This window comes from Grus americana, chromosome 6, assembly GCF_028858705.1.
Source record: "Grus americana isolate bGruAme1 chromosome 6, bGruAme1.mat, whole genome shotgun sequence".
NCBI classification, from domain to species: domain Eukaryota; kingdom Metazoa; phylum Chordata; class Aves; order Gruiformes; family Gruidae; genus Grus; species Grus americana.
In genome coordinates, this window is record NC_072857.1 from 3,554,168 (window position 1) to 3,626,256 (window position 72,089).

Below are 72,089 nucleotides of genomic sequence, written 5' to 3' on the forward strand. Positions count from 1 at the left end.
AATCACCATAGAGATAAACAGCTGCAATGTTTAATTAAACTCTCCACACAAAATCAGCCTGCAAGAAGTAGTTTGTCACTGCTAATTTATCACAATTCTCATAAGTATTCTTTAAAATAAAAATGCAAAATAAATGACTCTTATTGATAATTTAACTTCTGGTTACTTTATCGCATTCTCAACAGGCTTTGATGATACAATTACAATATGAAGATTCTAGGCTCATTTTCTCACAATTTAGAAGACAAAACATAAATATACGGAGAACAAATGTATTTGTTTACAGGCTTAAGGGTCAGCAATACGGCAGCACTAGAGTACAATTTAGGCAAATTTAATGCCATGATAAGTTATGTGTAATGAAGGGATGCGAGTCTCTCTCTGTGGGGCTGTTTAAGGAAGAAACAATTATAAGTGAAAATTAATGCCGGCATTATCACGGAGTTGGAACAGGCTCCTCGCTCACAATATCACTGACTAAACCACACATTTTAGAAATCAGAGATGTGCTGACATTCAGAAGTTATTGAAGCTTAGACTTTGCTTCTAGTGATGTATTTTGAAGCAAAACAAAGCGCTCAGTATCTTGAAAGAAACAATTTACATATCTTTCCGGGGATTCTTCAAGAAAATTAAAATTAGAAGGTTGACTGAATCCTCTTCGCGGCACCAACATAGCAATATCAGCAAAAAAAGGAACTTTTTTGTAATTTCGGGGTAGGTAGGAATGGAGAACAGATATTTAACCTTTAGTACCTTAAAGTACATATATTTAGGTGTGAGATTATACTGTATCCCAAGCAGAACAAACTGTATAACAAGGCTGAGGACCACGATGAGATTATCAGATGTGCCTTCTGCATACGCTAAGAATTGCCTGTTTATATATAGTTTTACTGAATTTCCTATGCCACAGTAACCCAGGAACACTGGGAAACCTTGGTTTGCATATGGCAAATTAACTTATTCTATAAATCTCATGGATCAGTTGAAATGATGACGCTTCGAAAATATTATTTGTGCCTTGAGTTTGGATTTTGTTCTCTTTATTGCCCATATGTCTTTTCGTGTAAGTTTTGTGTAAGGGTGTGATCATTTAAGTTTATTTAGGTGATATACCTAAAGATGATACCCAGGTCACAGGGAGCAAATGGGGTTATATGGTCCTGACTTCAAAAATCCTTATTCACAATTATAGACCGATATAGTTAAAGTAAAAACTGGGTTAAATTCAGCTTTATATTCATAAATAGACCTTGTAGGAGAACTAGATGCGAGTAAAAATCCCGAATAAGTAGAAATTAGGTCTCACTATAGCAATAAATAAATAACATGCTGAAGAAATAAAATCAGAGGTCAATTTTAAAGCAATGCAGCTTGTTTGTTTGTTTGTTTAATTCTGAATTCCGATTTTGCAAAACAGATGGAATTAAAAATGAAGAAACCTGAAGTACCATAACTTTCTGCAACTCTCATGTGTCTAAGAAGCCACATCATCATTGAGAAAAGGAAGTAAGGTCTTATTCTTCAAATATTATCCCACATGTATAATGCTGATTTTTTTTTTTTCCGCGTTGCTTCTAGATAGTGATTTTTCAGTAATTATTCCAGCTCTTGAGTAAAAAAGTATCCATCAAGATTTATTGCATTTAGGGCTCAGTTTGGTGGCCATTTCGGTCTCCCTCGGATGCTCTGCCCGGTCCCCAGCTGCCATGGCAGGAGCGAGGAGATCCTGAGCTCTCTCTGCCAGTCCCACGGGCGCGTCTTGCGCACCCTAAGGAAGTGCCACGTGGTGCCGATGCTTGGCAATTGGATCACGCTCTTATACTCCAGAAATTAAGAAAAAGATTTTAAGTGGATACATTAGCAACCGTGAAAATCATACCTGAGAGAGAGGTGAAAGTTTCCTAATAAGTGATGTTCCATTTCACAAGAACTGTGGAAGGGAAAACCTCTATACCAACTTAAATAGGAAATATTACCAGGCAAATACAATTTCTTCTTTAATTTTGGTGTGGTTATAATGTATTGGCAGGCAGCTGATCATAAGTGGTAATTTCCTGGATATGCTGCTATTAATTGCTTTGTGTTATAATATATAAGGTCATGATTTGAACTAGAAGGTAGCATATTAGGCACAGTTCCCTCGCGATTAAAATATTTGTATTCAAGCAAACAGGAGAAGCGGAATGAAGATTACAAGAAGTAATTCTGTAATTCCAACATTTTAAGTGATAGATTAGGACTGATTGCCAAGATCCGTGAGATCTGTAGGTGCAGAGTTGTCAGTGCCAAGAAGAGAAGAGGTCCTAAGCAGAAATGGAATTTTGGGAATATATATATATATATATATATGATTGCAGCAATGAGAAAAAGTGCAAATCTTTAAAGAAATGACATTTTAGAATATTGTTGTTTTCCAGTCCTACCACTGCTGGAAGATTTTTGTTCAATATAAGTAGATATGTGTCATGTTACTATTTTTTTTGATCAGCTGAGCATGTCTGTAAGAGTTACCTATTTCAGTGATTTGTGATGTCCTTAGTTTATTACTGTTAAGCAAAAGTTGTGTAAAAATAATTACACTGTCTTCCTCTCCTGAGTACATTTTTTAGCTCTTAACTCTCCCAAAATCTGAAAAAAAAGAAAAACTGGAGATCTACGCTGTAAGATCTGCTAACTTGAAGGGCAGCGTCTATTACAGTAGAAAAAAAAGCCCAGTTCTAAGTAGAATTCAACTGTAATATTCCCCCACACCCTGAAACTATTTGTTTAACTAATTCTATTTTTAACATGCTTTTTAAAAACACATCATAATCTCTTGTTTGGAGGAAACAGATGGCTCCAGGGGAGGTTTAGGTTGGATATTAGGAAAAATTTCTTCACTGAAAGGGTGGTCAGACATTGGAACAGGCTCCCCAGAGAGGTGGTGGAGTCACCGTCCCTGGAAGTGTTCAAAAAGCATATAGACGTGGCACTTTGGGACATGGTCTAGTAGACATGGTGGTGTTGGATGATGTGGGACTTGATGATCCTAGAGGTCTTTTCCATCCTTAAAGATTCTATGATTCCGTGATATGTATTTCCTCATAATTCTCTTTCAGCACAGGGCAAACCTTGCTGTTAAGGCAGCAATATCTGTTTTCCCTTTCTGTACAGATGATTTTGAAGGACTGCAGTGTGAGGTTCTCCTGCACTTTAACTATCATCAAGGTCTATTGTAATTAGATTTTGTATACCCTTTCTGGATACAAGGTACCCTTATGTATTAAAGCTAACCTGATTAATCAGAAAGCCTTTATTTAGATTGTTGATGGCGATGGATTAGTTATACATATATAATGTCTTACTGGGGTAGGGCAAGTTTTTCCATATGAAAAACAATGGGGACGTGACATGTCTCCTGCTGAACGGTAGATGGATGTATAGGTATCGGTACAGACACATGGACACTGGGCATTCAGCGCACACGTAGTCATTAGGGATTTAGGGCATTCAGCATCCTGCCACATCAGCTCCTGTTGCACGAATCCATCAGTACGTAGGATAACGATGACCAAGGAATATATTTTTTATTACTATTTTTTGGTTGAGGTAATTGCCTCATGACCATGCAGCATGGTGCTGAGCCAGGCTTGAGGATGCTGTAAGAGGTGACTGGAGGAGTGTGCGTTATTGGAGTGCAAGAGGGAACGTCATTTGACTTTCGTTAAATTTATACCTGTACAATGCACCATAGGAAGACTGCCTGTTTCCAAATATAAAATACACGTCCATGGAAAGTGATGCAGAGTTTTCCAAGGCTTGGTTTTTGGGGGTGTGAGGCACCTCACTCCCTGCTGCCTGCCTCTTCCTCATTAGCAAGTGCCTTCGATTAGTGTTAATGAGCTGTGTGACGCTCCCTATCCACACCATGTGCTGGAAATACCCCTGCAGCTGCAGCAGTGCGGGCTGTGAGCTCCTAAGATCACATACACAGCAGGGCTGGGCTGGGCTGACAGACAAACGACGTTGCACTTACTTACCTTCTGCCTTGGTGCTCAGGCAGGGTGTGGGAAAATGCGTTGCTTTGGGAAACCCTTTGGATTACATGGGCTAGGTTTGCCCACGCGTTATTCCTGCAGGTGCTGTGCTGTCTCCTTGAAATTCAGGTATATAATGCCACAGCCCCCGGGCAGCATCCTTAGCTAGGCTCAGCACACCCCATTGCTGATGTGGGTGAACCCCCCCACCCCTGGACTGTCCTTTTGGTACCATGGTGTGCTGTTAAAGAGGCATCTATAGCCTGCTTAAGAGGAGGCTTTATGTTGGCTGTAGATGAATTAACTGCTGTGTTGATTAGATTTACAAAATCTTTTGGGATAAAAGTATTAAGTAAACACAAAATGATTAAAATCCAACTCAGTATGAAAAACGCAGTGTCCCTCGTATTTCCTCTTCTGGCTGGGAAACCAATGACCTTAGTAAAACTGGGGACTAAGAGTAAGAAGATGATTTGGCTTATGTTTCTTAAGTGACCGAGTAGAACAGCTGGACAAAGTCTGAAACGAGTGGGCTATCAGGGACTGAGCCTTTAACTGCCATCTCCATCGTGCTGAAAATAAATCACTGTCGCCAACAGTAGAAACATATATTTCAACACTAATTAAAAATAATGCAAGAACACTTTATTTGCAAAATAGACATAACCTCCCGGTGTAAGTATAGACTTTCTCCTGTGAGAAGTGATCGTTCCCTCGGGAGATCTTTTCTCCCTAACCCTTGATGATGTCAGTGAGTCCTTGATTAGCTGCTGACATATGAAATTATGGGGGATCAGCAGGGTTAATGAAAGGCTTATCTATATAGCCATGCCCATACGCTGTCTCCCTCTATCCTCCTCGGCTTTGGGTTGTATGGTGACCTCGGTGACAAAGTCAAGAGAGAAAATATACACTGTGATATCAGTACAGTCTAATCAGCGGTTCTCTGTTAGTATCTAATTATTTAATAAAGGGGCGATGAATTATTTGCGGCCCAGAGTTTTTACAAACCGGGGCTGATCTCCATGGAAGTGCTGTTCAACTGTCTCCGCAGTATTGTCATTGATTAGCTCTGTCATGCTGAATATATTTTTGCAGGTGTGACTTGCATAGGAAATTCTGTTTTTCAGCCTGGTGATGAAAGCGGACAGAGTTTGCCATTGCCAGGAAGAAAATGAGGTTGTGCTGGAATCACCAGGAGGACAGACGGACTTGTGGGAGTCAAGTGGGTTTGTGCCCTCAGCGATGGTGGCTGGAAGTCAGCTACGAGAGCTGTTATTGCCAGCCTGCTACAACGGTACTGTTTAATTACTACAACTCCTCTGTGCTCTTCCTAATACACTGTAAGAGAGTAATGTCTGAGAAGGAATCACTGCTTTCACAGTTCCCCATCTACACCTTTGTGTTGATAGACAGAACTTTCTGCTGTCCTTCTCGAGAGGATGGTGTTGGGTCAGACCGTACTTTGGGCAATCTGCTCTCTTCTCCTTCGGCCTGTGCTTGCAATTGCGGGCACTGTTGTGCAGCCTGGGTGGCCGAGGGTATTTGTACCTATTAATTTAAATCATCCTCCTTTAAGGATTCAGCTTAGAAAAGATTTTCTGAGTTGTAATGACCTTAACATATGTCACGCTTTCTGCAGAGTGGGTGAAGATTATTTCCATATTAATTACTGTTGCAAAGTTTTTCCTTCCCAGCTGCACGCGATTCCCGTCTGTTCCTTCTTCTTCTGCTTTTCCTTTTCATCACACTCCTTCCCTTTGGAGCTTATTCACCTTACTGTGGAGAAAAAGGAATGGCTGAGAATTTGTTTTACTGAAAATATTGTTCTTAATATACATTTATTTCAAAATACGTAGGCATATATACATTCCTCTCCCCCACCCCATCTGCATTTCCCGTAAGGACGGCACGGTCGGTCTCAGTCTAACGAAGTGTGTACTGAAATTTAAGCATTTGTGTAGTGTCATCAAATTTACTGTGGCCTCTGTTTTGAAATGAAGAGCATGCAAATAAATTGACTGCGTTTTGCCAAGCGGCTGCCTTGCGAGCCCCGAGGGACAACGCGGATCTCGGAGGAATGAACGGGCCGATGTAATGGCTCTGGAAAGGCGAAAACACCGAGGGAAGAGAGTAACACCTACAGGGGAAGAGATGTCATTTCAAAACCTGTTGGAGAGATGGTTTTGCCAGACCTTTCCAGGGGAAGCGAAGGGAAGGGACCTGCTGGGAAGTGGTGAAGCATCAAAGTAGCAATGAAAGATGCTGGGATTCTACAGGAGCCCGAAGGGAGAGTGAAAGCACACGGGAGCTGCTGCTTAACCCCTGCATTTGGGGATCTGGGCTTGTACCTCACTTCAAGATGAGCCCAGGTTACAGAGTCAAGATTTAGTTTTGAACATTTTAAAAGGTCTCAGGCTTTAGGAGGAAATCCCATGGGAAAGGAGGGGGGAGGACGGGAAGGCAGGTATGGGAACACCGGCAGAAAGTCTGCTTTCAATTTTGGGAGATAAAATTAGGCAGGTTTTAGTGTTTCGGGAGAGGAACATCGCTGGCTGGCTGCTTTGCTACTTGCCTGTGTCTCTGGGCCATGCTGACGCCAGGGCGCTCCCCGGGACGGTTGGCGAGTGAATCCTGAGACAAGGCTGTGGAGCCGAGGTTCCCTTTATCCCTCCTGCAAAAAGTGAGACAAGGGCTCCGGCAGCAACACGCATCTGTGCCTGAAGTACACGTGGGCCGAACAAAGGAAATTGTTTTACAGGCAAGGATCTAGAAATAATTAACTTTTATTATGAGATTCTGAGTGGTAAATGTGCGGGTGACGAGGGGTGCTAATGTCGGTGTCACAAGTCTCCATTTCTGAAGTTCGAGTGATTCGGAGTCGGCTATAGATATTCACTGGGACCGGAGCAGTTATACATGGAAATGCTTCTATTTATCTTTGCTTTTGATTTTGCCTGCATTTCTTTTAAAACTGTTGTTCAGCAACTTCAAAAGCGTTTCGCTTTATCTGTAGTGTAATTAAAATAGGTCAGATCAAGACAGTTGTTTTGGCTCGGAGAGGAGACGTACAGTTGCTCTCTTATTTCTCAATCCATTGCAAAGCACACTTTGGCTCAGCCGAAGAGCCAGGGGCATGCACATGCAACCTGGTTTAATCTTTTTATAGGAGGGATCATTTATAGAGTTGAGAAAATGCTTCCCGCGGTTTATCTACAGGCGGGAGCTCATACCATGGAGCAGTGCTACAGAGATGCCACCTGGCAAGCAGGACCGTGGGATGTTAAAAACTATTTGGCTGTGTGCTTTTTGGCTCACCATTTACTTCTGTGGCCCCTTACTACATGTGTGACCTTAATTAGTTTGCAAGTTAAGGGTAAGTTTAACTGTTTACATACATGCTCTAATCAAGTAACGTCCCAATAAACTAGGAGCAAACTTTTTTTTGCTTGTCATTTATGATAAAGCCATAAAAGCAGATTTTTTTTTTTTTTCTTTCAAAGTAAAAAGCCCATGGATAGTGAAGTAACGTGTGAAGTAATGAAATAAGCGCTGCCGCGTTGCACCGCAGAGCTCCCTGGCACCGGCAGCGCTCGGCTCCCAAAACCCCAAACCCCAAACCAGCTCTCAGCCCTTCCTCCATCTCTGGGCTTGTCTGGGGTGGGATGGAGGTGCTGGCGCAGGGGCTTTCCCGGGTTGCCGTAGGTTGTTTCAGTCGCTTTTATGGCCCTCGAATATCAGTCGTTAATAACATGTCCAAATTTCAAGTGTCTTGTGGGTTTTATACCCTTTGGTGCTTGGCTGTACCCATGTGAGATGCCCCTTTGTTAATCCTGTGCTTTCTCACAGTATCCTGAATTAAGCACATGAGGTGATTTAGGCTTGAAGCTGCTAGGAAAGAGATAATTGTTCTTTTATTATTATAATAGATCAAAATAAAATCAGCTTGCGCTTCTGAAATGGAGAGGTTTTTTTAGCTGGAGAAGTGTACAGTAATTCTTTTCCAATGTTATCAAATGGCATAATAAAAAAGCAAAAAGAATCTCATTTTCTAGGCTGTTTATTTTACACATCCTCTTTGAATTGATAAATATTTATATTCAAATCTGGGATTCTGTTTGGAGCATCAGCCACAGAAATGATGCAGTAAGTATTGCTTGATCTTAAAGAGCTAATTTTTGTGTGTGCAAAAGTGTACAAATTATTTCATGCCTATATTTACACAAACAGTTAACTTACAACTGTGCATGCAAAACAAATATTAATGCATGCTAATGGCAGTTAAGCATCTGAACTGCCATTTCTGTGTGCAAATATCAGAGTAATGATGTAAGGAGTTGCTAGCATTTACTTAGTACCTATGGTATCTGGCAGACAGCTGAAATAATTAAGCCTAAGTAATACCATGCACATTTTAATAAAAAAATACTTCTTTGCTCTGCTGCATTGTCCTAAGAAAAACTTATAAAACTTGATATTATCAGAAATCTTTCAGGTGATTCTAAAATCCTCTGTTGCTGTTCTTTTTTCATAAATTTAGCATTCTGTAATAACGCATTGAAACCAGAGCTAAAATATCGGGTTCCGGGTTCCGCGGCGTGTGCAGTACAGAATTACAGATGCGCAAAGTGTGCAGAGCGGATCCTGGAGAGCTCAGCATCTCCTGGGGGGTGCCAGGCCCTGAGAAATTCCCCCTCGAGCAGCTGCCCGGCTCTGCCGGTGTGCGCTGAAATGCAGAATTTTGAATCCAGGCACGCGAAGCAGTTGAGAAAACACAGCAGAACGTCTGCCTTCATCTAGATCCCTCTGAACAGTACTTTTCCCACTCCCTGCTCAGGTGTTTGAAGAGCAGGGCAGATCAGCTCCCCTCCTGTTTCAGTGCCCGCCTGCCATACCCAGAATGGTGGTTGACTTCTTAAAAAAAAAAACCAAAACAAACCCTAAAAAAAAAAAAAAATTACACAGATTTTGTGCGCCCCAATTAGCAGTGCTAATTGGGGCACACAAATAAATTGCACTCTACCCTGTGGAGATTGTCAGCCAGTCAACCAGATCACTGAGTCACCAAGAGCATGACTCTAACCCGGAGTTACTATTTAATCAGGTGCAAAATCGGAGGTCCCTCCAGGAAGGACACAGTCCTGCTACTGGGTATCAATGAGAGAAGCTGCTGGGGGCTTTTTTCTCCCTTTAAGGAAAAAAAGAAATCCTTTTTTTTTTTTTTTTTTTTAAAGGCCAGAAATTAGAATAAATCCCTGCGTAGTTGGGAAGAAGACTGCTGGTAATTCAGCATCGTGTGCTAGGGCAGGGTAAGGTTTGCCGGTGCAGTTAGCTTCTTTGCAGAGATATTTTGGCTAAAGAAACCTGGGCATCATGATTGTGATGTTGCCTTCCAACATTATAAAGCAGTGAGATAAACATAAGTTTGAGCAGAAACCTCCAGTGTCTTGGCGAGCGCATAAAATCTCATTTGTGCATCCGACTGCTTTATAAACTGGGTGATCAGTGTTTCCCAGACTGGGGGAAGGTGGGGGAAGCCACAAGTGGCTGCAGGGCACGGTGACACTTCTGCTCACTGCCTAAAAATGTGCTGTTTGAGTGAGGGAGAAGCCAAGCAAATTTTACTGACATGGAGCAACGCTAAAGGTCATTTGGGAACACTGACGAAGCTATGTATTTATATAGAGACACCCATGCAGTTACGTACATGGCAATATGCAGCAGTTGTGGATGTAGATCATCGACCACATCGCAGCGATTAATATGTTATTTCATTCCAGGTGGGTGAGCAAAGGCTCGGTGAGCCTGTAGCCTGGCCAGGGCTGAGGAATGAATATGGTGATGCAGAATTAAAAAAAATCACAGATTAGTTAATCGGATGATACGTTTATGTGCTTGAAAGCAAAACACCTCATCAGAACGCTGAAGGCAACACCACTCAACATTATTTTGGAAGCTTGTCTGAGTTGCACTCAATCTGTATAAAACCATGCACTCCTAAGAAGGCAAATGGCTGAGGGAGACCGTCGGGGTGGCTGGCGGTGTGTCCTGAAGCGTGGCAGCAGGCAAGGTACAGGTACACCTCCTGGCACCGAGAGAATACATTCTGCTTGGGGCACCACTGAATTTTGCTCAGAACAAGCAAAAATTTCAGAACAAGAAGCATGTTTAGAAAAGCATTGTTAGTCTCAGTCTTATCCAAGGGATTTAGGGGAGAACAAACCTCCCCAGTAAAACCTGGCTGGAAGCAGAGCTTCAATTCACTTGGTTTTGGAGGTTTCGATGTGGTTTTTGAGCAGTGAGGTATGCCCAAAGGCAAGGGCCGGTGTTGGGAGGGGGCGCAGGTGATGCTGCCCGTCCCGTTCCTGGGGGAAGAGGTCTGAGAAGTGCCGGGGCCATTCGGTCCCGCAGCTGGAAAATGTTGCTCCATATTTTGCAGTGTCGTGGGAGCACAGGAGTCGATTTAGGTCCATTCTGCGACACGCGGAGAAAGAAAACTAGCCTTCTATACTTGCCAAAAAATTATTATTTCTTTCTTTATGAAATATGATGAAGTCAGTCAAGCTTCTCCTACTTTTGTTATCTGCACTTTCGCTGTCCTCCTACATTGCACAGGACCCCCACGATGGTGAATGCCTTATATCCTGATGCTCGTGAATGACGGAGGTGTTTTTGTCCAGTATACAGGTAAGGGAGCAGAATCTAAATGTCCTGGCTCAAAATTGTATCCGGATCCTGTAGCAAAAGCAGAAGCCAGATCCTCATCACTAAACCCAGCGTGGAAAAACTGCTCCTCTTTCCCACCTCTGAGCAGTGGGCAGCAGCGTCCATGTGAAAAGTGTTTTTGTGGGGTTGGAATCCATTTTGATGTGATGAGGGAAAAATTTGTCATTCGTCAGCATCTCTTCTTTTCCCTCCATCAAAAATAAATCAAGTCCTGAAGATGTATTTCAGTTATAGACATTTTTTGCAGCTTGAAGGAAAGCAGTTTTAAAGGGAGACTATCGCCGATGCACCTTTTAAATTCTCTCTGCTTTGACGGTGTGTGATTTTAATGCTCTTTTTTTCTGCGAATGCCTTGGATGAAGACGTTTGTGCAGAAGTAAACACCCACTCAGGGCTCTGCAGGTCCGACCTGGAGCCAGCAGCGGCGCGGCGGGAGCTGGTGGCAGGCAGCAGCGGGACCCCCGGGGGACACGCGCCCGGGGCTGGTGAAGGCACGTGTGGAGTCATAGCTGTTGTGCTACTTAAACAACTGATAATATAGCCCTAAAGTTCTGAAAAAAAAATAAATCAGTGCTTCGGAGGAGAAATAATTTGTATTTCAGGTTCTTTCATTTGTGAGAATCAGTGGTTAATTGCTGTTCGTGTTTTAAGAGCTGGAATAGTATTCTGACCCCAAAGCTCGTCGTAAGTTATAAAAATAACTGTGAGCTCAATTATGCCCTGTATAGCATCTCGCTTTTTTTTATTTATTTTTAAGCACTATCTCCCTCAGAGTCTGTTTTCTCCATTTTTAACGAAGCAGTGGTGTTGTATGACAGGCTGCAATACATGGAAATAAGCACAATGTGGTAACTAATGCCATATTTTCCATCAGACAGATAAATTCCATATATCGGACAGATTAAACATATTTTTTGTCTCTATTCTTTGATATTATTGTGACTTGCTGTAAGTAATTAGATCCACTAGATGGTGGTAAAGACCATCGACTATATTCTACTGTAGCAAAAAAAAAAAAAAAAGCAGTGGAAAAAGTTAAGACTAGATTTTAAAAAAACCAAACCTGTAACTAAAGGAACATACCTACCTCTCGATTGCATGTATTGAAACCGATTGCAAGCTCGAGGAAAGAGCGATGCTTTTGGGCAGCGTTATTACATTATGAGGAGCTCTCCAAATTAAATAGTTTTGTCAGGATAAATATTGAGTAAAATGATTATGAATCATTGTGGCAAGTTTTAATACAGATCAGAAACTAAATTAATCTTGCTCTAACTCATGGATCGTGGCTCTCTTTTTCTTCAGAAACAAATGAATAGTAAACAATATTTTGGCAATTTTTAGGTTAATCATGTAGAACTGATTACTCAAGAAGAATGCTATTAACATTTAGTCAATTTATACCCTACTATGTGACAAATGAAAATTAATGTTGCTGTTTTTAAGATATCAAATGGGTCATGATTTTAAGAAAAATGATTACCCCTGAAGATAACTGATAATGATGGCGAAAGGCAAGGAGCACCAAGCAACTTAGCAGCATTCGTAATTCCCTAAACAAATTCTGTGAAAAAGCAAATAGTCTGGTGGCTAAATAGGCAGCACTTTAGGTATTATTTGTTGGGTCTTTTTGTTGTTAAGTGTAACATTCTGCGTTAATTATTTGTTAGTCATTTCTCATGAAAAAAAGGCACGATTAATATTGCCCCAACATTTAGTAACAAAAAGCAGGTTTCCGAAGTTGAGCGTTGTGGGCTTTTGGTGAAGATGTACTAGTTTATCTTCCAGAATCAGTTATTCTTGTTGGTAAAGAGTTCCCGGGGCTGTCTCTGTGCTGCTTCAATGCTGTTTATTGATAAAGGAATGCTTTGCTGTGATCAGTAGAGGTGATGCAACGAAAACTGCTACCGGCGTTTGCAACAAGTGGGGGATGAGAAATGCAAGCAAAACAAGCAGGGGACATTTTTCTTACTGAAAAGAAAGTATTCTTCATTGTGGAAAGATATGGTTTACATCATAGGACTGTCTTGAAATTAGCCTATACGCAGGATTTTTGAACAGCTAACAGGTATGAATTTATTTCGTATCGTGTCCTATTACATTATGGGGAGAGCTGGTACCCGCGTGCCTCCGTACAGTACTGAAGTCACTACAGGGCTCTGAGTTATTGCTTGCATCTCTCTGTGCATGCATGTGAAGCCTTCCTGTACTTTCCCCATAAAATAATTTTAAAAGGTCTTGACCTTTTGCAGAACCAGGAAAAAGCCCTGCCAGCCCAGTGCTTCCTCCGTAGCTCGGCCGTCTTCGGGAGTGATTAATGGGAGCTTTGGAATCGGCGTGCACGAGCTTTCTAACGGAGGCGGCGCAGTAAGGGGAATGTTCCCATGTTTGTTTTAAATCCCTTTTCACATTTTTAAAAATTACATTGCACACTGTAGTTTTATCATATACTATATACCTATGGTCAGAATAAAACTTTATTGGTTTTTAACAACTTTTTAAACTGTAGACATTTAAAAGAGGGTTTTTTGGGGGGAATTTAATGGTATTTATGGCTCTTTTAGGATGGAAGACAAACACTCGCCTCTTGACTTTCCTGTGAAACAAGATACGCGGTATTTGTGCGTCTGTAGAGTGATTGCTTTGCTTCCCTGGCGCTCCATCGGCAGCAGTCCAAACCCAATCTGTGTGACATATAGGGCCCATTTCAGCCTTACAAGAGCGCAGCCATCACGAAGTGGAATATATCAGTAACCGTGCTGGAGCCGACCTTTGCAACCTAAGATGTCGGTGATTTGTGGAAGCTTGTTAAAGTCGGTAATCTACATTTCTCATTGCTTACAGCGGCATTTTCACTTTCATTTTTTTTTTCTTGGGGGAGGTTGCATGCTGACCAGCTCTGGTATCTGAGCTGGATGGTTAGAAAGATTAAGATTTTTAAAAGGCTATAAAGGAGCACTCATGTTTGAGAGCAGCGCTGAGATCCCAGTTTCTTTGGAGGATTGTTCCTGGCAGCATTTCCTTTACGAGTTACTGAGGGCTGGAGGAGCCATAGCTACTTCTTGGCTCTCTTGCAGAGGGAGGCTGACAGTGCCTTGAACTTCCCTCAAAATTCCTCACGTGAAATTTTGCTGCCAACTCAAATAAACAAAAAACCCCCCTAACCCCCTTTTTTCTTTCTTCCTCCCCCTGAAATGTTTCATGAACATATGGCCTGCGTGGCACCAGAGCTTGTCTTACACCATTGCAAGTCTTGGAAAAGGTTTTTCTGGATTTGAGGAAAACTGCTTGGGTACGGGTGGGCTGCATGAGTCTGAGCCAAGAGATGGTTCCGCACCCAGCTCAGAGCAGTGAGTGAAGCTCACCATTGCTTTCTTTGCTTGTTTTGGGCAATGCTGCCTATGTCTGCCAGCAACAAATGTTCTTTTTGTGTGAATCATTTGAGGGGACTGTCCATGAACCCTGATTGCTTAAAAACTGGTCCTTCACTTGCAGGTGGGAGCAGGCTGGCAGACACCTTGATACAGAGGAAACCATGACCGGTTCATGGTTATAGGATCATCTCTAGGCACAATGGCTTCAGGGAACACATTCATCGTTGCTGCTGAGATCTGCAGTTTTAGAGTTTGGTTGGAGATGAGGGTCTCCAGTCTGTGCAAGCAGCGGGTGGTTTGCATAGATTCAATGTTGCTTTTGACCCAGTCCCTAGTACAGAAAAGTAAGTTTTGAGTTCTCTGTTTTCTTAGGAATTTCTAAAAATCATCTTCTTGAAAGTGTATTATGCTGCTTCTTGATAAATGGAATGCCCTTTTTCAACACTGAGTCCCATCCGTTGTTTCTGTTTCATTTACTGAAGTTGTGTTAATGGCAATGAAAAAAACAACTTGGTGAATGAGGAAATAGTTGGCTGTAATTGTTGTCAGGAAAATTCTGATATTGTTTCATTTGTTCCTAAATGGCCACAGGGAACAGGCCATAACAGTAAAGGGATTTCAAAACAATAGTAATGTCAAATTTCATTGTCTAATTCTTGCTTTGGAGAATCAACTCTTCTGTGCTGTAAACATGTGGATTCCCCACCAAGACTTGAGCTCAGGGAGGAATGGCTTGAAAGAAAAGCCAGACGTGTTACCTGCATTAAACTATCACAAAAGTCCAGTGAAATCTCTGATTCAGTTATGGTAACTGCACTTGGAAAGATGTTTGGTTTTGTTTTTTTTTTTTTTTCCCCAGTCTAAAACTGGACTTTGGTCTGCAAAAATGAAAATTACTTCCCAGAAGCTGAAACCATCAGAGTGATGGGAAGACAGAGAGAGGAAAGACAGGAGAACAAGTGACTGAATTTATTATTTACAAACAAGAGAGAAATAAGATGAAAGGGTCACAATTAAGAATTCTCAGAGGCAAAATAAACCCGGCAGACGTGTTGCTGTATGGGGAGGGCAGAAGGTGTCATCCTGAGCCGGAGCAGGGACAGGGGACTCCAGCCCAGCAGCCACCAGCACCTAAGGGGGGGTGAGACCAGACCTGGAGTCGCAGCAGAAAGAAGGCAGGAGGTCAGGTTTTGCCCAGAAAAGGGTTTGACACTGCAAAACAGTTGAAAAATGAGCAGAAAGTAACTAGAAATATATGAAGATGAAGGTGAAATGACAGAGGTGAGAGAAAGCTGCTTTGCACAGGCTGTTGAGCGATGCGAAGGGTGCCTGGGGCTGCTGGGCGATAAAATACTGTGAAAACTTCTCATTAGTCCTGTATATGCTGAAAAACAAAAAGTTATCTATGGATTTTTTTAGCATAAGCATTTTAAAGTAAAATATAGAGAATGTGCACTAAAAGCCAAATCATATTTAATGGGGCAAATCCTGTTTGTTTTTTTTGGTTTTTTTTTGTTTTTTTTCATATAAAAACTATCAGATCAGAGTCAGTATTTTTTAAAAAAAGTGTTTTTATTAGTGTGGTTTTGGTAGTGTTGCAATGCCACGTTTTTCTAGACATAGGATCAAAAACCAGTTTCTTGAAATATTTTCTCTTCTTAGCAGAAACATTTCAGAAGCACAGTAAGTCCTGGAAAGTTTTACGATCCTTACAATGCCTTGAGAAATTACTTACATTTTCTTTTTCTTCTTCCAAGAGATTTTTACAAGTTCCACTTCATATACCAAACTTAAGTTGATCACCGTTTCTAGAACATGCCTGCCTTCTGAGTTACTGCCGAAAGTGGAACGTGGCTCCTAAGCCCACAGATTTTCAAGAGGAGTTTTTGAAAACGTACCCTGAGATTATTTTACTAAGCCCGTCTGTCCCTACAGACTTACTCTGCTCTTGAATACGGCGATAGAGCATTGCTTGTATAACTTAACCAGCAAGTACGGGTTTTAGTTAGCACTGAACCAGTTAAAAGAAAAACAATTTTTTTAACCAACTCGAGCTCCACTCAGGCCTAAATTATTATTTTTTCTTCAGAAATGGGCATTTTAATGTGTCACTTTTCAGTTCCAGCTCAATAAACAACCATTTATTTACAATTTTAAAGCAATCTTCAGCCTAGTCAGGTAAGAATTATTTCAAAAGAATAAAAACATTTTCATTTCCCATCACTGCCAAAAATGAAAAGAACATGAATTATGAGTCTTGCTATGTTGTCTTAAGTTGATTACTATGGAATGATTAAAAAACTAGCTGTGCTGTCATAGCAGAAGAGTACATTATAAGTGTAATAACAGCTTAGGGATACAATCCATCAATGCCGTACTTGGAAGAAGAAAAAAAGTTGATCTATTTCTTTGGTCATCATTTTCAGCATATTAGATGACAAATAATTGTACATTCATCAATAACAATAGATTAAAGTTGAAATGATTTATTGCTATTACACTGCTGGTATGATGGAGCACTAGGTCACTCAAGCATTGATGGGGTCTGTATTTAATTTTCACGGGTCTCTTAGCAGAAATAATAGACAGAGAGGAAGCCACCTGAAACAAGGTAGATCAAAGTTGGTGACAAGTGATTTGTAGGTTTGTTCTTCGGGAGTGGTGGGCTGGAGGTGGCAACTCTCCTGCTTGGCGCTCTGAACCGCTAAATCAGGCGGCTCCTCACATCCTTGCTCAGCTGAGCAGCCTCAGAAGAAAACCTTGAAGGCCATTTCTGAGGGTCAGGCCAGTTAATAAGGAGAAAATTATCGTGAAACTTTTTTCGATGTGAAAATTCTTCTGCGAAGCATTTTTATTTAGTCTTAGAATAACACAGAAGGGAAAACAGCACCACTTTTCCGAGGGGTGAGGAGTACTCCTGTTAAAAAACAGAGAACATTAATCTGAGGTGGGCCAGCTTTTAAACTCAAACTTAGGGGTTTTTTTTCGGAAGACTGTCTCCGGAGAAGCTTTGGGTACAAAACCGGCAATAGCTGTGTCATATTCCCTCCGGCACAGAGTATCTATCAGAGTAGATCTGGTTAAAAGATTTCTCCGGAAACATTTTTTTGAACTGGATTTCACCATTTCATCAGCATCCACGTAGGAATGGTTGGGGTTTGATGACTATGTGACAGTCCCTGATTTCCTGCCTGCTACCCTGTCTGCTTTTCTGGAGTTACTGGCTCAAAAGTGGGCAAACTTGTTGGTTGTGTCTTACTGAAGAGCTCGGCGTCCATACCGATACCAATACCACTCAGCTCCAGTTTTTACAACAAAATAGTGAGATTTCAGTTGAGCAAATTTTTTAAAGTTCTTGGATAATGATTCAATTTTCATGAAACTTAAACTCTCCTAGAAGATGATAATTTTAAATTTGGCTTAAGTTTAATATTATTTCTGCTATTATACTGATTTTATGAGGAGGCAGCTTTCATGGTTGACATTAGCATTAAAGACGCTTAGGAACTTTCTTTGCATTTATGGTATGGAAGCCACCATTGAGCATAACGGTGAGAGAAGGGACTGCTAAGAATCAAGATCTCTGTTTCTCATTAGCCTATAATGTTTTGATAATATTTATAACAATGGAATCAAAAAATAATTATTAATGTACCATTTTAAGATCTCAATGAAATGAGAGAGAAGACAGAGAGAAGATCTCGCCATCTGATACTGAAATATTATCACAGCTGGGAAGAACTCAGGAACACAGTCCTCTGTGTATGCTGTGCTGCCTAAGACTTTAGGACAGGTATGAAAAATGCTGACTAGATGTGAGTGCATTATAATTAGAGTGTCTCTGAAATGCTCCAGGATATTTTTAATTTATTTTGGACAACATTTATAAGCTTGCCTTAGTACTGTCAATATCGTTATACATACCGGAGATGAATTCTGCATTAGACGGCTGAGAAATAATTTAAAAATAATAATAGTAATAGTAATAATATTCACCACCACCACCACCATCATCATCATCTTCTAATGTACTAAGTTAGTTTCCCTAACTTTGGAAAATTCGTTGACTGTCTAAATAATCCGTTTGAAGGTATTTGTAGAGCAGCCCCAAGAGCTGGCCATGTACTAATGACCTGGGATAACAGAAACAACCACTTTATTTCAAAGTAACCATTGAATCTACATGATTTTTCCAGCTAAAGCTCTATGGATATGAATTTCCACTCTGTCTTTCTGGGAGGCACAGGCAGTATCTGCATACGCTAATGCCGTTGAAAGTTAGAGTAAGTTTTATGGGGACAGAAATATTGGGATTCAAACTACTTCGAAACCCATACCTGCCAATAAGTTGCCAAAAGTAAGCGACATGAATAGCAAACCACTTTTAATTTTCTGTCCAGTCAAACCTTAGTGTTTCACACTCAATTTTCCTTCCTCAGTAATCTAAATAATTTCCCACCTTGCTCATGATGAATGTCTTGCCAGTTCCTACTCAGTCCTTCCACTTCACACAACCTAATTAAAGAAAACATTCCATGATTGCCTATTTTTCCTCATGCATGACAACCTATTATTTTTTCTACCACCTGATTAGGGCTTTATTATCCTTGGATTTAGATTGATTTGCTGGGCACTTTAATAAAACACTACTTAGTTTGATTTAAAGGGCTACAGGTTTCAGTCATTCATAGAATTACTCTTATAAGTAACTCACATTCCAAGTACTGTATAGTCTCCATGAAAAGGGATTCAAGGGTGCCATGACATTAGCCTAAAGAAATGAGAATCACAGGTGGTGTTCCAGTTATGTGTGTTGTTAATATTTCTGTCGTAAGCAGTCAGGAGAGGACGTTTTGCAATATAATTTGTCATGGGTGATAAATCTGTTTCATCATTTCTGTCAAGAATGGATCCCGTGTATTAAAACCACTATAAATATTTTCTCAAGATAAACCAAAACTTTCATATGATTAAATAATAATACGTTTATGATGACAAATTACATTTACTATGTGTTATCTGAAATGCGAGACAAAATTAGGTAGTTAAAGTTCAAATGGATGGAGATCAGTTTTGATTTAAAATCAAAGGAATTTTATTAAGTAAATGAGATTTTCATCATTATTTTGTTATATCTAACATTCTCTTCTTTCAGAAATATTACTTATGAGCTTAGATGACGATTTAAAAAAAAAAAACAAACGCCAAGTGAGCTTATATTATAGCAAAGCGTAGTCCGGTGAAAAAGTTCAGGAGCAGTTAAACGCCGTGGTTATTCCTGGCACCCTCGCGTTAGCAAGACGAGGAGCGACCCGCGGGCTGCCGTCCCTGCCCCAGTGGAGCGATGCTTTGGGATCACTGTTGTCACACCTTATTTGAGTATTTCTGACCACTCGTGTTTTCTTCCAGAGCACTTTCCGACGGTTGGCGGTGCAGCTCTGTTTGCCACAGCTCTTCCTCTCGGTACGGGTGTCGCGAAGCTCAGAGAGCACAGCTGGGCTTTGCTGCATCCCGTCGACAGGCTTAGTTCCATTAAACGGAAAGTAGTAGATGAATAGTGGCATATCAAAGTTTGTTTTAAAAAAAAACGTCATCTTTTAACTTTTGCTGCAGTACACTTTTGTCATGAAATTTTTTGGCATCCACCAATGGAATGAAACTTTCTTACCTAAAGATGTCTGCAAGGGAGCTGCCACCAAATTTTCACATTTTTGGGCTTGCTTCAGCTTGTAGGAGAGGTACACTGTATGACACTCAGCTTATGAGCCTGATCCCCTTGGTGATGAATTTAAACTTAGGCCTGGCTTTGTATCCTGCTGCATAGGAAGTTTAATGCATGACACATAAGGTTTATTTATTACGAAAGTAACCTTTTACTGGCAAACTGGGTACAAAATAAGTATGTGGCACGCTGCAGCTCAGTATGGGTTGCAAAGCTATGTGTACCTGGCTCGGATGCGTTACACCGCCAGTACTGACACACCTATAGATGGTCATCAGCAATAACTACGTGAGATATGGAAAATCTTGGATCCAGTGCAGCATTTAGAAACTTGCTCAAAGGGAATCATGTGAAAAAAACCCTCATTTTGTACCCCCATGCTGTGAAATTGCTTCATCCTCCTGGTGCGGGATCGCTCCAGCGATGGAACAGCATCCATTTCTTACTGCAGAATGGGACAAAATAAACTGTGGTCTTCTCTCTTTCCATGATACATAAAATATGTCTTCTGCTATTTCTCATAGTTTCTTCTTGAATAAAAGTGCGTTCCGTGCTGGAGGAGCCAGGTGTGTGTGGATGTACCTTACGCTCCTGATCATCCCAGTAAATCTGTTAATATAATTACTCACATGCTTAAATTTAATCACTTTTGCAGCTGGAGAATAGAAAAAGCTTCCTTGAATGGGAAATAATTTTATTTTTGTGGTTGGTTTACTCATTTCCCTGTGTTTTGGGCACTTTAAGAAGTGGAGAAGAAGGGGTTTGCGTTTGCATGAAGGCAGGCTGCAGAGACGATTATAGTGAAAATAAACAAAAGGATCATATAAAAGCCAAGTTGTAGTGCTAAAGAGACTTAATAGCTATAAACTGGTAGCTATTAGCTTCTAATTACTCTCAAATAATTACCGAATAGAATAGTAAATGTTATTAACTTACTTTAATATTCAACATAAAACATTGCTTCCAACAATAATTTACTGTTTGTTCAGCTTTAATATATACATGTAAAACTGGGCTACTTCGTAAACATCCTTAATAAATGCAATTATTGTCAGAGTTGTGTGGAGGAGACCTGTATGCTGCATGCCCAGACTCTGCTCGCATTGAAGTTGAACTACTGCTCTGTTTACTCTGGAAGCAAACTTAAATACTGAAAATGAAAAAAAAAAACCCAACCACCCCACCAACCCAAACCAGGAGAATAGGAGTCAGATACATAAGAATGGTTCTGATTTCCAGAATTTGGGAGCACCGTCAGAGCTCAGTTGCGGCTGCTGTCTGCAGGGCTGTGATTTCAGGTGCTGGCCAGCATCTCTGTTGGCAATTTTGACATAGCGGCAGGTACATATCTGTTATCAGAAGGAGCCGATTAGTTTGTCCTGACTTAGTGGCCTAATTTACAATGCGTCATCTTCTTTGGAGAGTTTGTACACATTTCTGCCCCATACTTGGGACTTTTTTTTTTTCCCCCCTGAAGGGAAAGGGCTTGGGTTTTAATGCATCAAGAGTAAAAGCCTACTACGCCATTTGGACATCATGTAATATCCAGAAAAAATTGTAAACCTTCGAAACCCCCAAAGGAGTGCTCTCTTTATAACAAATACATATTTTCCATCAAATGTCCAGCTGTAATATTCTTTTTCTTTACTTTTGCTTCAGAACCATGGAATAGCCAGTCCTATGGTGCCATAGCCATCAGATAATGGACCATCAAATAACAATAATTTTATTTTTTTTTTAATCATGCATCTCTTCTTATGCTGCTCACCTTTTTAGAGCCTTTTAATTCACTTTATTTTGTGGATTAAGTGTTTAAATTTCCTTTCCCATACATGTCATTCAGCCCTTCTTTAAATTTCTTTTTAAACATTTAGATTTCCTCTAGAACAGCATTTCCAACCGTTTCTCGGTTTGCCAGCTGCCTCTAAAAGGTAAATTTCTTAGAGACTGCTGAATTGTCCCTGTGTATAACTTGGTTACATCCCTCAGTCTTTACAGTAACAGCCTCTTTTTCCTGGGTTTTCTATTTTCACTTTCAACTAAAAGCATTGAGTCTATTTTGATGTATCCGTTGTGCCAACGTGGAGTGGTGTGGATGAAGGAGGATGGAGCGCTGTAGCTTTATTGTATTAGTGGAATAGACAGGGGCAATTCAGAAATGATTTCTTTCTCCTCCTCCACTGTCATCCAAGCCCTGGTCCTTCACCTCCTTGTCGTGTAGTGGAAGTATATGCCTTCAGCTTATGGCCTTCCTCTTAGTCGTGAATTTACATTTTATTCCTTTGCTGAGGTTATTTTGCTCCAGATGAAAAGATGCTTTTATAAATCCTGATTGACCTTCTCAGCCAAACTTTGAGAGGCTGACACCTAATTTGTGTAGGGGAAAAGGGACCCGTCAGGCACCTTTGCATGGCAAGTTCAAGTGCATGCGTATCTCTCGCATGCTCAGTTACACACCTCCAATCCCCAAATTCTGCTTTTTATTCATGTAGGAGGATGCCCACGCCGGTGCTGAGGGAGAGGGAAAAGGGGAGAGAGAAAAGGGGGTACTGGAGCTCGTTGCCAGCCCTTCTCAATGTAGCCTTTTATGCGTTTAGCATGCATTAATCTTGTTTTCTTTGATTTTGCCTGAGAGTGAGAATGGATAACTTTTTGCTTTTCTCTTTGTAATAATGAAGCTTTCCTGATGTGGACAATTAACGACTTTTTGTTCTTTGGAAATTATCTAGGTGCGTCACTCAGCAGCCCGCACAGCTGCAGCACCAGCCAGCTCTGTGCCAAAGGCGCCTCGGCTAACGCGTGAAAAGAATCAACGAGGCCTGTACTTAGCGGGGCTCTATTTAATTTCACATTTCTTTCTTCTTCTTCCTGCCCCCCCCCCCCCCCCCCCCGGGTAATTTCAACTTGCTCACAAAAGTCTGCGCCGAGCAAGAGACAGATAGGCAGAGCGAGAGGGCAATCACGACGTGAGACGACGAGATGGGGATCTTCAGTTCTGCCGGAGCCCGGGATGCTCCTATTCCTTTTAACATCCTGAGATTTATCACAGGATTCGCTTTTTTTACAAGTATTGTTTGTCATTGAAAGAACTCCAAAGAACCCTTTTTTTGAAAGATTCTTGCGGCAGACAGACTTTGGCCTCTAAAGCTATTTTAGAAGTGGGCAGAGAGACCAAAATCTACAGTTAAACTTCATATAATATTGTATATTCATAACCCAATTTTCCTTCCTTCAGCACTGGATAAATACACTGCTTCAGTGCTCTACCATTTTTAAATCTCATCGTCGGAGATAATCACCCAAATACATAATAACAACATCATACGAGTACAAGAAAATATGTTTGAAATTTCCTTTTTATTGTAACGTAAGATAGCGCTTCCAAAATCCCAAACTGAATTGCTTTTCAGCAGATAAGCATCAAAAAATACATTTCCTGCTTTCGGTGAAGGTGCAATAAGGTGCTATATCAGTGTAATAGTTCAGAATGATATGCTCTAGTAGTATTTTGATGAATTACATGATTATAGCTAAAATGAACACTTTCATCATGCCTGAATTAATAATGGTGGTATGATTTGGCAAGTACTCCTGCAGTGTTCTTTAACTCATCACTTCAGAAGACAGAGTTTTAGAGCCCATCCTTTGTCTCGGGGAAACACAGGGATCCTTTACGGTTTAAAAACACAAGAAGCAGGAGAAATGTGACAGCTTTAAAAGGAAAAAAAGAAACTAATGCATGCATACCTTCTCAAGCTCATCATGACTTAATTGGTTTATTTTTCACTGCCTTATTCCAATGTCTATGGCACCTACGACTGTGTCAAAAAGAAAAAGAGATCAGTATTTTTTCGTGTGAGAATAGATTTGGTGTATTTTGTTTCAACTGCTGTGTGTCCAAATGATTCTAAAGACCTTATAAGGACATCGTTTTCTCTTAAACCATCAGTTTTACTTTAGAACTTGGGTAATCAGTATGCTCATTTCGGTGTCTTCCACGTTAATTAACATATGACTGAACCCGCACCAGGACTTTAGCTGCTTTGGGTGAAGCTGTGTATTGATGTGCCCATTTCAAGGCTCCTCTGGGTGGCCCAACCGTGCGCATTAAAATTTCCCGCACTGGGGGCTTCCATGATGTTGTATGTGTGTTGGTATAGCATTCAGAAAAACCTGCGCTGCTGATGCCGTTATAATATTGTTTGGCTGGTAATAGATGAAGGCTCTCGGTCTTTACGGCTGTCATCTAGTACCTTCAATGAGAATTAATTTTATTTGAAATTATAATAATAATAATAATCAATCTGCTGTAGATAAGAAATGTAAACTTTTGCAGGCTATTGTGAAAAATGGTGATGCGCGTTGCATGAAAAACATCTGGAACAGATGTTTCTGTAATTATGATCCACTTGATTATACTGTGTTCACTGGCCTTCGCTGGTACCCTCGAAGCTGGGTGACGTTACAAGCTTGTGCTGGTGCACTGAACCGGAAGAGAGGACATACTGTCTGGGGCAAGACCTGTCCTCTCTGTTTTCCTAAGTGCTTTCTGTCCCTTGAATTTTGGCTCTTAGTTAATTATTATCTTCTATGTTTGTATCAAATAGTAATTTTATGCCATGAAATATCTCAAGTCTGCTGATGCAGAAAGTCAAGAGAATATAAGCACACTATTTTCTGAACCCAAGCTATAGGAGAAGTAATATTTAGTGCAAATGAGATTATAAGGAACATCTTATGGGTTTAGTATAGTTATGTATTTTATGATCTATGATATTATGATCTATGCAGGAGTACATGACTTTGTATCTTCCTGTTTAAAGAATCTTAAAGGTACAAATGTATGGAAGACTTCAGAGACCTGAATAGGTCACCTCAAATGAGAGCAGAGGAAGATTAGCCCAAGAGTGTTTTATATATCTTTCGTCTTGTGCTGTTAGAAGTCTGAGCATAACCCCTCTGTTGGGCTGTGGTTGGCAGCCACGGGTTTCTAGTCGCTGCTTAAATATCTGTCCAAACCTCAAGCAGATACTTGGCACAACAAAATTAAGCCATGTGGATATTAGTGAGACATCGTACGTTGCTCACAGGTACATATTCAGAAGGTTTACTGAAACAGGGCGGTTTTAAAAAATTAAACGGGTCACTAAAGAGGGTGATAGCCAATAATCAAGTACCTCTCATTCTCTCACCACAACAGAAAGCATTTAGCAACCTTTTTGGTTTTTTCTGGTAGGTCAACAGCTAAGCCAGGTGGACGTGCCTTGCTCCCTACAATAACATCCCTTTGGAAATGTGTGCTTGTCCAAGTCTGGCTTCTGCCCTTATCGTGCGGTGGGTAGAGAAAGGTCATACAAACTGCAAGACCATGTTTGTGGTCCGTAGAAACTAAATTACTTAACTGGGGCTTTTTTGTTTGTTTGTTTGTTTGTTTTAGGGTTTTTTTTTTTTTAGGTTTTGGTGCAGGATATATTAATTTTTGGCACTCTAATAGTGTAAAATCTGTTAATAGCTTGCATATAGAAGCTCAGCTCCAGTTTAGCTCCTGTTATAATGAAACAAATTGTAATTCTTAATTGAATTCTCCTATGGAAACAGCAGCAATCTAAATTACAATGTCACTAGAATAAGAGAGAGGGGAAAGCCCTTTTTACAAGCCTCAGGATGATAATTTATAAATAAACTAAAACTAAGAAGCCTTAACAAAAAAATCCCTATGGAATCCAAGATTAATAGCCTTTACTTTTTAACTGATACAATAAATCTTGCAGTTATGTATCCGCAACAGAAATAACAGAAACCGGTCAAGCTGGCGTAGGTATGGGGGAGTTGGAGAGAAACATGCCCTTGCTTTAATTAAACATATATGATGATTTTCTGGTATTCCAAAGTCAACAAGTCATTGCTGCCAACTTACTGCCAACCAGTTTGCTCCAAAGGTTTTTTTTTTGTTGGACTCTTTGTCTAAACGCAATGCAGCACTGCCAGAGCTTCAAAATCCACATGTTCCTGGGAATTTTCAATATTCATTATGAGACCTAGTCTTTAGACCCTAGTTCTGTAATTACATGATGATCTCAGATATCTAGCTGTCTTGTGAACTGCAGTGGTTTAAAAGGAAATCTCAAAGTCCAATATTAATTATTTTTCCAATATTATGATTTTTTTAGAGGTTTTTTTCTGAATCAGAACAAGGATACTGTCAAAAATTTGTCCAGATAGAGGATATAGTGAGTTTCTGCCGTGTCAGTGGTGACTGAGAGGAGAGTGTGAGATGTGGTGTCCTGTGGGACGTGATGGCTGGAGGGCAGTACAGGATGCGAACAGGTCCTTAACTGTGTGCAGAGCTGCTAGCAGGATGGAGAAATTTAAACTACTACAATAATGGGAACTAGGGATTTTCATAAGCTCATGATATTGCCAACACCCTACATTCAGAGGTGTTTAGCCAGATAAGAGAAAAACCCTGGAATGATCTTAAAGCTGTGATAAAAATTAGCAGACACTGGGCTCTCTATTTGTCTACTTTAAGAATACTCTTAAGAGCAGTGAGATTGAGACTGATTTTCTCAGCAGTGATCAGGGCCTGGACTTCAGCTTTATTTCTTCAGAGATAGTAATAGTTTGTATAACCTTGCTGTTTCAGTCTCAATAATGTAAGAAAGAATTAACTTTACAGTTTTCCCACCATCATGATGAAGAGCACTGATAAATCTACTACAAGTTTTGTACTTCTATACTGGTCTTTGTCAACCTAGAAGGATTTGGATGGGGACATATAGGTTTTTACTATGGATCTATTTTTAATTTTTGTTGCTGGTGGTGTTTCCTGCAGAGAACAGTCTTGTGGTGTCTACAAGATGGATGAATTTAAAATGATGGTTGCTCCTTCAAGAACCTGTAAACACGAAGGCCCAAATTTCAGCCAAACTCTTCCCTTGTCTCATGAGTGGTGACTTAGATGAAGCCAGCTGCCTATCCCTTTAAACACTTTTGTGAGGTAAGAACCAATATTCTGCATATGCACAGGGTTTCCAGCACTTAATGGGTTAAATAGAAGATAATTTTCAAAATTAAAGGCCAACACAAAAATAATGTAAAAGTATTAAGTTTATAGGACCGATGGACATAGTTACGCCTCAAAGCAGAGGGAGATATCAGGACTTAGATTTGATAAATATTTTTATATATATTGAAATTTGAATTTATTTGCAAACTCTACGAGTGGGCAGATAAATACACATACCTGATTCTGTCCCCTGACAGTAACTTAAGGACAGTGACTTTGAACAAAGCTGTAGAGCAAAGACGTTCCTACCATGAACTTCACAGGGAGCTGAACATAGAATTTGGCCTGTCACTTGCATGTGAAATTTCTGTTCAGACAAACCACAGTACTATTGTGTGTTTTTTCTCAGTTTAGAGTGCTGTTTTCCCACTGATGGCTTGGGGTCATGCGGCCGGTTTGTGTTGCATCTGATTACTTACACTCCAGAATAACTCTGAAAAAGAAAAACTTTATAAAAGAGAAATCTTACCTTCCCTTGGGGTATTTTCTGCATTGTAAATGGTATGGACGTGCATGGAGTATGTACCGATCTCCAGTGCCGCTCAGTTTTAAAGATCTTTACCAGGGAAGCTATCCCAAGGCTTTTTTTGCATATAATTTTTAATAACAGTAACAGAAAAGTGGCATAGTGCAGAGTCTTGAGTCCATTCCTAAACCAGAGCAAACCGAGAAACCCACAAAGTCAGCGCCTGGGTTGACTTCTGCTTTCTGGAATGTGAAAACATCTGACCAAAATTGTATTAACTGAAGATTAAGTGCAAAAAATGAAATTTCACCCTTTTCCAGAGCGCAGCCCTGCCAGGAGCGAGCATTACTCCATTGTCATGCACTCGGCTGTAATTGCCCATCTAACGGCGAGCTCGGAGATTAACGTCACAGTTCTTAAACCATAGGCTGCATATGCCAGACCGCGGTGCGTTGTGTCAAGCCACTTAGGCATGAACCATCAGTGTACAGAGTGTTACTAAACGCTCTTATTTTTAGGTCACGCAGATGCAGATCATCCTGAATATTTCTCTGGACAAATTGCTAATCGCTACCTTGTTCAAAATCTGTTGGACATTTCCTGTGTGCTGCATCTGATTGTGATTTTTTTTTTTTTTAAAGGCGATACAAGCAATAATATGAAGCTCACTTATGAGGCCTGCATAAAATGGTGTGTAACAACCAAGTACAGTAAATTAAACATGATACTCATTACATAAATACAATTATATTTATCAGCCTTTTATAACCACACAAAGCATTTACCAGTAAGAGTTGTTTTGGAGTAGATAATTCCCAATTAACTTTTACTACTTTATTTTTGCTAATTTAGTTAGATTTAATTTTTCAAATAAAAAAAAAAAGCTGTATCAAATGGCATCTCTAACTATTACACTGGAGATGAGATATAATTAAAATGTTATGTATATGGAATTGCAACCGATGGGAACCTCAGCTTAAACTCTTATTTTTGTCTTTATTTGATTGTTGCCTGCACTGCACAGATAACATGATTGACTTGCAAGATGGCTCTGTGCCCACAGTGCCAGCACCAGGAGCTTGGAGAAGACACAGAAGGGAAGAGCTTGAAAGAAAAATTACCTGGAAAATCAAATAGGTCAAGGTCTGGCCTTAAACGTGCTGAGGAATCCTATGAGAAGTCCTTCTCTGACCATACTGTTTTCTTTTGCAAAGCTGGTTATGTCTGTGGGATTGGGCATGAGGAATGGTGGACTTCCATGAGTCCAAGGTGAGAGTGGCAGTGATGCGTAGGTGCCTTTCTGTACCGTGGATGCAAAGTGACTCATACGTGGGTTGCTCACCAGCCTGTTAATTAAACTTGTGATTCCATTGTCCTGACTGCTACCAAACCTGAGCACCACAGAAATCTTGGGACTGTTTGCTCAAAACCAGGAAACGTCCCCATGTCTCAACCTGGATGACAATGCAGCACGCTGGTCAGAGAAGACTCCATCTAAGATTGCCACCAAAACTCAAAGTTAGAATCATAGAATCATAGAATCATAGAATCGTTTTGATTGGAAAACATCATGGAGTCCAACCATTACCCTAGCACTGCCAAGTCCAACCACTAAACCATGTCCCTAAGCACCACATCTACACGTCTTTTAAATACCTCCAGGGTATTCAAGCCAATAGTTCAATCCAAGCTGGGTCACTTGGCTGAGGTGTCCTTCCCAGAGATTTGAGTTTTTGAGGCTCTTTTCAGCTCCTCGTCTTCTCAAGGACGGTGGTGAAAAGACAGGGTCTCTCTTGGGATGAGGAATACACAGGGAATCCCTTAACAGTTTCATCATAGTTTTGTTATACTTTTAAAAGAAATCCTTCAAAGTAAAAAGAATTCTGAAAAGACTTCCTACCTAGTTTTTGCTTTTTTTTTTTTATTTTTTTTTTATTTTGTCTTGCGATATAGGGCTTAAAATCTATAGGTAAAATCTATAGGTATTGGATTTAGCCATCAAAATCCTCCTGTGCTACTACAGACACGCTGTGTCTCTATTTCCCCGTCTCTAAACCAGGAATAGTCTAACCAGGCTCCCACAGAATCCCTGCCTTGGCAGGATTAAACGTGCTGGCGGCTGTTTAAGGCCACTGATGTGGCTTTACAGGTTTTGGTTCAGGACTTGGCTGGGGGGCTGGGGGGTCTCCGCACCCCGGGATGTCAGGTAGACACGCTCAGTGATTTGTCACAGCGGGAGGTGCGGTGGAAACGCGCGATATTATTAAACTGAACCTCTCTTAATTTCATCTGTCACTAATAATTAAAATGTAAATGCAGTGTTGCTAATGGTGTTTCAGACAATATGATTTTAAAATAAAATAAATGTGAACTCCAAGTGTTCAACACCGCTCTAAGACAAGAATTAATGTGTCTCACCAGGGAAGGGGGGCTGTGCTGATGGTAAATATCAGCGCTATCTTTCTAAAGGCGAGGACAGTTACAGACCCACTGTTCATTACTTTGGATGTGTCACATTTGCTAGTATGACAAGATGTATTATGGACGAGGAATTTTACAGATGGAGAGAAATATCCATGTAAGTTGTTTGTTTGATTTTTTTCAATATTTTTTTCTTTTCTGTACTACCCTGTCCAACCTTGGGATAATGGAATTATTTTATGCCTTCTGCACTATCATCAGGCTTTGGATGGCTGCACAAAGGCCACTGGCAACAGAATAAGATGGCTGTAAAAAAATGCAAAAAATTGGGATAGGAAAAAAAAAAAAGGTACAACCAATAACTTGCCCTTAAATTTAAAAGGAACTAAATGAGGAACTTCTGGACAATTTATCTTGCTGTTTACAGATAACAAGTCACTTTGTTTTTATGTGCTCAGTCTAGTATTCCATAATTTATTTGAAAGAAGATGAGAAATAATGTAGATAAATGATGAAGTGTCAGGGTCTGACGCTCTTAAATGAAGCTATTATGGTCAAAGAGAAAACGTAAAACCTGCGGCTCATTATGAGAGCGTTCTACTTGTCAGTTAAGTGAAAAGGCCTGGAATGATTTCCAGTTTATTTGTCATTGCAGTTATTAAAGCTGTCTTTTTGGTGCCATGAAAATGAATTGAAGACTTTATTCGAAGTAAATTTGTACTAAAGCTTTCAGATGTATCTTATGTGAGTTCAGTGAGGCAAGAAAACAGCTTAAAAGCTGAAATATTACAAGAAGGCAACTACTGAAGTCCTGAAACACACAAGAATATAAAGTCTGAGGAAGTTACACAAATAAATGAAGTATTTCATCTCTTGGGAAATAAAGCTTAGTTTTACTATATTGTACACTTAGACAAAGAAATCCGCCCTTGTTAGTGGCAGCAAAATATTGTCTTTCACGGACTCGTGCCTGGTGCTTACTTTTATATCCAGCTATTAATTTTGGGACAAGTTTATCAGAGAAGTGGGTCTTCTCTCTTCCACTCTGCAGGGAGCATCTTTAGAAATACCATCTCCGAGTCAAAGAGTAGACGTCGTATCAACGGCAAGGTTAGGATTTTCATGGTCATCATGACTAATGTGGTTGAGAAGCAGGACAAAGCGATGCGTGGGAGATAACGGGGTTGATGAGACCAGCCCAGGAGGAACAGTTTCCACCACTGAACGACTGGTCTCCAAGCAGCGCACGGGACTACAGGGAATGGGAGACGTTACTGACATTTTTATCCCTCTTGAAATGATCTTAAAATACTTCATGGACCTTGCGTAGCTTGGAGGTTAGAGTAAAATTTTAGTTCACTGCCAGCTGAAATCAAGTTAGCCCTGCTACTGAGGTGGTCGTTGACACTCGCTTTATTGCAATCCCTTTTTAAGATTGTTTCTACTGAACTGTAAATCTCGAATTTATGTAGAGACGATTGATAGGTTTATTTTATTCTGTTTTGTCTGTTACTTTGGATTTCTTTTCCAGCAGTCATGTTCCCCACTACTGCTTCATATTTGCCAAGACAAATTAGTGCAGTTATACTAGGTTTGGACTGTCCAAAAGGAAATTAAGAGTCTTTTTTATTTTAAATTGAAAGCTGTAGGAGCACTAAACTGAATTCTTAACTCCAAGCTCCAGCAGTCTTACAGCAGTATAGTTGACACTTTATTGCAGATATTACAAATGTTATGACATGTCTTCAGGGTCAAGTTAAAAACAAAAAGGGTTCCACATTCGCATCAGAAGTAATCTGTCAGTTTTGTCATCAGATATTATAGCAGCCCTCAGTAGCAGTGTCACAGTCAAGGGTTTATCAGGCTCTGTACTATATGTATACATACTCTGATTTCCAGGGCTTTATATCTGCAATAAAAATTCCCTCTGGGCTAAAACTTGGCATTCATAGCCCAAAGGGATTTTTTTAATTAAAAAAAAAGTATCAGTGAAGGTTTTCTTGAATGATAAGAGCACCAAAAAAAAAAATCTATTCTGCATTTTTAAAATACTTTAAATCTTTTAAACTGGCAGACTTCAAATATTTAAGCGGCCAACTCTCTTTACATAAGAGACCATTAAAAAGGACAACCCAGGAAGGGGATAGGTGGCGGAGTAGACAAGTGCTTTGTGCTCATCGTGAGTATAAGTGTTGAGCGTTTGATGAGATGTATAATTAGCCACACATTTCGAAAGCTCTTGGTGTCTCTTTCTATTGAAACTGTGCAGGAGGGAATTAGGATGTCTGATGCACAAATATAAATAATTTCTTCTTCGCCACCCTCTGGCATGGTCCTGCAGAACAGAGCTGATACGGTGTAAGCTGCTGGGATCAAGGCAGCCCTTCTGATACACACGTTACATCTGTTCTGCAGAGAAACAGAGGACTTCATTTTCTACAGCTGCTGGTCTGGTGGTTTTTTTGCTCCTGTTTCCATTATGGGAACAACCAAAATATGCAAAGCACGGCAGGGACATTTAGAGGGAAATGTGGAAAAGAAAATAACACAACAGGAAATGCCCATGCAAATGATGGTTATGGAAGGGATGCAGGTACTGACGGGAGTAGCGCTGGTTAACGCCGTTAACCCCGCGTGCTCATTTATTGCTAGGTGATGTTGTAGGGTTGGTCTTTGAATAATTGGTGAGGAAATTAGCAGCAGCACATTAGATACAGAGGTGTTTGCACTAAAAAGTGATGAAAGCCTAACTCTCTCTTATCACTTTAAAAATTCCCTCCTTAAGCCTTTGCTTGGATGCCAAACCCCAACTTAGTATGAGTATTTGCAAATGCTTTGTGTAACAGTGTGCCATATTCTGCAGGTACCACCTGCTCCTATTTATAGTCTGGGGCTCAGGGACAGCGATAACAAATGGGGCATATTAAAGAGTCACCGGGGTTCTCCATAAAATCCTGGTAAACCAGCAGAAAACAGGCACTGCTGTGTAACAGGAAGGGTGGAAACACGGCTGCAGTGTATGTTTGCAGGTTATTATATTGTAATTTATTTGACTTCCTAAGGGGAAAATAAAAGCATGTGAGTAAAGAAAACCAGCCCTGGGAGAGTTCCCTGCTTTGTCCATGGGGAAATTGTCCTCAAACAAAGCTGCACGTGCTCCCGTAGCGCTCCTGTGGAGGCCAACCTGTTCAGCGGAGGGGAAAGCACAGCAAGGGCCTGCCACTGGAAGAGTGGAAAAGGGCTCTGCAAAGATGCTTCGTGTTCTCCATATCTGAATTCAGTCTTGAGTTAGCACCATCCCTTTGCCACCAGGAGCTGCTTCTCAGAGTCACCAAGAGACTGCTAGGCAATGAGATCGGTGCCAAGGCTATTTGAGTTATGAGATGGTTTATTTAATCCTTTTTTAAATTTTTTTAATTTGTGTCTGGTATATCTTTGATTTGTTATCAAGAATTTAACTCTTTCTTTTGCTGGAACACAAATTCTTCTCACTTTTGACTTTTCTCTAGTGGTCAATGTGAACGTAGAGGACTCTGACCAGTCCAAGGCACCTCCGGCTTGGAGGACTCAGAAATAGATGTTTTTTTGTGCTGGTCTGCAAGAGTTATGAGCTGGAAGTACCGAGATCCAAAACAGAGGAGGTACGCAGGAGTTACTCCGTTGCTGTCTAGTAAGGGGCAATGTTGGGGAAACACCACCTAATACCGGGCAAGTGTCTTTATCACAGATAGCCAGAGGTGATCTGGATATTTCATTTTGTGCGTTAGAATATTTTTCTTGACATTAAAATACATAAAATAAACATTACAGACCCACAGTGTCCACAATATGGTTACTTTTTACATCTGCTTTTACATTTTTAAAACATATCCTATTCTTAGTGCCTGTGTTCTGGAAGTCTAGAGAAATCTACTGAGAAGAAGAGACCCATTGGCTGTCAACCTCTTCCACAAAATTGGTTCATCCACCTGTACAGAATCTCAGTAGCATTTGCGAGCACTGGATGTGAGTGAGCATAGTTAGGTATACTGTTTGCATCGACCACCGTAACTTATTTTCTGCCTGCCCTGTAGCACAAATTCCCCTGGTTTTGGGTGACGGCTGCCTACTGTCTGCCATGAGATCTCTGGAAATGATTACTATTCCCTAACTCTTCCTGAGAACTTCAGTGTAAAGGATGCTGCTGGAAGAAGATGGGGAATATCTGAGTTACAGACAGTCTCATATTTAAAATCTACATTGCTTGTCTTTTTGCTGTAGCTAACGTACAGAGTAGTTCCATTCCGTGACATTTTAACAAACTTCCAGTTTCTGCATCAAGCAGACTAAGACTGATAGCGACAAGTTTGATGCCCTGTACTGGGACACGAGACTGATGAGATGAAAAAAAAAAAAAGGACTGTCTCAAAGGAAGCAAATAGTTTCAGTAAAGGCCCATAAATGCAAATCTAAGTACTCTTTTTAGTAATGCTGGTCTATTATTACAGCCTAAAGGAAGTTCATTTAATTAATAATTAAGCTCCTCATCTTCAAGTTGCTCTCAGTATGAACTTTAGCATCAGAAATGGCCAGGAATTTATTTTATGACGCAGATGCAAATCAGAAAAGACAGCATCATCGAAAAAGCTAAAAATTTTGCCAAAAAACATATGCCTATTTTGTAAAGTTTCATCAGGTCCAGTATGCTAATCAAAGCCAGAGAGAAAGAGAGCAAAATCCGCATTAGAAGAACTGGTATCAAGTAGCCGCCACAATTACTCTTAGCTTTAATGAGACAGCACAGAGGTGATAATTATATTTCAGACAAATTCCGGGGCGCCAAACTACGTATTGCTCGGGGTGATCTCTGGCGGTCTCTCTGAGTGCGTGTGCTGCAATGTGAAGGAAAACACCCATGCCCAGGTCCTTCCCTCCCCGTGGGAGCCACCCCGGGAGCGTTCTGGACCAGTGCTGAGACCAGCATCCCGGGCAGCACCGGAGCCCAGCTGGGGCACTGCCTCCCTGTGCAGCTGGGTTTTCCTGTGCTCTGGGCAAGTTCTGCTCCATTTTCCAATCTGCAAATCTGTGGTGGTAATGGTTAACCTGCTGGGATTTTAGAGATCGTAACCCACAGAAGCATCAATAAAGCGCTTTGGATTTTCTGGGTGGAAGCTGCTACAAAAATGCAAAATATTCTTGATTTTATCTGCCCCCCACTCCCCCCCACGTTTTCTTTTGTATTTAACAATTTAGGTGGTTAGCGACTGGTTTTGGTTGTGCTCTGGTTTAGCCGTGCTCCTATTTCCTTCTCCTGTGTTTTCTGTTGTGTTGCGGTACATGAGCTTACTCAGTTTTCTCTTTAATCACTGATGTTACTTGACTCAAAGCCTCTTTGAACGGTTTACTCCACGTGGCAGCTGTATGCCAACAGAGCGCTTTTGTCTCACATCTCTCAAGGGGTAAACGCTTGTGTCTTCAGAGTGCAGAAGGGGAAAAGATATTAATTTCTGAGGCTTAATGGTTGCTGCCCACCTGGGTGAATATTTTGGACTGTAAATCTAACACCATCGGTGAGGAAAAATTATTCACATACTCTATAATGCACAATAATGGATAAACGATAATCTATTTTTATTAGCAGTATAGAGATAAGCTCTGAAAGATGCATATACCTTGTGATTGTCAGGCTTTGCTGCTGGATGAGGGGCTGGAAATCTGTGTTTGGGGAGGAAGACATGAGCACTCAGCACCAGCCTTCGGTGCTGTGCTCTCGGTTTGAGCCGGTGCCCAGAGATGGAAAGATTTGCGTTGACTTTGTGTGCCGTGAGCTTGGGAGCAGTCTGACTGCACAATATTAACAACCCAGATGCTGAGGATCAGGGTCAAGAGTAATTTTTTTTTGTTGTTGTTCAATGATGTCATCAGAGACGGGACATAACAAGTTGATGTTTGGTTTTTTCTTTTTTTTTTTTTTTTTAAGCTCATGCAGAAGAATAAAAGCCGAATATAAGCAGACGTATCTCATTGTAGAAGAGGAAAATGATCCAATAGCTCAGAGTAAAGAAATAATAACATGGGTAGCTTGTGAAAGTCTTATGCTAGAAAATGGGGATAAAATTATGCTGCTGATCATCTGCCTTTGCGGGCATTGTGTTACAAACTTCACTAGGAAAAAAATTAAAAATTAATGTTATTCTGCAAAATCTTTAGCTGAACAGACTGAATTCAGTTGTCACCGTCCTGTGGAAGGACAGAGGGGGTCATGGTCAGCCCCGGTAGGTAAAGTAATGTTCTGTGAGGCTGAGAAATTGTCAAAGCATAATTTTGATTTTTTTTTTTTTCCCCTCCCAAACTACCTGGGACCGATACATTCTGGATGGCGCTTTGCAGCCTACTCTCTCGTAAATGTTAGCGCAGGCTTGGTTTTGGGGAGGCTTTGCTGCTTTGACCGGCTTTGAATGCCCTGGCGCGGCTCTTTGCGTGAAGAGGGCGAGGAAGCTGCTCCTTCCCAGGACACCCAACTGCCTCTCCACCGTCTGCCCTCTCTTAGACATGCCTCCTGGTTCAGCCTTTCACACCGATTACATTGCATGTGTACACAGGTATCATTAAAAAGAGAAGTAAAAATGCTATTTAAGAATTTCTTACCTTCAAAAGCTCGAAAGTTACTTTTTCTAGGATTTTTGTTTGCATTGAAAAATTAATTAGCAAAATAGGTAGCATAGTCTTGCTGCATCTGCGTCCCTGTAAAGTATCTTTGTACTGTGAAAATGCAATAATTTTTCAAATGTCTGGAAAGCTCTAAGATAAAATTTAAAGTTAATTTGACAGTCAAAGTTTCAAGATAGAATGCATCTAAAATTTCATTTTCTCAAGACAGCATTTCCATGCAGAGGGAGATTTACATCATGATAGTGTGCAGATAACCTTGTGAAGTAGGTAAATGGTCTCATTAGTGATTTCATGTAAAAAATTCGTTGTTATTTCAACGCACTGAGTAGTGCTCCGGTGATGCTCGCTGCCCTAAAATATGCAAAATTAATGGGGTGAACATCAGTAAAGACAGTTCCAGAGACATCCAACCTACAAAGACCGAAATGAGTTAAAGATAAAAATCTGTGACATTTGCCTGTTCTTTTTTTTCCTGCCTGATTTATCTATAATTCAGACTGCTTAACTTAACTTAAATACAGATACCATAGTCGGAGTATTTGTTAAAGCACTAAGCTGACAAGTACAGAGCACCGGCCATTATTTCTGTTTGAGAGTCAGAGGTTTGAGCTATTCATTCTGGAGCCCGACACTCAGCACCACGATTCCTTGAATTCCCAAAGCTTTTCATACGGCTTCCTCAAGGACAGCTATCATGTCTTAGCTGCTGCGGTGACAGATGGGATACAACGTGTCATGTGATGGATAACGCTGGAGCCACAGTACTTAATCCTTCTAATACTAATAGCGGCATTATCATAGAGATTTATGAGAATGTCAGTTCCAAGTTCCCAGTTCCATTCATGGGTTTTTAAAACTTCAGCTGCAAAAAACATGCATCCATCCCATTAATTCTAATTATCATGGTTCATCTTCTCAGCAGTTTTGTACTCCGGAACCTTTCAGTGCAAATTAACGTACCAAAAAAGTGTATTAATTAATATTTGTAGCTTTTAATTTCTGCAAGAGTGTTGTCTGGAAGCAGCTGGCAGTACAGGGCCGCTGCTATTGAATCTTTGCCAAACAAGTGCAGATGTAATTTTGTTATCTCTTGCTTAGTCATTTACGCAAATTAATTTGAACAATTAGCCTTTTACTGGTCCTTCATGAATCATGCAAAAGGGATCTGCCAAAAAATTGCTGGTTGACAGAAAAGAATTGGTTAACATTGTAAATCTTACAAAAAGGTATTACTATGTTTGGGATAAAATACAACCTAAGGAAAAATCCTAGAGATTTTGCGTGTGTGTGTGTGTGCTTTATCTATTCCACTTTACACTGTTGGTTATTGTTGGAGAAAAAAAAATTAAAAGAAGAGGAAGCAGTAGAAATCTGGGAACTTTGTTTTGGATGAATACCAAAAAAGTAAAGTTTCTTGCCTAAATGTTGTCTTGTCCTCACTGCTTGCAAAGCTGTGATGAGTTTCTTTAGAGAGGAGGTCCGTGGTGAGGTCAGGCACTCCAAAGAAAAAACTTCGATTTAACTGATGTTGAGAATTCCTACTCATGTGTGGAGGCTAGGTTTGAATGAAAGTAAACTCGGATGTTTCAAAGAATTTTATCATTGCTCTTTTCTGAAATATCAAACATTTTTAGTCAGATAAGCCAGAAAATCAAGCTCACTAGCAAACGGTGCCATCCAGAGACTTAGAATAATGCTGTGAATGAAAATCTATCTCATTTGCTGTTATTCTAGAGTATAAACTCTCTTGTTTGGTTGGTTTTTTTTGTCAAAAATTTTATATATCCTTTTGGTGTAAATTGTATCGCACAAATCTGAGCTTTGTGATGGATATTCCTAAATGCAAGTCTCAGGTGGCTCTTATGATATGACCATGGTCAAGTTAATTTTTCCATGTCACTTTGTTTTCACTGCTAAGACAGTTCTTGCAGTTTTGTCTGGTCACTTCTCCTCCTCACGCATCTCGACATGACGTTGGTGTGCCGTCGCTGCTGCCACACGGCAGGTCGGTCCTGCAGAACAGGTAAAGCGTTTGGGGCTTGCTGGGGCACTAACAGGACTTCCAAAACTGTTTTACCGGAGACTTTCCTGAAGTGTTGACTGTAGCTGGGAAAATAACTTCAGAATGAAATCTTTGTTTTGTGGAAATCACACTCAAGCTCAAACAAATGTTGACTCTTTGTTAGCTGAGCCAGACAGTCCTGTGCAAATTCCATCAGTCTGGCAGGGTAAGGTATGGGTCCCCTTCCCTCTAATTGTTTTTTACAAGCTGCGATTTCACAGTCTGTATTGTTATTTCCATTTGTCCATTTGATTGCGGAGAGAAGAGACCAGATGTTGTGTGACAAATCATAGCTATTTGCAATCTGTTGGAATTCTTATAAATTGTACCAGGGATCATTTTCTGATAACTGATCCTGCAATCACTTACGCACGTGCATCACTTAGAGCATGAGATATCCTATTGAAGATTCTGGATCTATTCATATGCTTAAATTAAGTAGGCATCGTGCGCGTTTGTGTAAATGTTTGTGTTGTGAAATATGCTGATATTTAGAACTTGCCTGTTAGAGTCACCATTGCATTAATCTGCATTTAATCAATCACGTATTAGTATTCCACTGTAAAACCTGAAATCAGTTAATGTTTTTTATTATAATAGGATATGTATGGCTCAAAATTTGGCTGAAGTATATCCTGCAGCAGAGAGATCCAATTGTTTACTGATTCGTAATTCGCAACAAATAGTTCCTTCAGCAAAGTGCATCAAACCCAGCCCTGTTATCCATCTGTTTTTAGGGTCTATGGCTAATCAAGGAAGTGGTGTCTCACTGACACACTGAGAAGAATGAAGTTAGTTCCTCTGTAATTGAAAGTATCAGTAGTAAACTTGGCTGGAGCTTGATTAATGGTATATTAAAATCAGAGTCTTCATGGTGAGTGCTAGATAAGGAGTTTTGGGCAAATTACTTGGTTACTGGGAAACCTTTAAATTTTAATCATGGAGACACTTCAGCATCATTAGGAACTGAAAAAGACAATGGGCACCGGGAGGAAGTTATGTGAATTGATGTGCTTTTCAATCTCTTCTTCTGTGGTGATATTGAGTGATGCATGGGCTGCAATCGAGAATCCTCTTGCTCCCCATGCCTTTGATTGCTGTTGTTATAATTTAATATTATACAGTTCTTTATGATCATGGAAATCAGATGAGTTACTTGCAAAAGATGGAAGGTTTCAGTATAAGAAAAATTAGTTTAACATCCTGGTTTCTCTCTGCTGTTTGGCTGAGTAGCAAAATGGAGGGATGCTGTAACTTCTATTTGTAACTTGTATTCTCTAGTGGAAATATAGAAAATGCTCTTTTACACTCATGTTTGTTTTTTAATGTGATAATAACATTATGAATCTCAAACATACATCTACATATGATTTCAGAGTCCTTTCTTGTATAGTGAGCACATGCATACCTGTAATGTATCGGGGTGCATGTATGTAATATCTATGATGTATCCGTATTTCTAGAGATGTGGAGTGCTATAATAGCTTCATGAGGATACATATGGAATGCAGACGTCTCTCTCGGGTGACAGATCCAATTCAAACAAGTGCTAATAAATCCGACACCCTCAACTCCTGCAGTCACATCTTTTGTTTCTGCCTGGGATTTTCAAGCGACGTTAAGGGCGTCAGGCTTTTGGCTCCAATGTCATCGAATAGACTAGAAATGCTCAAGATATTTGAAGTGACAGCATGGGCTATCTCAATTCAGTCCCCAACTTTTCCAGGCAAGCATATGATGGAATTGCGTTCAGAAAGTGACCAAACTCTAATTTAGAGTCAGGTCATTTGTTTGCCTCCACTACTACTACGGGAGAACCTCTCTCCTGTCTGAAGATGTCATTTAGACATGTTCTTCTAGTTGTCCAAATTTATCTGTAGCCAGTGAATGCCTGTTCATATTTGCACCAACATTGTCTAGTGACTTAAAATAGTTTTAACCCCAGCCTTCATTCATTTTACTGGGCTAAATAAATGACTTTTTTTCATTCTCATCACTTAAGAGAGGTTGGACTTTCACCTGAGTATCCCTTTTCCATATTTTGGTGAATTTTCCTCCTGTGTGTGAAAAATCTGAAGCACTAGGTAATCCCAACATGGTGCTAGCATGGGCTTGTACAACAGTATGAATATTTTTCCTATTTCTAATGAGAACATTATTCCTTCCCTAGCCTAAGTTGTACCTACTGTTTGTGTTCATGGCTGCATTGTATCGGTGGCTTATAGTCCACATATTGTGAATCCTTTGCTTTCCTTTTCAATTTCCAAGGAATAAGTTCAGACTGTCAGCAAAAATACTGATTATTCACCCCTACATTCCTGAACTTGCAGTTTGGTATTACTAAATATTTTCCTACTTCTGTCAATGCAGTCCCCAGATGATTTAATTTACCTGTAGTCCGATATTCCTTTGAGCTGGCAATGTCTTCCAAATTCATGTCATGGAAAAAATGTAATTGGTATACTAGCATTCTCTGTCAAATTAATTATCAAAACTGTTACATAAGATCAGTTCTGACACCTAGGCAATGTGGGATTAAAAGTGATTTGTCCAAAGTCACATTGGAGTGCTGTGAAGAAGATGGTCTAAATCCCAGTGTGTTCTCTATACTAGAGAAACATTCATTTTCTTTCTAAAGGAAAATTTACTTGGAAATGCGTACTAGAAAACTGTAAGCTGGGAAAATGTTTCTTTCTAACACAGACAGAGCTTGCTGCAACAAAACTACCTGCAGAAAAAGAGATTTGTTTTTACAATATGTGCATCAGTTATTATAGGAGAAGCTTGTAGGGCTTAGGCTGCAGTTTCTGCTCACTGGCTGAAAATTCGGTGCGTAAGGCATTCATATCGGGTGCAGGAATCATCAGTCCAAGCTGTTGGCCTCAGAAAGGTGTAGTACCAATCTACAAGGAGATCCTTCCCTGTGACTATCCTGTTCACCCATTCACGTGGTTTCTTGCTGATGGAGATTAGAAACGTATTTAAAACAAAGTTTTCATGGAGCAGGAAACCATTTTCCATCCAAAATAGCCACGGGCTGGCCGCTGAATTCTGGCCACAGAAGAGAAAATGCCAGACCAAAAAAAGTGTGAGGAAGAAACATATGCTGGCAGGGTGAGTTGTGCTTTTTTTTCTTTTAATAGATGATGTGTACTTAGGAATTGAGAATATTAGAACAAGTCCTAGGGGTATATGGATTTAATGGAAGGGGATGAAGTTGTTGTGGAAACATATCGTTTATTAAATTTTCTCATTGAGATGTTTATTATATGATTTATGATGACTTAAGCTTATTATGTCCCCCTTTTTAATTTGTCACATAATGATTGTGCATACGTATATAGCCACGCTGCGAGTGAATTCATATATTCAGAACAGATAAAGCACTAGAAGCAGCGCTCTGATCAACTGATCTACCATTGTTTACAGTGGAACCCTTTAATTTCAACCAGTGTCGGGTCATTCTATGTAAATACATTGCTATAGAATATAGATATACGGTATGTGCAGCACGTATTTCAGAAACATTCTTGATGTATGGGTTTTTAAAAAGTAGCGCTGTATAGTATTACATCGATTTTTGTTGTGTAAGTATGGCCAAATACAAATAGGGCCATATTCCCAGTGGCTTATAACATCCCGTGATTTCAGACACCTCATTTTATGTTTACACAGTCTAATTGTAAGCTTAAAACTGGAGAAAAAAATTGAGGCCTATAAAAATGTAATGCTTATCTAACGTAGTTTGGATTTGCCTTATCAGCCTGGCTGAAGAGTAGTCTATGTGTGATAGGCTTGGATTATTTATTAGGTTCAGACTGTTAATACAGAAAGATGTATGAAAAGTTGAAATGAGAGTCTGTATTGCATTTCAAAAGTGCAGTAAAGAGCTGAAGTGTTTTTAATTGCCTCTGCAGCCCTCTGCATGGCTGAGCCTGGAGGACGCGTGGAGATTACGGAGGCGTCTAAGCACTGACATGCGCTTGGCAGCTCCATCTTGAAGCCTCCCAGCCTGCATCCCACCCCAGCGTGTCCCCGAGCCGCATCTGGCTCCAGCCCGGCGCGGGGAGGCTGCGAGGGATGTTCTCAGGCATCGGGGGCCCAGGTTGCTCATGTTCGAGGGATGCTCGCAGGCAGGTCTGAACTTCTGCCTGGTGGGAAGGGGCAGGGCTGGAAACAAGAGGCCATGGCCATGGCATTACACCGATTTCCTCCCTAAAACCATGCCTTTTTTGTAGTTATGGCAATTCATAGACTGAAACTCATTTTTTCTTTTCTCTTTTTTTTGCTTTTCTATGCTTTTCTATGCTTTGCCTTCTTCTCTTCTCTTCTCTTCTCTTCTCTTCTCTTCTCTTCTCTTCTCTTCTCTTCTCTTCTCTTCTCTTCTCTTCTCTTCTCTTCTCTTCTCTTCTCTTCCCTTCCCTTCCCTTCCCTTCCCTTCCCTTCCCTTCCCTTCCCTTCCCTTCCCTTCCCTTCCCTTCCCTTCCCTTCCCTTCCCTTCCCTTCCCTTCCCTTCCTCCTCTTCTCTTTTTCCTTTTTTTCTCCCTTTCTCTTCCTTTCTCTCTTTCTCTATTTATATCTCTCTCAATTTCTTTCTGTCTTTTTCTTTGTCACCACATCACTGGAAGAGGAGAAAAAAATCAGGAAAAGATTCTGATTAAAGATCCATCATAAATTAATGAACAAAAGTACAATCCTAGCACTTCATGCTAGAGTGGAACATTTTAAAAAATCATGAAGTGAAACATAAGAACACTAGAAAAGTTTGGATTGGGGTATAAAAATTATTTGGAAGACTGTGCGCTAATCAACAGCAAATGTAAGAATCAGTTAAGTTGCTAGGGCAGTGAATGACTTGTATTTTTTATATTGGAGTTTTTCAATCAGCATTTTCTGAACATGGTTTCTCATTATGATAATGATGATGGGATTAATTATAACCATGAGAACAAGTGATAACGGTACTTTGAACTGTATTTGTCACCATATAACACAGATTATTACTTGTTTTTACATTTTCCAGGACGTGTGTGCATTGAGAGGTGCTGACTTTCTCACCGAACACTGGGCTAGCTGGCGAGGAGATGTCGAAGGACAACTAACACCGACCGGGCAGGATGGCTGTCCTTTCACAGAGTCGTTAACTGGTTGCATTAGGGTATCGCTAGGAAAATAATTGAAATTAGCCCTTGGGATTAACATTCAGCTGCAGCAAGTACTTTAAACATGATACTGAAAATTGAAAATATGTGATTACCTTCAAAAACATAAATTCTTATACCAATCATATTTCCGAAGGCCCTTTTCAAAACTATTACCAAATTAAGCAAGTTTATTTTAGCCCTTGCTGCAAAGGGAACAAACCGGAGCGGTGGGCAAAGCGAGGCAAGGTAACGTGACTACAGAGAGCAAGTGCGCTGCTCAGCACTGGGAATAAATCCTTCAGCCTCAGACTGCTTCCCTGCAGTAGAAGCAGGGTGGGGTGGCTGCATAGTAAAAGGCAGGTTAAACACTGACAATATTGAGTTTTTCCATTTGTGAGCTGCATCCAATGAATATTTCAGAGTAGCATTTAAACAGAAAATGAAAATATGTGGAGATATAGTAGGCCACTAAGAGTTATTGAGAATTAGAAACTCATCGTGAGATCCTGCCTTCAGATAGGTTGTCCAGCTGTACAACTAAACTGTTCTTAAGTCACAGCCGTAACCCATGGATAATTCTGAACACAGCTAACTTCTGATTCGCCCGTACATACCTGATGAATTTGCTGACAAAAAATATTCACTTGAAATTTGTTCTGTGTACAGTTTTGTCATGTATCTACTACTTATATGAATTCCAGAAACCATTTTTTGTCTGAAGACCTTACCAGGACAATTTGTTTTTTAAATGAATATTTACCCTTATAGGAGGATGTGCTCCAGAACTTCTTTCCTTGCAACTAAGTTTATTCAAGGGCCATGTAAGCAGCTTCTAGCCCTATTTAGTATCTCTTGCTATACTAACTAATTAACATATAACTGACATACACGTACTCAGCTTTCATAATGTTATCCGATTAATAAGCAATAACTACCTCAGTAAATCAAAATTAAATGCCTACTTATGACAGCAAGTTTAGAACCCTCCTGCCTAGAGACTTTACACTGATTGATTCATTAAATATTGCATTGTCATATGAAGATTAGTGCAAAAAAACCCCCTTGTGAGCAGCTTTGCCTTTTGTTTTATATGCAAAGTTTTACAACAATGTCTCACTGAAAAAGCAAAAGCTCTACTTAGTGTCTTGGGTAAGCGGTGGCCATCGCCCACATCAGCTGTCTGCCAGGACTGCGCCTGACCACCGTGTGTAGGCAGAGATGGGCTGTCCTCCAGATAGGGCTGGAGAGGGAAAGAGGAATGTCAGAGCAGTATGTCACTTCCTGAATTTATGAGCCCATTTTGCAGATAATTAATGCCCTTGCTGGAACTATCCAAAATCCTGCTGGTGATTTCATAAAAGGTACTGGAAGCTTGATAGGGGTGAAGAAATAATACATGTCCAAGAGGTTGGAAGAAAAGAAAAGCAGCCTTCCTTTGCAAAGGCAAATGCCTCCGAAGGAGAAATTTAAGCACTTAATTCTCAAGAAGATTCACAAAGTCCTGCTTTTCCCCTGGACCTCCCAGTCAGCAATGTCAGAATGATATGACAACCCTCAATTTTAGGTCACAGATGAAAGTTCAAAAGAAGAAGCAGTTTTCAAACTATTTCTTTTAGTGTGAAGCTTTTCATTCCAGCTATACTAGACTATTTTGGGTTCCATCCTGATACTTAATAAAAAATGTACTTGTTATTTATGCTTAACAAATATGTAGCTTTCTAGTGCAACGAAACCACTCTCTAGAGATATATACACATTCAGTATTATTTTATTTTTTAGAACTACATTTCTTCCAAACTTCCAGATGTACAGCCAGCTTCACTACAGAAGCATTACATTTTTTAGCTATTCCAGTATTTCTCATATGTTCCAATTCACATTTTTGCCATTTTATACTCATTGAACTCTAGCAACCGTTGCACAGAGTGCCGATTACATGAAGATACCTTCAACAATGAAGGCCAGATTTACAGGGTGATTAGTTCATGGATTCGTAGGTGGGTAAGTGAAGGAATGTGAGGGATTGGGAAGGCAGATGGTTAGTATAATATCTAGCTTCTGTAATATAAATTGTTTTATGCAGAAAATGAGAAAGAATTACAGTGATAGAGCTATCTATTTTTTCAAATGTAACAAGTTAGAAAATCTTTAAATATTCTTGTTCTAGTTTCTAATGTTTCCTTGACTTGGCATTTATTTACGGTGTACCTTCTATCTTTAGTATTTTTGACTGGTGTTGAAGGCTATGCATTGTGAAATAGAATGAACTCAGTGAAATACAATATGTAAGTTGCATTTCAGGTCATGGTGAGCCTCTGTTATGGTTAACTTTTGTATAATAAAATGTGTTGGCACTGAGCTTACTTCTATATTAAGGAGGTTTTGGCTGTAAAAAAAGCTATTCTAAGGAGAAGAATCTAACACAATGATTGTTTTTTTTTTTTACTTTACTGTGAAACTCTATTTTTTTGTCACTGCGTTAACCTGAAAAAGATAAAGATATGTCTTGTTTTTCCTTTAAAGTTTTTCCAATCATTCCTTTTTAACTCATTCCTATAATAGTCTGTTTTAAGCAACCACTCTGACAGCAAAACCTATGAGGGTTTTCAAATTCAATAACCAAGACTGGAAAGAAGGCATCCCTCATTTCAACTTTAGCTGAGTAACTGCAGATCCTTAACATTACCCTCTACACTGGAGGTCTTCAAAATCATCAATCTGTTGGAAATATGCTGACAGCTCAGAGTGGTTCTGTAGTGTCTAAAATGTGCTGTGCTGCTCAAAGAGTGTAGCGTTCTTAGATCACTTTGAAAGAGATGACTTATGAGGCAAAAGGTTGAGCTTTCTGTTTCTGCAGCACCTTACGCATGCGTTTGGTAGCACTGCATACATGGTCCAACGTGCCGTGCACAGGACACCTGTGCTTTGATGGAAATGGCACGATTCTGGTCCATCTCTTCAAGGTCAGGAAATGCTACATGGGACAATGAAAGTTTGAGTGTGCTGGTCACCAGTAGAAAAATGGAAATAATTGTTAAGGATTTGTAGAATATAAACCAGGCTCCAAACCTGTGCATCTTCTTTCTGATCCTCCTACACCCCCAGGAACACTTTCAGCATTGTCATTTTCCCAAAGCGGAAATATTTCAGATGGTTTGAAACAATGGCTGTGTGGATTGTCTCTGGGTCTCGTATTGGCCAGAAGTGAGCTGCGTGTCTTCAGCGTTACCATTTCCCTGCCAGATCTGCCTTTCCCTTCCTCCTGAGATGGTTTTTGCTAAACTCCCAGAGCACTTGTGGAGCTACAGGGATTTCTTTGGAATAAAAAGTTACCATATTTTTCAGTCAGAATAGTCTCTTTTTTGTTGTTTTGATAAAATAGTTTTTAACAATGCAGTTAATTACAATAACTTCCTCATATCATATCGCTATTTTTAGCTATGCCAAAGGAAGTTGTGTGCAGGTGCTCAGAGTAGAGAGATTATATGAATATATTGTGATTGCTGATCTTCATATGCGGGTGAATTAAAAAGGTAGCAGGATGCATTCTGTAAAAGTTTATATCTCTCTTATTCCTTTGTGTCTCTAGCATATGGTGTCAGTCTTTTCATGGTAATAGGAAAAGGTGTTTCACTCAGGGCTGATCCCTTTTCATGTGGCAAAGTATTTAATTGGTTTTAAGTTCCTCTCCTAGAGGAATCTACTAATGATTCTTATTAGGGCACCCTGCTACAAAAAATTAGTTATGTATACACACAAGATGATTGTTTTGTTTGTTTGTTACATGCTAATCACTGATTTTTTCTGTGGTGGGTTTCAAGCTAAGGTGCCAGTTGCTTTTCCAGAAATAGTGAAAGACCTCCAGGTACTTTCATTTCCAGTGCGAGATACTTTCTTTTTTTTTTTTTTAATATATGTACGTGTGTGTGTGTGCGCATTTAGGTGAAGACAAAATTTCTTCATCTTCAAAGACTATTTGATATAATAGGAAATAGACTAATAATTTTTTCATCAAATAAAGTCTGACACTTGATATTCCTCGCATGGAAAAGGCCAGTGTGCTGCATGTGCCAGGAGGAGCATCCTTTGGTGGTCTCCTGGTGTCGATGGAGCTCCTGGCAACAGAAAGAACTGACCTGTGTGAAATTCTGTCCATGACTCCTCCAGGTGAATGCAGTTGTCAGCTTTATAAATCAATCCTGTGTCAAAATTGATTGCTTGGTTGAAATGGAATTAGGTGAAATGGGGCTTTTATCCTGCAGTAATGTTTTGGCTGAAGGAGAAATGTTTCTGCCTAAAGTTCACCTCTTCTCTGTGTCACGGTAGAGGGCCACACACTGAGGATTTTGCATGAGAAATGCTGGGAGGTGTTGGAGGGAAGCTGCCACAGAGCTGTTTTCCTAAGCAGAAAGCAGATGAGCTCTGTTAGCTGCTCCTTACCTCTAAACAAAGGTAAATTCCTCATGACCAAGGCACAAACCAGAAACACACTTTCAGCTCCTGAGGGACTAGGGACTGCTAAGAGCACCTCAGGGGCCCAGAGCTACCATCCACTGGCATTGCCACCCAACCATGTAGATACTGGCATGGTAAGGAGACATTCCCGTAGAGAATTATATGGGTATGTTGGGAAGAGGGCTAAAGAGATGCTGATGAAAGTAGCATGGAGGGAGATTTGCTTTCATTCGCTGAGATACACATCCGATGGGTTCCTTTTCTCCTAACAGAGTTTTCTTTGCTGTGTTTGCAGTCTCAGTGCATGTGTGCTTTTTGCATGTTGCATATTAATGCTCTGCAGGTTCCCCGGGGAACGTGTTGATTCTGGATAAGACTTTGAGATTAGTTTCCAGAAGAACCTCTGGCTATTTGAGCCTGCTTCTTTCTCCCGTCAGCATCGCCCAACATAGGAGTTGTGCACGTAGTTGGCGGCTGATCTTCATTAACTTCACCTTCATTACATCTCTTCAGATTATTTGCATGTGAATTTTTAAGCCTCAGAATGTCACCAGCTAATTGTAATTTTTAAAGAAATGTTAAGCTGCTTCATAGAACAGGACAGCAATATTCTTTTCATGTGAAAATTCAAACATATATTAGGACTTGGCATAAAAATGCCTTTAGAAGGCAAGACCATGATTTAACACGCAAATCTGAGGTTGTTCCACTCTGAGTATCACGCTCATGTTGATCTTCACTGTAGTACATGATCACCTGCTTCTTTTACATCAACATAATATAATGATATCACCCTTAATTGTGTCCATTTTTTGCTTGAAAAACAATGATTTCTTCTGTACTTAATAAGTAAGAGAGAGAGAGTGATGTAGATTAAGCGTTATCAATCTCAAAGTGTACCATTTAATCCTGGAGCTGATTAGTGCTTGCAAATATTTGAATGGGATGCATTCTGATGTTTCTCACATTAAAGACAAAAGCTAGGAGTCTAAAGCCATGTAAGTCAGCTGGACACCCAAGCAGCATCAAAATATAGTGGGAATTGGGTCTTTAAACCCCTTCAACTACATTTGAGACTTCTGCCTGATGAATTACACTACATACCAAAAATTTCTGCCAATAGGAACACTTCTTAGGTTCAATACTTAGACTTTTTTTTTTCTCTCCTTTTTTTTAGTCTTCTTTGCCTTTAATGTCTTTGTCTTTAGTTTGTCTTTGGTCATCAAATGCCGTTTTATTTCAAGTTGCCTTATATCCATGCCCTGCTCCAGCAAACCCACATATGCATTTTGGGCCAAATTCTGACTGCCTTAGGTTTAAAGTCAGTTAGATTTCCTGTGCATAAGACAAGTATGATTTTGTGTCCTCTGTATAAGGTCATATGGATGATGAGTGGTTCTGATATGTTAATACTATTCTCCAGATCAGTGGATCTTCTCCACCAGAAGCTACAACGCCTAAGTGACACACTTGCACTGCAGGAATATTGATTCTGACCCCAAGTCTCCAGTATATTAGCTGCTTTGCTGCAATACCTTTGGGCAAAGCCATTCAACCGTATCGGAAACAACTTGCTTTAAGACTGGAGCACATACTGTTTACTGTATAATCCTCTCTAATGCTCTATTTTATTTTTTTTTTTCTTGAGAAAAGATTAAAGAACAGAATTACATTGGAACTGGTGGAGGCATGATCCATGCCCCCTTGATTATATGGAAACATTAAAATATCATCAGCATGTTAATTTTATCAACTGAACTGTATGAGATTTATTCATATCTCTTATCTATTACATTAGTCTGGAAATACAATTTATTCTGATGGTGGGAATGTCAGACAGAGAGACCAAAAACATCTGGACTTCTTAATATGAAACAAATTTTCTGGGATGTAGATTGCCACTTTAAAATTAATTCTGCTAATAAGGAGGCAGAACTTTCATAGCCTATTGATCTTTTGGAATAGGGCCCCGGCCCTTTTTTGGGGTAAAACAGGTAGATGCAAGGAAGGTTCCTTTGAGGATTTGTAGTTCACGTCTTCTGTTACATATTTGAATATCAAATACAATAGATTATTTTAGCATCCTAATATAAAATACACAACAGCAGATAAAACCCAGCCATTGCAAACTACAGGATTAAAAAAAAAAAAAAAATCAATGAAAATTGTCCTAGAAAAACAACATATCTTAAACATTTCCCAGGTCTGCATTGGTGGATTTTCTTTCTAAACATGTAAAATCAATATTAATTAAAACCAACCATAAAAAAAAAAAGTCTTGCCCATTGAAAGACAGTTTTCATTTAAAAAATATATTATATTAGGCTAGATTATCACAGAACCTTTTCAGCCATGGAGGAGGGTGTGTAACATTTCTCCTCTGATTCCATGATATTTGGGAGTAACTTGTGCTGGGAAGCACATGGAAGCAAAAGTCATACCTGCGGCCCTGGGCCCGCCCGGCACGCTCCCATTCCCATTTTACTCGAAGCACAAAGGAAAAAGCAGAGCAGTGGTCTCTAATTCAAAATATCCCTTTTTAGACTGCTTCGGGATGGCTGCATTTATACGTGGCTTCCCCTGGAAGTTCCAGGCTAGCCCATAGCAATAACTCGATAATTGTTCTGGGAAGAGACTCAGCACAGCTATCTTACGCAAAAGTAAACAGGCATCTATAAGATTAAGAATTATGTGCCAGGGCTTTGACACAACCATCAGTTATGCCAGATGCAAATAATTTATTCTTTGTCAGTTCAAATATACAATCTTGTTTGGATGGCTTAAATTTATATTGGCACCAAAATACAGCAAGCGATATTATTTAAGTGTGGTGTTGAAACCACAGATATGCATCTCGGATGACTCAAAAAGTGGAAGAAGTATGTTAGTTATATTTTCTGAGAGTAACTCACCATTGTTATGTAATAATAGCCGATGTAATAACTTATCCTTGTTGTGCAATAATATGATATCGGATGTTGGGGGGTGTATCCTGCTTGACATACAGTGTCACCGGGCATTTTCAGGTGCCATTGCTATCATGGTGATGATAACTCTCAACAGCAAAAGGATTCTCTCTCCTCTGGCCTTGCCTAAAAGGCAAAGTGCCAGGAACTCGATGGACAGGCACGCCTTTCTTCTTCTGTTGGGACTCTACTAATTTAATTTTGGGGTTTTGGTAGCTCTTCCATCAGAGCTTTTTGGGTATCTGAGACCATAAATCCAAGTGGCATTTACTTTTGAAATGCAAAATACTCAGTTTAGGTTTTCCAAAGAGAAGCGAAGCATGCAGAGAAAGAGCATGGGTGAACTTAAGGCAGTTGCTATTGTAGAACGGCAATTTTCAGAAGATGAAGCTGGGTCAGATGCTCAGTTTGCTCGGGGTGTGAAGAGGCTGCTTAGATGTTGCCTTAGCTTTGCAAAACAGGAGAACATATAGATTCAGTTCAGCAAAGATGTATGGAACCACTTAACTTTATGCACAGTGAGTAGTCCAGTGTGTAAAGTTAAACATATCTTCAAGAATAAGGCTTTCAGCCCTAAATAGTACCTTAAAGGTTTAGTTTATGTTTGGTGAGACTGTCAAATAATTTGTTCCCATGCCATCAGCTGAAAATTCTACTCATTTTATAGGAGTTCAGCTTACATGGATTTACTGGACAACAGAATAAGTGAAATTTAAGACACACATCTTAAGCTGAGTTCATAACGGCCCACATTTCCAATAACAAAACTAGCAGTGACAGTGATATATGGCTTTTTTTATGAGACCTGATAACTGATGGATATGTGATCTTATAAATGCTTAGACAAACTAATGCACATAATTATATTTTCCATTTGAAGTCTATTGCTAGGCATTCTAATACAATATCATTAGTTGAAATGGCCACAATGATACAGCTTGGGCAGTTTGTCACAGTAATTACGGGGTGATTATTTTTGACTGGAATAAAGATTTCAGTTTTAGTATGGTAGAAAGCATAATCACAAATTAGAAACAGTCTCAGAATAAAAAAATATCAGGGAGAGGGACTTTAAATATGGATTATAGTGCAATTCTAAAACAATTTCTTTAAAAAAGTGCACTCATTTGGCTGAATGTGTGACCAAGTTCCTGCCCAAAAGGATGACACTTACCTAATTAACAGTTCCAGTGTGTAAGGTTTTTATAAAAGGGAAAATCTGGGCATCATAAAGAAGGCTTGTCTTATAATTTACATAACTGCTAAAATAGGCTTTCTTTTTTCAATCGACAAAAAAATAGATCATTTGTCTTCACCGTTTTCAGGATGGTTGATTAAAGTAGACAGTGTCCTAACATCTGTATTGAAAACTATATTAATCAATTGATTAATCACGAGGCATTAATCAAAATCTTCCTTAAGTGTTTTAGTTTTGGAGCAGCTCTTAGTATTTTCTATCAGATTCCTTTTAAGGTGTCCATTATAAAGATTAAATTTGGGTGGTAAATATTGAGGGGTTGAAGCACATGTGGCTTTCCACTTGAAGGTCACAGCCATTGCTCATTAGTGTTACTTTTAATGGGATAAGAAGCAAAAGTTTTTAATATGTGACTACATCAATTAATCAAATACACATTTGATTTCCTTTCCAGTAAGCAGTCCATATTTTCAGCATGTGCAAAGAAATTTCTAGTGATCTAAACCCTTGAATACTTCAGGCTATGCTGAAGAATATTCCACGTATTTAAGGAACTTCACTTGTACATGCAGCTATAATGAACTGATGCACTAAATATAATATGGTAAATTATTCTCTGCTGGTTTTAAATATTCTGCTTTACGAAAATCCATTTAAAGGTGTCCTGGTCAGTTTTCACTAAGGCTATATTTAAATAACCTCATTTTTCCCATACGATGAATGTAAAACTTCAGACTACTCTCACAAAGTGTTTTAGAATGAGAGAAGTTATTTTGAGTATTTAGTTGATTCAAGTGAACCGTAGAGGACCTATGCAACGAAGCTGATCATCTGAGAATTTCACTCTGTCTGTTTTTGCTCATTCCTATTTGTTTTTCCAGTCTGAAACATTAAATACTGGTACTCAAGGAAATGTATTTTGTGAAGCATCAATTACACTACAAAAGAAAACCACTGATTACACGTCTCTTCATGTGCATAAAAATGTTTCTTCATCTTGCAACCCCTCTGTAAGTGATGTAAGAAAGATTTACTGCATCCTCATTGTGGCTGCTCATGAAAGTCTAGAAATACCTACATTTCTACTGAATGCTTTTTCCACAGGGGAGAGGAAAAAAAAAAAAAAAGAAACACCAAACCCAAGCATACGTTATTTGTATTTATTTGGATTTTAAAGTATACCAAAAAATGTGCATCTGGCTTTCCCATCACCTTTGGCAAAAGTTTAAAGAAACAAGAAATCAAAGCACAGCAAATTAAATCCTGCAGCCGCTTCTCTGCCTGAAGAAGCTGCCTTAAAAAAATTGAAATGCTTTTCGAAGCAGTCCTATTTTTGTTTCTGCCCATAGATTACCAACTACTAATTTTATAGCGCTCCTAACTGTTCATTTTCAAGGTGATGTATCCAAGTTGAACAAAGTACAGACAGAGGTCCATTAAATCAACAGCTCTTTCCTGGGCTAGTGGACGATGTCCCTGCCCATGACGGGGGGGTTGGAACTAGATGATCGTTAAGGTCCAACCCAACCCATGCTATGATTCCGATTGTATGGTTTATTTGAACGACAGCGGCCCCTGAGACCAGGCAGCCTCAGGAGCCCCTTTGTGCTGGTGACTCCAGCGGGAGATCCTGCCTGGCCTTGAATTTTGGTCTGCGGGGATGGAGGGTCCCGGCACACCCCTGGGACGTCCGTCCCGACCCAGGGATGGGGCGTCAGCAAGAGGAGCGGGACCGGGAGCTGGCTTTCACCCTCTGACTGGAGGCAGAGCATTTAAAGCAGCACTTCTAATCAGATTAAGGAAGCCAGTCGCTACTGATTTGCACTACCCACTGATTACGTTATAATTCTTAAAAGCTGCTTTGATGTGTGTTTGCCGGCTTCTACATACAGCACTAGAGTTATTACGTATTTAAAGCCATTAAAATGCACGGAAAATTTTGTACGCCCTTAAAAATGATACTGGACTGCTTGTCATATAATTATGCGAAAAAGAAACATGTGTCTTAAAGTCTTGAAATAATCAACAATACATATTTGGAAATAAAATAAAACCTGCGTTGTTCTTCCACAGCTGAGTTCTGTTTTCATTTTGCTATTGATGGTGAAGGTTGGTTGCCTTCAGCAGGAAAGGAAATGCAATCTGCATAATTCCCATTAGTTCTTCATCGCACAAATATATACTGATAATAATTCTGTAGTGGGTTAGTTTGTGGCTAATCATCTTTATACTTAGCAGCAGGTGCTGTGGCAGCATTGGAAAAAGTATCACGCATTTTAGAAATTACTGCTGTACAATTTATCTATAATGCACCTTTCTTTTTAATAAAATTATGTTCAACAGTTCATCAGTTTAGCTCACAGAGAACACTACTGTAATATTGGCATGTGGGCTTTTCCAGTATTTTATTACCAAATGCCACTGCTTTTTATTATTAATTTTTTTTTTTTTTTAAATGGAAGCACAGCCCAGCAAAAGGAGCCATTGAAATATGTGAATAGAGCCGGTAGCACCTACGGGCTGTTCTGCATTTTAGATTACAAAGAAAACATAAATGGAAGTTTCAGACGACTCTGATCATGTGTGTGGGAAATAAGTTTGTCATTTAAAGCCAATATGGCTTGCTTAGGAAAAAATGAGGAGGTAAATGTAGGCTTATAGGGAAATGGACCCAATCACTCAACTGCTGTTGCTTGGAAGAATTTGGAAAAGGGAAGATGAGAGGAATTGTCTCTTCAAGAAAGGATAGGATAGGATAGAATGGAATGGAATGGAATGGAATGGGATAGAATAATTTTTCAGTTGGAAGGGACTTACAATGACCATCTAGTCCAAAAGCCAGTGCAGAGGTTTAATGAAGTCACAGAGTTTATATGTGATTTTTTTTTTTTTCCACATATTATTATAGTGTCTGCAAAAATCACTCTGGAAAAAAATCTTGAACCACTGCCGTACAACTGAAACTTCTGATGTTGCCTGAATCACGATAAAACCTTTCCGCCTAACATAAATGCTGCCTTCACTTCGTCCCTGCTTTCTTCCCCAAGAAGACAGTAAGAGAAAATTAAACTTAACCTGAGCATCAGCATATATAACAAAAGGAAAAATTGTGAAAGGAAGAAAAGAAAGTTTGAGAAGTGAATGGGAAGGTGTGGATAAAAACCTTAAAGGCACTAGAAAATAGAAATATACAACAAAATTGAAATAATAAAAGAAAATATCCAACAATTTTGAGTAATGAATAACAGAGTGTTAGCTAGAGGTGAAGGAGGAAGGAAAATACAAAAAAGGAAAAGAGAAAAGAAGATTAATAAAAAGTTTCAAAAAAGAGAAGGATGGCAAAAGTAATGGACAAAGTATAAGTTTAAATTTATTTTAAGGAAAGCTATCGGAAAAATATTTTTGTAACTCTCATTAAACCAACTATTTAGTGCTGTTGCACCCATATGCAAAAAAACTTGCAGAGTATGCATAAATCATGCAGCCTTCAAAACTGAGTACCTGGAGTGAAACAGTTCCATTTTTAATTATGAAAGTTCCATTTTAGTGATGTCATTTTTTAAATGACAAATGTATTCAGAAGAATTTGCCAAAACCCCTGGAAATGGTAGAAACTGTCAGTGAAAATTGTTTGGTTTTAATCATTCTGGGTAGAAAATTAAATTCTAATTAAAATACTGTTTACCTAAATTGAAAAACTGTAAGGCAGGAGTAGATAAAATGAAATTTTTGAAATTTTTATTTTATAGATTTTTTTGAATGAGAAAATTTTTTTACAAGAAAGTGATATTGTCTGACCAATATTGATCTTCAATTTTGCATAGAAAAAAATTGTAACAGAAAATTGTGACTAGTCATAATAGCTGGGTACATTTGAAAATAACTTGATTTCTGAGATACTGTTAGTGGATACCAGCTGTAGGTGGGGTCTTGGCATTTCTGAAAAAATCCCAACTAGATAATTTTGATAATAAAAATAGAAATAGCAGACTAAGTTTTGGCCCTGAAACTGAAAATATATATTTTTTTTTTAATAAGGTATAGTCTGATTGGGACCAGTTTGGTGTGAAATCTTTCTCTGAAGAGAGAGAGATATTTCTCTGAGTTTTTAAGAAAATTGAATTTATCTAAAATTTTATCCTGAGTTGAATTTTCATGTTTTGCCATGCATTATACATTTTACCATTTTCTAATTTAACACGGCCTGAAAAAATCCAGATCATCACACTGCTTTTAAAATACTTTGGTTGTGTATGTGCTCCTTTCTGCATTTTATATAATTTTGTGTATGATAAGATTAACGAGGGGGTTTTCTTACTCCTTTGCACAAAGCAAGCAATGTGGTTTAGTGTTGAGGGACCATATCACACTTGTGGTTGCTTTTAACATCTCTCTCTATATGAGTGTTTAAATAGATAGTATAATAGATAATAAAGATATGCTCTTCAACCACAGTAATATTTATTTAAGTCCTTTTTTTTAAGAGAACGGAAACAATATGGGATGCTTATGGTCAAGCTGGAAAGACTCAATGTAGATCGTAACTTATACAGCTAATTTAGGTGTCCCCCTGTGTAGGTCTGCTCTCACTGAAGAAGCAGTAACAGAGGAGGTGGAGATGTTGTTGTATGGTATTGATAGAACTACTGACGTTTTGTGGGAGAGGTAGTCTGACTGGAATATTAAAATCAATTGCTATTACCCATTTAATTAAAAGGAATGGGAGAAGGGAAAAAAAAAAAGACAGGCGTGGATGAAATGTAAAAGTTTCCTATGAGACAACATCTGTTTAAACTGAATATTTTCATATTACCCGGTGACTTCAAGAGTCTTAAAGAAAGCAGGTGAGGAATCATAGAATCATAGAATACCAGCTTGGAAGGGACCTCAAGGATCATCTGGTCCAACCTTTCTTGGCGAAAGCTCCATCTAGACAAGATGATCCATCACACCGTCCAGCTGAATCTAAAAGTGTTCAATGTTGGGGAATCCACCATTTCTTTAGGAAGTTTATTCCAATGGCTGATTGTTCTCATTGTGAAAAATTTTCCTCTTGTATCCAGCTGGAATCTCCCCAGAAGTATCTTTCACCCCTTACCACTCTTCTTTTCCACGTGTATCCTTGTAAAAAGGCAGTCTCCATCTTCTTTGTAGCCATACTTCTTTAAGGACTGGAACACGGTGGCGAGGTCTCACCTAAGCCTTCTTTTCTCAAGGCTGAATGTACCCAATTCTCTCAGCCTTTCCTCATATGGCAGGCTTCCCAGTCCTTGGATCATCTTTGTGGCCCTTCTCTGGACCCTCTCCAGCCTGTCCATAACATTCTTGTATAGTGAGGACCAAAACTGAGCTCAGTATTCCAGGTGTAGCCTGACAAGCACTGAGTAGAGTGGGGTAATGACTTATTTATCTCTTCTGGTGATGCCCTTGCTGAAGCAGCCCAGCATCCTGTTGGCTTTCTTCACTGCTGCAGCACACTGTTCACTCATATTGACCCCCAGGTCCCTTTCCACAGTGCTGTTCTCCAGCCAGGTGGATCCCAGTTTGTGCTGCACTCCTGGATTATGTTTTCCCAGGTGCAAGACCTTACACTTGTCCTTGTTGAACTTTATAAGGTACTTGTTAGCCCAGGTCTTCCTGCAGGGTGGCTCTTCCTTCTGAAGGGTCTACTTCCCCACTCAGTTTGGTATCATCCGCAAACTTCATCAGGGTGCACTTTATCCCTTCATCCAGATCTGCTACTGTTATTTGTTAAGATATCTTGGACATGGTGTTTCAAACACTTTTCAGTAAAGCCAAAAACAAGGAAATATGTCGGCAAGCGAAGAAGGCAGTCTGGGGCATTGCCCTGACTCAGTGACACAGGGACCTTCTGGCCTCCTGGGAACCTGCCCAGCCAGCTGGTTCACATGAACCCTCACGAGAAGCTTAATGCAATCCCTGAATTACAAAAGGGGACTATCACCCAGAGGCAGTGAGCTGTGGTAGGAGGGTCTTGGGGCTGCTCTTTTATTTCTAGTGTCTGCACTTCAAGGAGGAACGTGAACTTGCTGACAAGAGTTCACAGGATGACTAAAAATGCGAATGGTTTTGTTTGAAAATGAGCCTTACCGATGTGAGGTTTAAGGAGGTCAGCCTTCATGTCGTTGAGGGTTTGGAGGTGACCTGAGTGCCTTCTGAGCTGCTTTGGAATGGAAAGATATGGCTGCTCTTTGGAGGTTTTGTTTGGGTTTTGATTTTGCAGACAGTAATATTTGGAAGTTGAAGTTAGGCCACCTCAGCCTGGAATTGAGACTTGGCTTTCCAGCGGAAAGGGTGACTGAAGTCTAAATCAAATCACCGAGAGGTGGTGGACCTTTCCTTCACATCCTTAACTAGAGCTTAGGTTTTGGGTTTTTTTAAATATATATGTTTATTTCGGTTTTTACAGAACACCCCAAGGCTGGTGTTTGCAGAAAGCTACTTGTCCTTTCATAAGTAGTCACAACTACTTTCACACAGGCTACTCTAGTCCAAACAGGAGAGGAATGCAGCTGGAACAGTTTGGAAAAAGGTGCAGAACAGTGTGGTAGGAGGTGCTGGATGGGAAAGGTTTTAATGAGATGTTTTCCACCAAAGATGAAAATTTTTATGGGATCTCAGTGTTGCTGAGATGAGACTGACCTTCCTGCAGCTTCTGGCAGGGGTCGTGGGGATGTCCAGGAGCCCACTGCTGTGCCTTTAATGCGCTTCAAAGTCTCCCAAGGAAACTCAAGTCTCTGGATCATTTCTGTGGGCTACCACAGCTCTATCAGTTGGTTACTGTCATTGCTGTGGTATGTGGAGCAGGTGTTTAATAAGCAAATCTAAGGAGAGATTAATAAAAATAGGAAATAAAAGAAATACTGTATTTATATTGGAAAACTTTTTTCTTTTTTGCAGTGCAACTGCATATGGTGTCTAGCAGACCTTGTAGAGCACTGTTGGATTTATATTCTTTGTAACTCAAAACAGAAAGATGATTTTTTTTTTTTTAAAATCGTTTGCTTTTTAGATGATTCATAAGTTAACTGCCTGACCCAGACTGATGTTTAATCTGGTGACTCTGAGCCATGGGGCATGGCAAACTCATGCTGATGGAAACTCAACCCACCTCAGTCCTCCGTTTTATCTCAAAATATATTAAATGAGAACTTTTACTCTAGCATCTACACATGTTTTCCGGTAGGCTGTGACAACTCTTCCAAGTTAAGTATGGACTGCTTTGTAGACCTGTATGTGCAGAATGGCTACTATATTAAAACTCCAAGCAAAAAGTAATTACAAAATATGTTCTGCACAGAGAATATTTATTTTGTCTTGAAGTGCGTTGTATGAAGATAGCAAAGGAGAGAAACCTAGGAACGGAGCATAGAACAACTAAGCCACAATTATAAGAAAAACTCAAATCTGCTTACGAATAAACTGTTTCATATGGCTGTGTTTATGGCTATTTTTATTTGTAGCGTAACTCATAGGAGCCCTACCGGTAATACAAGCTAAGAACCTTTCCTGCCCCTATGGTGCCTCTTTCCTCCAATGTCTGGATGAGCACAAGCTTTCCTCTGGACGTACTGCAAGTTTGGGTGTTATTATTAAGACTAGTGTCTATTAGTATTAATTATTTTAGAGTACTTCTGTGGGGTTATTCCAAAGTTTGATCTAGCTCAACATCTTCTCCGGCCAAAGGAAGATGCCAAGGGAAGAATCTAAGAACAGCGCAACTGTACATGATACTGTTTTGTGCACATTTTTAAAATCCAGAACAAAAAAAAGAGAGTTTTTTTTACTATTTAAGATTTTTTTTTTTTTTTAAAAAAAACCATTTAGGTTTGTCTCCTATTTCAGCCCGGAGTATCATTCGAAAGCCAGATTATTGAGCCTTAGAAATGAAGAGTACAAATGAAAAAAAAATGCAACTTCAATAATGGCATTGGAAATGTCAGAGGAATGATAGAGCTACTGCATTTGCTATCACTGCTCCCTGACTGCTATTCTTTATTGGCATGTGTGCCTCGATTGTTCAAACTACACAATGTCTGAACACTGATGTCATATTTTTGTTATTGCAAAAAGCCTACATTTGACCTTTCTTTGTAATTGTGACACTAGTTGAATTCTACTTTAGTTCATGGCAATTTACTAAATCCTTTGAGAGTTCACTAGTTAATTATTGCCAAGTGAATTTTTAATTTGCTGCTATGATTACATTGGTGAATACAGTCATTAGTGGGAAATTTATTTTAGAAATTGGCACTAGAGGGAGCTAAGTAATTGTATCATTTATGTATCTAGGAAGGAAAAAAAAGAACATTCATTAAAAACTTGCTTTTTTCTGAACCTGCTGATTTTACAAATATGGCAGCTATGCCTCAGCAAATTATAAGTGATAATGAATTAGTTAATTTTCCTTACTGAAAACTGCTATGCTAAGATTATTAAATTACTGTATTTCTATTTAGTGAAACTAGCTACCAGTCAGTAAATTAGGATTTCTAGGACTCTTTTGGGAGGGGGAATTTTTTGTGACTATTATCCTTGTTTATCATTATTTTGGTCTTAACAGAATTAAAACGCTCACAGATATCCTCCCGAAGTATAAGTTTGCTCCCAAATGCATTGCAGGATGGATGACCTTGTCGGACGCTGCAGCTCCATAAGAGGAGCCAGAGGAGGTGCCTGTCGTGCAGACCCTGAAGCCTTTCTGGACCGTGCCAAAGCCATGTCTGGACACAAAGTGCCGTATTTTTCAGCCTAATATCCACTTAAATCAGTGGATTACCGTTTTTATTTAGTGGCACCTGACTCAGGGTGTTTGTCTTCATAACTCACAGGCCAGCCTCATGCTGGACCCCATCCCCGATGCGCTCGCCCGTACCCGTGGACCTGCCAGGCGTGCAGGTTTGGCAGTGGTTCAGAAGGTCCCATAATTACCCTCAAATCACCCTGCTGCTTGTGCTCCGCAGCTCTGCCCATCTGAAGAAGTTGTAACATTTAGCATGATATAAACCTTCTGGTTCTACATGAATGGTCATTTCATTTGAAGGTGGTTTGAGGAGGGCTCCGCAGTTCACCTGGAAGCCCCCTGTGCCCTCTGGGTCATTGCTGAATGACTTCTCTCCCCCAGGTTTCTACACATCCAAAGGAAAACCCCAAACCTCTCTTTTTCCCTGTGGTGGGGTGAAGGCCATAGTAAGGCCAGCTGGCCTGGATGCTTTGCTAAGGGTGAACAACAGCTGGCTTACTGTGAAAGAGCAGTAACAAAAATCTCTGAAAGTAGCTTTCTGATGCCCCAACTCTTGATTGTTTACACCAGGTTTTTTTTCCTTTATTCAGGCACTGAGAAGGCACCACCATCACCACCACCACCTGGGAGCAGTATTGGTTTCACCTGCCCAGCTACCCCAGTCCTGCCAGGGAGGCATCGTGCCATTGCCTTTAAGTTAGCCACTTCACCCGTGGCATTTTGTCTGCAGTAAGGCATGGGATTAGCGTGCTGTCTGGGTTGGGTGGAATGATACGTCCTCTTTTACCTACGCACAGAGGTAGGTATAATCATGGTCATAAATGAGGATAACGTTGCTTTTTATTTTTACTTTTTTTTTCCTTTTCTTTTTTTCTCCCTGGAATTTTAAGGATGTTCTGCACCTGCGGTGCTGAATGGCTATGGGTGTTTGCCATTCTTTTTGTCACTTATGAAATCTGTGTTCTTCTTATGTACTGTGAATAATTTTGCCAAAATTTTTATTTACCTGTGTTGTAGTCCATTTCACTGTGCATAATACTTTCCTGATGTAGTTGTCTGAACTGGAGTTGCCTAAATGAAAACTCGCCATGCTTTGCAAGTCACTTTTCCAGTATAACCTCCTGTGAAATCCTAGGAGAAGTAAACACCACATTTCATGCTTTTGACACCAGATGTGTTGTTCAATAGTTTAAATTAATATAAGTAATAATATCACCAATCCAAGGCTTTTTTTTTTTTTCCTTTTGTGTCATATGTGTGTATAGGCAATCGGGAAAGTGATTTGAAGTTCTGTTGGTTTGGGTATGTTTCCCCAGTGGCTTTATTCATGCTTGGCTAGAACAAGACATCTTGCCTTACGCTCCTCGGGTGTGAACTATGGATTAGATTTAGCAGTCTGATATTATTGTACAATAACTGGGGCCCAGAACCAATACAGATTCTTTATATTCCTAATAAACTGGTTTATGTTAGTAAATATCAAGCTATTTCTGTCAGCTCTCTGGCTTTTCAAGCAAGTGCAAAAGTTGTGAATTTACAGCAGAGTAAAATCTGTTTCAGGAAGGGCAGTGCTCAAGACATCCGTACTGTCTACAAAAGAGATTATTTCTTAACTCCTTCGATTTAGCTTTATTCTGCACCAAAAGTCTGTACTATGAAGGTCAGAGATTATAGGCAATAGGAGAAGAGGGCAGAACGTTATCCTTTCCAGTTTCTTTTTAGTATCGATGGGTCTGGGAAAACTTCATAGCTCTGTGTCTACTTTGTGTATTTCTTTCCAAATTTCATTTGGAAAGGAGGGAATCTTGTAGTATCTTTTTCTTCACTTTGTGTTGTTTGTTTGTTTGTTTGTTTTTTTTTTGAAGAGTAGCTCCTGATAGACATTCAACATGATATACAAGTATATGCATTGCTAGAAAAATCATCTTTATTTCCTGGCGTTTTTCAGGAGCACAGGGAAGGGTTGTGGGCGCTTGTACTCCCTTTACATAGCAAGGGCTAAGTATGTGCTTCATATTCTGCACAACTGTTACTAACAACTCCGAAACCCATGGGCAGCTTTCTGGCAACCTAGAGATGGAAAACTAAGCCGACAATTTAGCAGTGCTCCTCTGAGGCTGCTGCCGGAGCCCGTGCAAGTCTGCACGTGTTGTCACCACCTGGATGGTGGCATCAGGTGCATGGAGGATCTTCTCAGACATTATCCATCCTTGCTGGCTTTCAAAAATCATCTTGGCTAGGTTCTCAGTATGGGGAATTCAGGAGATTTTTAGTTTTTTGGGGTGAAGAAGTTATGCAAGGTAGACAGCAAGGAGCATGCGTGTGCTGGCACTTTAAAGGAGGAACTGAAGCAGGAAAAAGGAAGATGTCTTGAATTTTTGGCATGCTGATGGAATGTGTAGGGCAACATTAAATTCCTGTAGTTTAGCTTAAAAATAATTAAAAAAGAGGGTTTTTTTTTTTTTTCATAAGAGACATTTTATATCACTTCTGTCAGGACAGGGAAAGAAAAGGGATAATATCATAGGATACAGGTAGGAGGAGGAAGAGGCGGTGACGGTGTGGAGCCATCTTTCCTTTTACTCGCACTACTGCTAGTCAGACTGATCATTAATGCTGTGTTACAGCACTCTGGTCACATTTTTGCTACGTCCTCAAAACAGGACAGCTTGGGTTTTATTGATCTAAAGCTTGGGAACACAGAGCCTGATGTTGTTTCTCTACATAATAAATTAACTAGCACTGAGTGTGTCCTGTCATGCTTGGGAGTAGCATCCCTTAACTTTGTGAAAGTTACCTTGGTGTTTTCCTTCAAATCCTTGCTTTAAAGCAGTCATTTCCCTACCTTTCAGAAATGGCTAGGGAATTTAAGAAGGCGAAGTCAGTCGTAAGCGTACTACTGATGGCTCAGTGTTGTTTACTGGCTCGCATCCAGCCGTGCATATCCCTCTCTTGTATTTCAAAACAGGGACTGTATTTTATGTTGTATTTTTATGGCACCCAACATAATGGAGCACTAGTCTTTGTGCAAAGCCTTGGGGCCCTCGGTCAGACAAATTATTATCCATGAAATATGAAATGTATTCAAAATAACTACATAGCTCTATCTGTTAACTATTACTATAACCACTATTTACATGCATTAGTTGAATTCAGCGATGCGATTTTGTTTCCAGTAGTTGAAGATGAAGAGTTTCCTTTTGGAAAATTAGATAAGGCTGTAGTGAAAGAGTTGATATGACTTATTAAAATATGATGGTGGGTGAAGCTTTTTATGATATACTGGAATACTGGTATAATTAATAGGTTAGGACTTGGAAAGCCAAGGCAAGTGTCAAGGGAAACACAAAATTCAAACAAAATTTGAATCTAGTTGGTTATGGATAAATACTGAAGTAGAAAGAAAAGCAGTTAAACAAGAGCAGAGCTTTGCTGAGCTCCACTTGTGAACTGAACTCTCTTGACTTGAGACGAATCATCGGATGGGGACACCTCTCCTGCTGACTCCTCATAGTGCACTGCTCTCTTCTGTGGTTCTGTCAGACTGAATTTTATTAGCAGTAAAAGCATTTAAAAATGAAAATATTGCAAGATGACAACAAAAGTGTGATGCTATTTTAGATTAACCTCCCCCTTCCTTTAACATTGATTTGATTCATAAGTATCTGAACTGTTATTTCAACTTATCTGCAAAGATTTTTTTTTTTTCTACCCTGTATGCCCTGCTTATATTTTGAAGGGTATTTTTAGGGCTGTGAGGACCAGAGATATATATATGGTGTGGTTTGTTGTGGTTTTTTTTTTTTTTTTTTCTTTTAGACTAAGCTGAAATTCTGGGGCACAAGATGGCAGCATAAGGAAAATTTGCTAACATCAGAAATAGCTGACTTGTCTAAACTGCAAAAATGTGAGTGTCCTGGTTAAGTTTTTAAAATGATTTGAGCAGATTTAATGAGATTTAATGAAATTTCTTACTAAGACAATCTATCACTTGATCATCTTAAAAAATCCCTTCCTTCTTTCAAAGCCTTGGTAAACTCATATCTTCTAAAAAATTTGCTTTCTTAACTCAAACTTCTTTTTAATAAGCATTTTTGCTAGTTCCTCTCCCCCCCCACCCCCCGTTATTTATTTTCATCTGGAGTAAGATCAACAGGAGACTTAGACTCTATAAGGCACTTACCCAATAGCTATTTTTTTTTGTTGTTATAAAATGTCCCCTGTATGCTCATTTAGTATGTACTTGTCACGTCGCAGTACGCTGTTTCAATCAGAAAGCTAAGTTATAGCAAATTAAGCACTTCCATGAAGAATTTGGAGATGCTAGTCTCTGACTTTGTTTCACTGGAAATTGCAGCTTTGGTAGAGCCTTTGACTTTACTGGGTGGGAAATTGTAGCTCTTTAGAACCCAAAATAAGAAATGTTCAATGATTTTTTTTTTTTTTTTTTTTTTTTTTTTTTAGTATTACACTGGTTGCGCTAGGACAGTGGGTATTAGAAAACCTTCAGTTGAGGCTTACGCCATTATCTCCCCAGTGTACTCCTCTGGTATGTGTTTATGATTTGCATACTTCGTAAGACAATTTCATGATATCTTTGGTATTTGTTATTCTATGCTTCGGAGACATGATGCTCTGTATAGTCATTTAGCTTGAGAGTCTGTACTCAAAGAGGTCTTTCTGGATATACTGATGTGGCAGCAGAAATGCTCTCTGTAAGCAAAATTACAAGGTGATCTGCTCTCGCAGAAACTCTTTTGCATCAATTCTGCTTTCTAGAGCTAACCAACAAAGTCCTGCCGATCACAGTGGAGTCTGGGGTCTTTGGAAAACGTGTGCTGTGTCTGAGTGAGGTTTGTGATGCTCACCCATGAGGTCGTGGCAACGATGAGCTACGCAAAAGCCAGACACCAAAGTTCCATATTTCCTTCGGTTTTACTACACAGTCAGCCTGTGACCGTCTACAATGGCTCGAAAAATAAATACTGCGATGGCCAAAGAGACAGCTCTGTGCCTGCATGTCAGCCACTAAGGGCCATGGCTGTAAAAACTTTAATGTTGTTACAAGCCACTTGTGACACTACAAGTATTGCTATTAGTTTGTATAGTTCGGTAGAGTTTTACAGAACATATCACAGGATAACAAGACTCTTTAGTATAAGCTCATGTAAAGCTCCATTCTGCTGCTTCTCTCTTGGATTTCTAGCTGTGATATAAAATGTGGCGTGCCTTTGCATGCCTTCATTATCTGTCTGCCAACTTGCTAGGCTGCAGTTTGTTCTACATGGAATGTATTCTAGGAATAAAGAACAAAACAAAATAAAAAACCTGAACAAAAAAGGGATCCATATTCACATTTATTTATACAAGTGCCTAAGTATTTCTGATGCCATCTTCTGAAGATGGAAGTTATCACATCAGTTAAACAGGCTTGGGGTATTTCTGGGCATGCTTTAATTCACGTTGCCTTCTAGTTTGCAAACAAAAATACATTAATGAAATTGTCCATGTAGTAAGGGAGAGCCTGAAAGGAAGTCAGATCCAGTTATCTATATACTTTGCTATGAAAGTCTAGATAGTTATATACGTTTTCCACTCTCTGCATAGATGCAGGAGGATTGCACTGGTGTTTTGATGCACCACTGGGGCTTTTATTTATTGCCTCTTCCTTAACCCAAAGGATGCTGTTTCTGTTTAGGAAATAAGTTTGGGGAACCATTGTTGGCCTCTCCTGATTATACTGCATGTCTTCTGATGTTTGGTGTCTCTTAATTTCAGAGCTATGCAATGAACATATATATTCATTACATGAATGACTAATGCAAAAGAGCAAGCTTCCAACCAAAATCTGGAAACGTGATTTAAACGTATTTTAAAGGCTTAGAATGAAGAAGGAGGATATAATTCATGGATACTGAGCTTTGTCACCCTTGATCCCTGTCTATTGCCTCTATGTGCCCTTTTTTTTTTTTTTTTTGAGGGGTGGGGGAAGCAAACAACAAAAACCCCATGACAGTAAATCTCACTGGGGAGCTCCCTGTAAGTTCTGGGATCTACCCCACCGCATGCCAATACAAGTCAGCTCAGCTGCATGTAGGGATCCACATTCCTTTCAAAGAAAGAGAGCACAGAGGCTCAGATGAATACACTGATTCCAGACAGACTCTGATTAAACTGATGGTTTAATTTGAACAGCCTCCGTATGTTGTGATCTACGTGCATAGGCTGCCGTAAACTGGTCCGGGTGCATCCCTGGTTTGTGCAGAAGTCTTGTACGTACCTAGTTAATGTGACAGAGCTCGTGACTGCGATCAGGTGGCTGGCTGCTGGCAGCAACACTTGTCGTCTCCTCTCTTTTGGGTCACTTTTATGGACCCAGAGTTCTTAGTTCCCCTTTGTAGCTGCAGAAGTAATCGGAACAAACAATTTCCCCGGTATCCTTTGCTTTGCTCCTTGCTGTACAAGGTCAGGAGCACATCACAAACCCAGATATAACTTTAGAGGTGAACGGAGGCATTTTATTCTTTACACAGCAGGTCGCTGTTGTCTCCTTCCTTCTCACCTGCCGCTTAGACCTGTCAAAATTAAAATCTGACAATGTTCGTTAGATGCAATGTGTAATACTGTGGATATCTGCACGTATTCATGGAAAATATATGTAGGATTTTTTTTTTAATTAGGCATATCTCACCCTACTTTTTTTATTCTTTCTCTTTTCTCCCAACTTTAAGGCACAAATCAAGCACTACCTATGGATTTGCTTAGGTATTGGCAGCATAGCCAGTGAGAGAGCTGTAACAGTGATGAGAATGTACGCAGGTCAGAGATGAGACAATGCAGTTATCATCTGGGTCAATTAGTATTTACACTTCACATACTACCGGTTTTCCTTTATCTATATGTGTCTCCAAAAAATGTCTGTGTGTATACACAAATACAAATGATACCCCTCCAGATCTAAAAGCTCTAATTTTTTTTTTTTAAGTTCAGGGAAGGCTGAGCTGTTGTGAGTAGTTCACTAAAACCTGAACCAAATTGAGTTTAGTGCAGAGCTTTGTGTGGTTCAGTGGATGTAAGGCATTAACTAATTTCCATGCAGATCTACCTCTTCCATGTTGAGATACCTCAACATTTTGCTATGTTTGGTACAGCTAAATGTAGGCAATACCTGAATTTCAGAGAGATCTGTTTTTATATGTGTGACTTTCCACCTAACTCAACTAGGTGAGTTAGAAGGTGCCTCTCTTTAGCAAAACTGCCCCAGACGTGTTTTTTGGATATTTGTTACTCTTAACACCTATACAGCAAAAAGTAACTTTGGTCTGCCACACCATATCTTCAGCATGATATGAAACACAGACAGTGATTTCATATGATGGCATTATGGATTTTTAATTTTTTTATGATGTAATTTTTATTTTTAACTCTTTTGAGATTTCTTGTATCATTCCTCCCTTCCTTTCACATTAAATGACAGTATTCACTTTTGTGGTACACAGCCACAGTTTCTTAAATTCAAGTTGGACAATCATCCAAAGTTCAGAGTCTTATTCAATAACATAGCTAATCTACTAGAGAGGGTGGATTGGACATGGCATGGAAGACTTGCACAAGTTTCTCAGTAGTTCTTAATAACAATTACCTTCAAAATATGAGGAGAACAGATCTTCTTTCAAAATATTTTTAATTTGTTATACTGTTATTATTCCCAGTTTCATTGTTTCATGAAATGTACCTTGACCACAAATCTTTAAATAAAAACAAGGGAAGGGCATACAAATGAAATAATTTCTTAATGAAGCTTTTTTTTTTTTAATGTTCAATAGATTCTTGAATGCTATGGTATCTCTTTTAGCTGATATAGAAGAACTGGAATCTTTGTGGAAATGAAAAGAGCTGCTGCCAGCAATGAATTACAGCTGGACTAATGTTAAGGGGGAAAAAAACATCCCTATGGCTTTGGTTTATTCCCGTCTACTGCCAGAGGGGGTTATGCCTCTCTGTACCCTGTCTGATTTTCAGGGTGAATGAAGCACTCTGCAATACGTGAAATTTCAGTTGGGGTTGGCAATACATTCTTCCCTTTTTAATGAAGAACCATACCGCACTACGCTGCAGACATTACAAATATCAATGTGACATACTGAATTATGTGCTGTGGCGTTTTGTCAAAGGAACTAAACCCCAGCATGTCTGGTATCAGTTTAATGAGCGTTAGTCCTGTTGGTACCTGAGGCCGCATCTACATCTTTGGTGTTTTCAGATTCATTTGAGTTTCTCTGGACCTTCAGGTGAGACACGTGGTTGCTGCTGTTCAAGTGATGTGCTTCAACCACCTCCAAAGCCTGGTGCTCCAAAGATCTGGGTGTGGGGTGAACTAGAAATGCGACTGTTGAACGTACTCAGCAGGGGTGGGGGGCAGAGAAAAGTTTACAGGTCTCACGGAGGTAATTGCTGTTGTTTCTTTGGGGGCTCCCTGTTAGAGGATTTAATTAATAAAGGCAAAAAATACCTCCTTCTATTCAAGGCTCTGTTGAATGGAGGCTTAGTAAAATCCTGCTTGGTCTCTGGAGACCAAACTCCCGAGCCTCAGTTAGTGTAAATAATGACTTCAGTGCAGCTAGACCCCTGCTTACCCATTTAATCAGACAGCTGTGTTGGTCCAGCTTTTTTTATTATTGTTTTAATGTATCCAATATATATGGGCACCATGACTGTAGATGATGATTGCCAGCAATTTTCCCCTATGCGTATGAGTGGGTGTTCATGGCGTATGTTCAACTTGACCCCATGGTCTCCAACAGAATAGGTGAAAGCTGCTCCTCAGTACAACGCTCTGTTGGAAATGCACCATCATTAGGAGAACTACTTTTTTTTTTTTTTTTGAAAATGGTGGAACAGCAATCTCATCACGTAATCGACGACACCTTTAACCAGTAAGTTAGTTGTAATTTATCTTCAAGGTTCAGAAAGAAATGCATTGTTACATGCATGTTTTTATCAGTGTCTATTGTCTTAGCAGCTAATTACTGCAGAGATTAACTCCAGATTTAATTTCAAAATTGATATGTAAAGTAAATTTAAAATTTGAACATGAGCTAGTTGATGGATATATTTCAGTTTAAACCGGAAGACTGAAAGTCCTTTCCTTACAGTGACTAAACGTGCTGCCTGCTCACAAAATTTGCATAGCAAGTTCCTTTGCCACACGTTTCCATGAAAAGCAGAGTGGGTTTTTTGTTATTTTTTTTTTCCAAAGGAAAAGGGAAAAAAAAAAAGAGCTCTTTTAGACTCTTTCCAGTTGATGCTCCATGTTGTGACATGTCATGTAAAACTGCATCTGTTATGTTGAAATAAGAACATGAGAGACACTTTGACATGAAGAATCACAACACAACTTAACAGCAGGAACATTTAAAACGCAACACGGTTTCGTTGTCAGTAACCTCAGCCCTGATAGAGATGAGGTATTTAGCTGAGCTTCCAGCTTCACTGAATCTGTATTTCTTCCCTAACGAATTTTCCTCGTAACGTCAGGCCCAATCCAGCCGTTCTCACAGGCAGAAACTCCTGGTAACTTTTAAATGTTGAAGCCAAGGAAAGTTTTGACTGAGTGAAGACCTCAGGATTGGGCCCGGGAGTTTTTACCGCCTGTGAAGTATAAAATAGACTCAGATTAAGCTAGCAGACTTGTTATTTGACAGTTTATAAAATATTTTAGTATCTTTTTGGCAGTAGCAGTTTGAATGTTGGCAAATGTACACATTGCTTGCAGTTACAAAACCTTGTAATGAGTATTTTCCACTGTAATAGCAGTGAGTTGAAATTTGGATAAACCACTTAGACTTGTGAACTCTGACATGCATGGTAACTATGTCTTTGCAAAAGAATTTTGTCAAGTATTGGAGCTCCTACTAATAGCACATCCATCTTTCTGCACACTATAAATCTTAAGAAAATTTCTATTACTCTGCAATTTGTCTGGCTTATGCTATTTATTAGCCATTTTATTCTGCTGCTTTAAGAAGTAATGTGATGTTCATTTTATTGCTGGTTCAATAAATTGTTAATTATAATGCAGTGATTGCTGCTGACGTGATTTAAAAGCCACATTAGCACTATAGCATTAAGTTTTAACTATTTTACCCTTCAATTCCCTGTTTATACAACAGTAAAAGGAAAATAGCCTTAGACTAATTTAAAAAATGAAGGTACTTGTATCTATTGATCACGATATACTAGAAACTTTCGTTGTTTTTTTTTTTTTTTTTTTTAAAAAGGTTACATTCAGGTCTGAAAAAGAAAACGCATCAACTGAGTGCGGTCTTACTGTTCAGCAAAAAGTGTTCTTAAAGCAAGATTAACCCCGAAGTTAAATTAACAGAATTACTTTGTTAAATTAGGACAATTGGCATAATATATTAAAGGAACAAAATACCCAGATAAATCATAATCATTTTATAGTTATGCGTAGCTTCTGGTGCCCATTTTGTATAATAATGAAGCATAAGGGAGGCTGAGATTGGAAAGCATACCTATTTTCTCCAAGAATATTGAAAATGGGATTGGGAGAAATCTCCGTTTTGCTGATTTAAAATCAAATCTAATTGCTAAAAGCATAATGATATATCCTTGGCTGAACATGTAGGGGCACTAGAAGGGACTCTGTACCACAAACCACGCACAAATATTGTACAGGCTGGACAGAACCTTGGAACTACTGAACCTGGAGTGAATGGGGACGCTTGCTGCCTGTCGGGCACATGTGTTAGTGTAGTACCCCCCACATACAGACTGTCAGTGAAAATGTCTACCTTAGTTAAATCATGTGATTTAGTGGGGTTTTTTCTTAGTTGAGCAATCTATACTCATAGAAAAATAGGGAAAAAATACAGCAACAATGGAAACTGGCATAGAAAGCTGTTCCATTTGCACATACACACACATATATGTTTTAAATATGTATACGAATATGCATAAATGAAATTAATGGATCTGAGTGTTCCTGTGCTTTTGCAAACTCCACAAACACCACCACCAAAACTCATG

At 39.6% G+C, this 72,089-nt stretch overlaps 1 long non-coding RNA gene across 1 annotated transcript; it reads left to right on the forward strand.

Annotated features, from left to right (window-relative positions):
- Positions 1–5,180: 5,180 nt before the first annotated feature.
- Positions 5,181–33,486, forward strand: LOC129207963 (uncharacterized). The gene is made up of 6 exons (XR_008577633.1): positions 5,181–5,319; positions 26,680–26,844; positions 28,021–28,069; positions 28,404–28,648; positions 29,801–29,957; positions 33,310–33,486. It is a non-coding gene; the product is annotated as an uncharacterized LOC129207963 (long non-coding RNA).
- Positions 33,487–72,089: the final 38,603 nt, after the last annotated feature.